This window comes from Ricinus communis, chromosome 6, assembly GCF_019578655.1.
Source record: "Ricinus communis isolate WT05 ecotype wild-type chromosome 6, ASM1957865v1, whole genome shotgun sequence".
In the NCBI taxonomy this organism is placed as follows: domain Eukaryota; kingdom Viridiplantae; phylum Streptophyta; class Magnoliopsida; order Malpighiales; family Euphorbiaceae; genus Ricinus; species Ricinus communis.
Window position 1 is genome coordinate 21,417,176 of NC_063261.1, and position 64,568 is coordinate 21,481,743.

Below are 64,568 nucleotides of genomic sequence, written 5' to 3' on the forward strand. Positions count from 1 at the left end.
TATCTAATTTTGAAGAATTATATTGCTTGACGCTTTCTACGGGTCAATTATGACTCGACTTTTGGTATATTGGTGTTTATTTTCTTAATAGTTTCCAAAATTTCAGTTGAAGAAATTATAAATTGTAAAAGTTGAACAATAAATAAAGGCCTAATTACACTTGATTAATTGTTCTTGCCTTTTTCTAATTTGTATAGTATTGTATTGAGGTGGCATCAAACTCAATTTTCAAGTATAATGTCCTGTATCATATAATTTACGTTATATTTGGTTGAAATTTATAAATTTTTTGACTTAATATTAAAATTTCAATCTAAAATGTCATGATGAAGATTAAACTCAATAACTTACATAATTAACTTATAGAATTTGTTGAATCCTTGTTTTAGTGCACGATTACTGAAACCTAACCATGAATGCTTTTTATCTAGATCTTACCCATTAATTATAATAATAAAGATCATTATATAAAAAAAAAAACCCTTAATAGTTGATTGATTGAATGTTATCCCTTTCTTTCTTTCTCCCTCTTTTTTAGAAAAATGACTTCCAGGGAAATGAAAGGCACAAAGTCCAGATTATGACCTTAATACATCTAACTAAAATTAACTTCTTATTGGGTGGAACTTGGTGATTAAGAATTACAAGTCTATTACTATACATGCACATGCATGTAATGCCTTTGTTTAAAAGAAATAACTGAAAGAGATGCATTTGTGTCTAGAAATGGAACTTTTAGATGACTTAGGGATGGCCTTTGGCAAGCTACACTATCCCAAGAACCCACATAACTATCTTTTCTGTTTAGACTTTGAAGTAAGTTTTGATGGAAAAGAATGTGTTTTGACTAATTTTATGGATGCTAGCTAGCCCTATATTATAAAATAAACAATTCAGTATATAAAAAGTTGATATAATTGGACTGCTGTTTTACTCACACCTTAGAATAATAACTATACTTTGTCAAATGTGTATATTAAGATAATTGCAAAATCCCCAAATGTCAATCTTTTAGGAACTATACCATTAATTTAATTAAAAAAATTCATATGACAAGAACCCATAAAACCATTTTGATTATTAATCACCAAAATAAAACATTATAGTGATGATAGTTTTGTTGAATTTAATCACCTAATGAAGACTTATGAAACAAGCATTCAGAGAAAATTATACTCTAATTTTCTTTCTTCAGTTTTTCATAGGTTAGTGGGTGCAACAAAGCTAACAACCTTGATGGTGTTAAGCTAAATTTAAGTGTCTTTTGGACCTTGTTATTTGACCACTTGGCTTCTCTCTGAACCTAATATGTCTAGCCAGCATAAAAAAACACTACCCTTCTCTCTCTTGCTAATTCTTGTTATAAATACAGCCTCCCTTTCTCTCACTCTCTAAACCATCACTCTAAGCAAATCCATTAGCTCTAAAACATGGAGTCCCTAACCCACATTTTTGCTAATCATCTTTTAGCTTCCTTCTTAGGCCTTCTATTAGTCATTGCTTCTGCATTGTCCTCAGCCAATGCAACACCAATGACTCACAACCATGAGTTTGTTGTATGTCTTCTCCTTCATTGACTTGAAATTCTCTTCTTCTTCTTCTTCTTCTTCTTGGTTTACTAATCAGTTAATTAGATATATACTAAGCATTTTCTTGTACAGATTCAAGCAACGTCAGTGAAGAGGCTGTGCAAGACTCAAAATGTCATCACTGTTAATGGGATGTTTCCTGGACCAACACTAGAAGTGAACAATGGAGACACTCTAGTTGTTACTGTTACCAACAGAGCTCAGTACAACGTTACCATCCACTGGTAATTGATTGACTGCGACCATTTCTGTTGAAGGGTTTATTCAAAAAAAGAAAAAAAGAATACTTTTACTTTTCAATCGTATAATCAAAATATTTCATCGAAAATATGCTAATCATATAGTTAAAAGCAACATGTTAGATGTACTTTTATATTATATTTTAAAAATTTAAAATTACGAATTTCACGTCCCAATCAAATAATTTTATTATACACTTAGAATACATATAAATTTTGTAGATATAACGTTGTTGCTTCTTATCTTACAATGTTGCCATTTCTATACAGGCATGGTATCAGGCAAATGAGGACTGGATGGGCAGATGGACCAGAATTTGTAACACAGTGTCCAATTAGGCCAGGAGGGACATACACATACAGGTTTACTATTCAAGGACAAGAAGGAACACTTTGGTGGCACGCTCATAGCTCATGGCTGAGAGCCACTGTTTATGGAGCTTTAATCATTCATCCAAAAGAAGGATCTTCATATCCATTCCCTAAGCCAAAGCGTGAAACACCAATTATTCTTGGTAATTAATAGCTATAAAAATATTAAAAATTATATACTTTCCGTATAATCTAATTATTTTGCGCTAAAAAAGCTATCAACTGGCCACGAACATATTCGCATGAAAAACGATAATAGTATGATTATATATGTTGATGATGATTCATTAATTAGGTGAATGGTGGAATGCAAATCCCATTGATGTTCTGAGGGAAGCAACAAGAACAGGAGGGGCACCAAATGTTTCTGATGCGTACACCATTAATGGTCAACCTGGTGATCTTTACAACTGTTCTAGCCAAGGTTTGCTTTCTAAACCAATTCTTAGCCATGTATTTGCAAGGGCATCAGCTAATAATCAACTTTAATTTTGTCTTTACTAACTTGATTAACATCTAAGGCAAAAGCTTTTAGATGTTGTGGAGCCACGAAATTAATGGTATAAAGTGGTTAGACCATCTTATTCCCAGTCTTTCCTATTTTTTAAAATAGCAGATGATTAATTTATTATTTTAACTAATATATGAGTGAAATCGAACCGAACCGATAATATATATGGTGTTTTTTTCTTTTTTCTTTTTATTTCTAAAAATTTTCATTGTAATGCCCTTCATCAATTATATAAAAAGTGCACATTAGAGGAAGTAGAACAAATATCATATCAATTGGACTGCTAGAATCACTAGTAACATGCTCATATTGGGTTGTTAGAAAAGGTTGTCCTAGTGGCAAAAAGTGGCTTCAAGCATGGAGATTTTAGAGTAATAAACAATTGATTGATAACAAATTGGTCAATGTATAAAATCAACACAAACGAAGACCAATTAAAGTTACTTTTTTGTTTTCCCTTTTTTTCAGTTTAATTACTAAAGAAGAAAGCGATAAACTCTGTAGTTGGGCCATTCAATAAATTAGGTTAGACCCACCATTCTCTCAACATGAGCCCACCAGACTCTCCCGCCAAGATTAACTGCCAACAGAAACTTGAATTCCAAATGCTAATTCTGCCTGCAATAAATCAAAAATCAAAGATTATAACCTATTTTCTTGGTTTATCTTGCAGATACTGTGATTGTTCCAATAGATTCCGGCGAGACAAACCTTCTCCGAGTCATCAATGCTGCAATGAACCAACCACTTTTCTTTACTGTAGCTAACCACAGGCTCACAGTTGTTGGTGCTGATGCTTCCTACACAAAACCCTTCACCACCAGTGTCCTAATGCTAGGACCTGGACAGACCACAGATGTTTTGATCTCCGGCGACCAGAAACCTGCCCGGTACTATATGGCAGCACGCGCATACCAAAGCGCCCAAAATGCCCAGTTTGACAACACTACTACTACTGCCATTCTTGAGTACAAATCTGCACCTTGTGCTGCCAAATACTGCTCATCAAACAAACCAATTATGCCACCATTACCAGCATATAATGACACAGCAACTGTCACTGCTTTTAGTACCAGCTTCAGGAGTCGTAACAAAGTCTTAGTCCCAACAGAAGTTGATGAAAATCTATTCTTTACAGTTGGTTTAGGACTCAACACTTGCCCCCCAAATTTTAACAAGTCTAGCCAATGTCAAGGGCCTAATGGAACAAGATTCGCAGCAAGCATGAACAATGTGTCATTTCAACTCCCATCAAATTTTTCCATCTTACAAGCTCATCAGTTAGGAATTCCAAGAGTATTTACAACTGATTTCCCTGCCAGCCCACCATTAAAATTCGACTACACAGGTAATGTCAGCCGATCATTATGGCAAGCTGTTGCTGGTACCAAGGTTTATAAACTGAAGTACGGATCAAGAGTGCAGATTGTGCTACAAGATACAAGTATTGTCACATCTGAAAACCACCCAATTCACCTTCACGGATATGATTTCTATATCATTGCTGAAGGCTTTGGAAACTTTAATCCACAGACTGATACTTCTAAATTTAACCTTGTTGATCCACCTCTGAGAAACACAGTTGGAGTACCCGTTAATGGATGGGCAGTCATTAGATTCGTCGCGGATAACCCAGGTAAAAGAAAATCTTAAAAAATAAAATCGATCAAAATCATAAAAATATCTTAACCCGATTAAACTCAATAAATAATTCCTGTTTTCTTTTACAGGTGTCTGGTTAATGCACTGTCACTTGGATGTTCATATTACATGGGGCTTGGCCATGGCTTTCTTGGTAGAGAATGGAGTTGGTGTATTACAATCTATAGAAGCTCCACCAGAAGATCTGCCTCCATGCTAAGATCAATGATCAAAAGAATTCTATCCATTAATAATAGAATTAATCATCCCAACAATAACAAAGAGCTATTTTTTCTCTCTGATTGTTGTAATCTTAGTATAAGTGAGTTCAGCATGTTTTCCCTGCATTTGGGGGCTAGTTCTTGCTATTTTTCTTCTTTTATTTCTGATAGATAAAAGGTGGGTTCTAATAGTTTAGGTGTTGATTTAGATATAAACCTGCAGCCACCTTTCTTGCATTATAGTGATGTAATTTCATTTTCTATAGCTATTATTAAACAAGAATTTTCAGTTATTATCCTCTGTTTCATATTCTTTTCTTCATCAACATTATAAATACAGGTGCAAAATATCAGTGAATGGAAAATATTTTTAATTTCAGATAAAACTAAGCCATTTTCAAGGAAAATAACATTATATATATAAATAAAAATAAATAAATTTATTAGTATATGATTTATCTCAATTCGGTGGTCGACCGGTCATTAAAAAACTATGCAATGTAATTATTTTTATGAATATCTTTTATAATATTTCATATCACCACACAAGAAAATTATTTATTATACAATTAGGCAATAGAAAAGAAGCCATTTTCCTAAAACATATTTCTCTGAGAAAATATTTTCTAGAAATTTGCCACTTGAAGGAAAAAATGAAGTTGAAGCTTGAAGTCAACCAGGGACTGTATTGCAAATATCAAAAGGAAAGAGTACCTCCAAGGTGTCTCTCCTTTGATGATTCTGAAAGTGCATATTCTGTCTGTCCACCATTTTCATGCTCCAAGCTATGATTATATACACCATTGGCTGATCATTAGCCATAAGAAAATCTCCTTTAAATTTGTTTGATTTCATGGTTAATCTTTCACTTCAAATAAACAAACAAATAATAATTCTTCTCTCATAATGAATCATGCATGCATATCACAATTCACATGCACATGGGCTCTAAATCTTCTTTTTTTTCTTTTTTTCTTTTTTTTCTCCTTTTGTCTTCTAGGTCTTTATATACTTGTTAATTTTGTCTTAGTACCAATTGGACCCACTTCATTAGCTGTATACAAAATCCAAGAAATGATGGTGTTGGAGTTGCTCAGGCCACCTATTATCACCCAAATCATTTGCATTTAGAATTTGCCCATGATCTGAAACACATGAAAAGAAAGTAAAGGATGAAATACAAGTGAACAGATCATGGCTTCATGCACCTGCATATAGTTCTTGGATATTGTTTTTTTCTTTCAGGTTTAATGTAATAAGTAATCCCACTAATAAAGCATTTAAATATCCATGAACTTTCACATAAAAAGTCACTAATTAGATTGCTAGATGAGTATTTGAGTTAAGTTAGATTCTTGTATCTATGCTCTTGTTCTTACTCTCATACCTAATAGAGAAGTTAACAATCAACAAACTTCCAAAAAAATGGTATAAGGAATTTTGTCTTTTTTTTTTTTTTTCTTTAATAAGTATTTTATTAGATCTTTGGAGAGAATATGTCACAGTAGAACCCTTTTTTAATTAAGTTTTGGAAATTGGATTTTTCTCAGAGCTTATGTTTGGTACACTTTGGAATGGAATGCAAATGAGGTTTAAATTCGAATAAAATTATGAAACAATTGGATATCAATTTTACTAAAATTTGACTATAGCAAATATAAATTGTCATGAGGGACCAAATGAAAAATTGGAATCCCATTTTAAGAATAAAATTATACTCCCAATTCTATATTGTACCAAACATGGCTTCAGAGTTGCTTAGTTTTTTTAACTATTTCTTTTTTAAATCTGACGACGAAATGTTTGCTTGATGACGATAATTAAAGCTCAACAGAAGCATTATCGATCTCCCTAGCTAAGTGAAGGTCATTGGGTTTGCAATTTTAACTCTTTCTGTAGCAAGTTTTAATTATATTTAACAAACACTATACCAAAAGGGTCATTTCTTTTTATAAATACATGCAATTGTGGCATTGCCAACCACTACTTAAAAGAATTGAATGGGTTAATTTCAGAACTATCATGCTGTTACAGTGGAGTTCATTGATGGGTTTTAATTGGTCTTTAAAGAAGGATTTGTTGTGTCCTTTATGGTATGTTTGGTGCAAATTTTATTTGCTGAAGTAGCAGTGCAAAACAACATCATTTTGTTGATCCATTTGAAGTGAACACATGAATGGTGCAACCACTAGTGGTTATGGAGAGTGCTTTTGACGCATTTTTCCTTTCCTAGATTTTGGGGCTTAGGTTTGTTGTTGCCTACGTTCTTTACAACTTTCTTCTGTGCATTAGGGTTTTTAATTATTTACAAATTGATATACTAACATGCATGAATTCTTGTTTTATTATCATTATTGTTCTTAAAAAGAGAATGAGATTTGATAATTGGCCAAATCTGAAATGTATGATTGCCTTCTACTCAAAATGACATGGTCGAAATGGGTGCTGAACACACCGTCCAAAGCCTCCTCAGTCATTCTTTTTACCTTACATTCCAACAATGTACTCTTTAGAATTTACAACATGTTAAATTTGAACCCTTCTAGAACTAAATTGGAAAATTCAATAAAAGAAAAGATCTTTATCGTGTTATAATGGCATTTATATAACTCAAATGATGATAAATAAGAAGAAAAGAATACTAAGTTATTATGGCCTATGTAAACGTTTTTAATTTCTACAATCACAGCTTCGAATTGTAAATTTCCTGTTAAATTGTCTCAGCTAAAAGTGATTATCAACATTGATTTTGATTTTATGTTTCCTTTTGGAAAAGGAAAAATGAGATATTGAGTATGATCTCTTTGAGGTCCACACTCATTAACATTTGTTTAAAGTTTGCACCCATTCATAACCACTAAAGAAAAATAGGAACCCAAGAAAGCAAGGACCAATATGCACATTGAAAATAATAATAATGATTACAATTACGATGACAAAATAAAGAAAAGGAAATTTGATGATAGACAAAGCACCAGAAAACTTTGACAAGGAATTCAATTCCTCTCTTATACAGGTTTTATTGATTTTGCCCACTTATACTATCTCAAGATTCTCGAAAGTCAATAACAAACTTTACCAAACAAGTTGTTCTTTTTTTCCCTTCTCCATCTTGTTAACCTATCAAATTCCAAACCAGATTTCTTTCTTTATCTTTCTTGACATGCTTCCTTCCAAATAGACTTTTTAGATGTTGTCCCTCTCCATGTTTTCATTGCAAGCTTTGCTCTTGTCCAAATTAACAGACTCCTAACTCCATTCCTTGGAATGTAAAGTTTTTTATTATATGAAAGAGCACTTGATGTTTGTATTATTTATATTTTTGCAAACCTACAGTACCAACAATATTATTTTACGAGAAATTTTTAGATAGATCCAGTTTATCATGTTATTTAAAGATAAATTTTATAGCGTATTTATTATCATTAACAACTTATAATTAAAAAATAATCAATAATAATATAATAATTAATAAATAAAACCACATGTCACTGTGTAATTGATTTTAAATTTATCTAAAATTTTCTCATATTTCACGAATCAAAAGGCTTTCTTATAATACAAAATTATGTATCAAAACTGTAATTTAAATTTTTATTTTCTAATTTTTTATCTTAAAGAGATGATGATATAAATAATGACAATTTACCCACTATTGGATATTATCTAGTTCACCAATCAAGAAAACACATGCATGAATGTGTATTTTGTTTTATTTAGCTAAATAATAAGAATTATTAATTGCTTCAACCCAACCATGTTCAATTATTGATCATGACAAGTTAACTAATTCATAATATCATCAATCAGAATTTCCTATATTGAAGGTTTAATTTGTTGTTAGACCAACAAATATTTAGTACCACAAACAAAACATTATTACAAATATTTTACACATCATGAGAAAGGCTTTTTTGCACTCAACTTTTTATTTTTATTTTTTATTTTTTTTCTTGCTTTTGAAGAACACATTGATTTAGTTTGGAGGGTCATTGTGGTCCACATTTAACAGATTGATTTATCTTGGGACTTGGCAGAATATCATCATCGTCTGAGGCTTGTACTTAAGGATGATGGAGTGAAAAGCATCAGTTGATCTAATCTTTGGTAGAACCAGTCACTAGCCTTTAACTCTTTGAACTAATAAAGTTGCTCCAGCATTTAATCTGATCTATTTGAAGTTATTTATAAATAATTATTAGTTGATCTGTTCAAAGAATAAATAATATTAGTTCGAAGTACATAAAAAGTTAATTGATTCAATTAGATATACAAATCATTCAGTTTGTTTTAATTATAGTATATAATTCAGTATATGAATTAACATGTAATGTCTCCATTTAATTACTAAATTTTAACAAGAACTTGCACCAGTTGAACCAATTACAACGTATTTAATTTTTTATATTTATCATAAAAATGGTAACTTTTTTAATAAAAAAAATAATTTAAATTTAAATTTTTTATTAATTTTAAATAATAAAATATATAGTAATTATTTAATATTAAAAATATTTATATATGTGTCAATTTTTTATTTATTATAATATATATATATTACTCAATAATTCTATTTTTAAGAGCAAACACACTCTTTTTAACCTAGATCTCCAATGTAAATTGGCATGTAAATTCTTGATTGGTACCTGTAAAATTACTGTGAAAAGGTGTGAGCAAATATATCCCTTTTTACATGAAAGATACATTAGAAAAAACAAACAAGAAAATCAGGGTTTGACTTGGTAATTGTGCCAAATAATCAAGAAGTTGGATGCCTACATCAGGATCTTCATTTGGAATTTGAAATAGAAAAGGAAGAGTTTGACTATTATATGCATGTCTTTCTTATGGTATTGGACTATTATGCTCATCATATCTTTTGTGTTTGTCTGTGTATATATACAAATATAAAAACATAAACAAGCTAAAACATTAATTACCCTTTCTCTACTTTACAGTTTAACTAAAAACAGCAAGGAAACAAACCCATATTTTTGTTTTTTCTTTACTAAAATAAAACATGAAATTAATTATGATTAATTATTTGTTGAAATAAATATATGGAAATATTATGTGAAAAGACTTATGAAGCAAGCATATGAGAAGAAATTATTCACATTAATTTGCTAGTGGGTGCAACAACTCCTATAGTGTTGAACTAAGTTTTGCCTTTGGAATCAGATGACCACTTCCCCCTTGATCAAAACCTAATCTTGCCAACCACAAACAACTCTTTCTCTATTTCTCCTTACATTCTTTCCTATATAAACACCTCTTCTTTGCCACACTCTCTTCATTGCATCACTTGCTTACAGAGGCCTTAGCTAAAGACAGAAGAAGAAAAAAAAAAAAATGGGAGACATCACCAATCACATCTTTGCCAATTCTTGCTTCCTCTTCTTTGGCCTTCTGCTTCTGCTAGCTTCAACATTGTCATTAGCCAATGCAAAAGTTCACCACCATGACTTTGTTGTATGTCTTCTTTAGCTAAGCTCTTTTGATATTTTTCTTTTGTCTGTTTCTTAATTCCTTCTTTTAGATAGTTAACATTTTTGAGATGGAACAGGTTCAAGCAACAAAAGTAAAGAGGCTGTGTAAAACTCACAATACTATTACAGTAAATGGGATGTTTCCTGGACCAACCATAGAAGTGAACAGTGGAGACACACTGGTTGTCAAAGTTACCAACAAAGCTAGATACAATGTTACCGTTCACTGGTAATTTCATAAATCTACAAGTTTTTTTACCCACTAGGAAAGTGATTTTACAATTACTTGGGTCTTTATTTACTATAACTTTTATTAATTTTTTGTAGGCATGGCATTAGACAGATGAGAACAGGATGGGCTGATGGGCCAGAATTTATAACTCAGTGCCCAATTAGACCAGGAGGGAGTTACACCTACAGGTTTACAATTGAAGGACAAGAAGGAACACTGTGGTGGCATGCTCATAGCTCATGGCTTAGAGCCACTGTTTATGGTGCTCTAATTATTTACCCAAAAGATGGAACCTCATATCCTTATGCTAAGCCCAAAAGAGAAACACCCATTCTTCTTGGTAATGATATCACTCATTACAACCTCAAAATGCATATTAGTATTAACTTTAATCACTAAATAGCATTTGCTAGTTATGATTTACTATGATCATGGAACTAATAGTGATTGTTTTGATCATAATTATCAGGAGAATGGTGGGATGCTAACCCTATTGATGTGGTGAGGGAGGCAACTCGAACAGGAGCTGCTCCAAATATATCTGATGCTTATACCATCAATGGTCAACCTGGTGATCTTTATAACTGTTCTAGTAAAGGTATTTTCTATAACCATCTGCCAAAAACATTACAAGTTTAGATCCTGATAGCTCATTCTCTTTAGAATTTTATGAAAATACTGCTGATCAATTAAGCGAATAGCGCAGTTGTCTCTAGGATGAGCATAAATAACTGTATTAACTGAAATTTGAATCTTTTGTGCAAAGTCTTTTCTTGTTATTCAAAGAAGATGACCTCTTGAGTCAACTATAATGCAGAAACTGTCATCGTTCCAATTGGATCCGGCGAGACACACCTCCTCCGAGTCATCAACGCTGCGCTCAATCAACCACTGTTCTTTACAATTGCCAACCATAAGTTCACAGTTGTAGGTGCTGATGCCTTGTATCTCAAACCCTTTAGCACTTCAGTCATCATGCTGGGACCAGGACAAACAACCGATGTTCTGATCTCCGGTGACCAGCCACCAGCAAGATACTACATCGCAGCACGTGCCTATCAAAGTGCACAAAATGCTCCATTTGACAATACCACAACTACTGCAATTCTTGAATATAAGTCTGCCCCTTGCCCTGCTAAGTGCCTGACTAGCAAGCCAATTATGCCTCCATTGCCTGCTTTCAATGATACACCTACAGTCACTGCCTTTAGCAAGAGCCTCAGAAGTCCCAGAAAAGTTGATGTTCCCACTGAAATTGATGAAAATCTCTTCTTTACAATTGGGTTAGGACTCAATAAATGTCCTAAGAATTTTCGGGCTAGGCGATGCCAAGGACCGAATGGTACTCGCTTCACTTCTAGCATGAACAACGTATCTTTTGTGCTTCCATCCAACTTTTCCTTGCTCCAAGCTGCTAGGCAAAACATTCCTGGAGTTTTCACCACTGATTTTCCAGCTAAGCCTCCTGTTAAATTCGATTATACTGGTAATGTAAGCCAATCACTTTGGCAACCTGTTCCAGGCACTAAATTGTACAAATTGAAGTATGGATCAAGGGTGCAGATTGTGTTACAGGACACAAGTATTGTCACACCTGAGAACCACCCAATTCATCTTCATGGGTATGATTTCTATGTCATTGCTGAAGGGTTTGGAAACTTCAATCCTAAAAAAGATACAGCTAAATTCAACCTTGTTGATCCACCAATGAGGAATACAGTTGCAGTACCTTCAAATGGATGGGCAGTCATTAGATTCGTCGCAGACAATCCAGGTAAAAAAGAAAACTTTTCAAGTTTAGAAACACTAGTTTTGTACACTTGAATTTTTCTTCCACTAATCGAGCGTCTATCTGGTAGTGCACAATGACGAGAATTTAAGCCCTGGAAGAAAAGGTTTCTGTTAACATTAAATTCTGTGTGTTTGTCCTAATTAAACAGGTGTATGGATAATGCATTGTCACTTGGATGTTCATATCACATGGGGACTGGCCATGGCTTTCTTGGTAGAAGATGGAATTGGAGAGCTGCAGAAACTAGAACCTCCTCCAAATGATCTGCCTTTATGCTAGAGATTGACAAATAGAAACATATGAAAACCCATCAACAGTACTTATAAGCCCAAACATAGGGGCAGGCTTTTTCTTTTTTGTCATTCATAGTATTCATATTTTCTGTGTTGGTTTTCCCTGCATTTGGGGATATAGTTCTTGTTCCTTTATTATTATTATTATTATTATCATTTTTTTTTTCTTTTGGGGATAGATAGAGTTAAAAGGTGGGTTTATTTAGAAGAGATGGTGCTTTTTGCAAAATATAGCTGCCATCTTATTTGTTAAAGTACCCACATATTGTTTTCATTGTTTCTAATAATACAATAGTTCTTCTTAGCACTCTTCACTATTCGATTAGAATGCTTCTCTTATATGTTTTGGGAAAATGCAGGAGAAAAAACATAGTTCTATTTGCTTTCAATTAAACAAACAAGATTAAAAGAAAAAGAAGAAGAAACCACAATCATGTCATTAAAATAAGTCAATGTTGTTACAACTTACAACTACTATCCACAAGTGAATTACTAAACTAATAGGAACTTACTTTAAGTGAAAAGTAATCAACTGATTGATTGAACCATAAGAAAAATACTGTTGTATCTTGAACATTGATTAAGCAATTGAATGTTAGTTACAATTTTATTTAGCAAAATTATAGTTGAAAGAAAAAAAAAGATCTAAACAATAAATTCAAAAATTAGGTGAGCAGAAGGATTAAAGAGGGGAACATCTAATTTTGACATGAAAATTAATTCTTCACAAGAAAAAACAATTGAAAATTTCATGGAAATTTACATTTCTATGTTTCCTGGTGACCCTAAATGGCTAATTGCAAAACAATAGAATTATACATAATATATTTATATATGTACGCTTATGGAAATCATCCATGTGCTTGGCTATTACATCTTAGAGAACTCATGCGAAAGGAACCATGTTTGGATTCATCAAGATCCACATCGCTCTGTTTGACGACTAATACAGACATGTCAGAATCATCAAAGTCTGGCGAAGCAAGTGCATCCCCAAGAACACCTAATTCAGGATATTCAATCCATACTAACATTTCCTTTTCATACTGTGATCTCCTTGGAACTTTCCCTACTATGACAAGTTTATATTTTCTCCTCAAAGACCTAATCACGTCCATCATTTGCAGTCCATTGTTTGCTACCATTTGAGAGCAAGAAACATAAGCGTTGGTGATGCTAGTCTGCCTGAATTCTTGGACGGATAATTCATCTAGTTCCTTCTCTAATTCACATGTGTCATCTTCTTCTCCACCCTCTTCTTCATCTTTTGAGATTATTCTGAACATGGTGATTCTCATCTGAGGATTGCCAGACATCCTGTCTGCTAATGCTAATGCTTCGCGATCATCAGGACCGCCAACAAACAGCACCGCGACACTAAAGTAGTGGGCTGTGCTCTTGGTCTGATGCAATCCTCTATCTACTAAAATCCCAACAGTGCAATATGCAATTTCTTGTAGGGTAGAGTTAAAAATCCGAATATTACCTTGTAATCGTTTACCTAGTCGGCTGTCATTAAATGGAACAATGATCAAAGGAATATGTTTGTCCCTTGCAAGGTTGCAGATGATGTTATGCATGCTCTTGATTGGCGCCACTGCAACAAATGGTTGGATCGCGACAGAATCATTGGAGTTGGCCTCGAAATTCCTGAAGGCATGTATGATGTGGTGTGAATTGTGAGGCATGAATCTTTTCTTGTTCTTCGTGTAAGGAATTAGCAATGGAACTGCTCGACCGACAAGCTCAACAAGGTGAGTAACATAAACACACATTGGACTGCTTTTATTAGGATTGAATGCATTAAGCAAGGTAATCATGCTTTTAACATTATCTTCATCATAAACGCATGAAAGAGCTCTTAATTCAACTTCTTTTGGTGTTGATTGCATCGTTTGTATCGCGAAAGCTTCGACGTAGGCAGAGTTAATTAGTCTAGCCTGAGGCTTGTACAGAATTTGAATGAAAGGGCAAAAAACACCAGTTAAAAAGAGGCTGAATAAGACTGCTGTTGTATAACACTGAGTGCTCAACGTCTGCAGTCAACAAATAAAAAAAAGAAAAATTATTAGTCTACCGATTAATGAAAACTTTCTAGACCAATCCTAACTAGAAACTGCTTCATACAAATGCAACACGACACATATTAAAGTATAACTGAGTAGTCAATAGTGCTAAACTGGGTCCATAATCATGTTAAAAAAGAGAAGATAAAAACTGCTACTAATTGGAATTTTACCTTATCCGTATACCATCTTCCATAAAGGTATAAATCCTGTACCCCTTTCAAGTTCAGAATGACTCCCAGCATAAAAGCATTTTTAAGTTTGATATCAAAGAATGATGAGGCAAGCATAGTTCCCAATATCTTCGTCGCAGTCAATAAAATAAGTTTAACAAGAAATACACCAACTGCCTGTATATCCTTGATTGATGATACATCTGTTTGAAACCCAACTTGAACATAGAACAAAGGCAAGAAAAATTCTGTAACCATTAGCTCCGATTTCTCTACTAGTATGGACCCTAATGGCGGTCCATCTGGTATGACTAAACCTATGAGTACAACACCAGGAATAAATACACCCATAAATATATCAGCCATTACTGCCCCCCAGAAAGCACATAATACTGATGCTACAACAAAAATGCTTTGTATTGGTTTCCCATCTGGTTTTCTCCTGATAATTTGTAGAATTAACGGTCTGACAATGCAGATGGCGAAAAGAATCACTGAGAACATGAGGAAAAAATTTCTAACAGCACCAACATAACTTTTCATGAAAACAATAATCAGCGTTGAAACAAAAAGAGTAACTAGAATATTGTTGAACGTTTCCGATAGCATGGCAGTGGACAGGGCAAGTTGGCCCAATTCGGTAGTTAAAAGATTATGCTCTTCCAAGAGATTGGCAATAGCAGGGAAATAACTTATATTCATTCCAACAATTTTGAAGAATGAACTCGGGCCCTGAAAGCAATTAACCAGGTACTTCTCCGTGAAAAGACTGTACAACTGGACGATCACTAGAGGAACTATGTAAGCTGTTAGGGCAATACTCCAAGCATTCTTTGCATTCAATAGCAATGCATTTGTGTCCATTTTCACAGCAGTAAGGAAGATAAAATATGCCACGCCGAAAACTACCAATGTATTGAAAACTTGCATTTCTTTAGGTGCAAAAAATGTTTCCATATACACCTTGTTCCTGCCCATGACGGAGGGTCCTAAGATTATACCTGCCTGTTAAAAAGAATATGAAAATCATATGTTACTTGAAATGAAAGCCATTACGACAATAAACATATTTAGGATTAATCCAATTAGCTGGTGGGTTTAATATCGATGCTTTCTTAAGACCAGGATTAAAAGAAAAAAGTCAATTGTTCAGGGAATCAATGTCATTTAAGCTCAAAATAGTAACAGAATTGGGAAAAAAATATATAAAGAAGTTAGAGATTTACATGGAAAAACTTACCAGGACATTACAAACAAATTTCGGTTGTTTCAGAGGCCTAAGAGCAGTGTACACGAGCCTGGACATAACGAATATCATGATGATTTGAAACATGAGAACTGGGGATATGAATTTGAAAGGATTATTTTCCTCATAATAAAAGATGCTATGAAATTGCTTTTCTTGTTGATATGAGAAGCAAACTGTGGGATGTGCAGTGATTCTGTCCCCATGTTTGACATAAATTGTTTTACCGCTATAAGTAGACATCTTATATCCTTACGAACATGGAAAAAAAACAAAAACAAAAACAAAATAAAGATAAAAGCATTCTCAGTGCACGAAACTCCTCGTGCTGTAAAAAAAAAAAAATGGGACAGAAATGCCGTCTATCGTATTGATTTCACCATAGTTTTCGTGGAGCAATTAAAATTAATTCGCGATTTGAAACCCCGATATTCCGGCCTCCCTGTGCACTAAGAATCGCCCTCAAAGAGAGCAACAAAGAGACGAGGAAGAGGAAGAGGAAGAAAAGAAAACAAAGGGTCTCAGATATGAAAAGAAGTTGACAGGTTGAAAATTAAGGTTAGGTATGATCAGGATAATTTGTAGTAACGAATTTGTAGGTTAGTTAGTGTCCAATCCAATATAATATTTTACAGATCAAATTTCTTAAACTGCTGGTTTTCCATTAATACTTAAAACATTTAATTATAGAACAAACTTTAAGAAGTCTCAATATATAACATCATATACAGAGACTTAAGTCAGCCCATGATTATGAATCAATCTTCAAGATAGCACCTGTAAAATCTTACAAATTTTGGAGAAATTATAAGTACTTTAAATTATTTTATTTTTTAAAATATAATAAATAATTATTAAATATTTTATAATTCTATTAAATCTTTTCCTATAAATTTATTTTAAACTATTTGTTATAATCAAAATAACAAAAAACAGTACTTATAAAGTTGTGTTTTAGTGGGTCCAATTTTGTGCAAAAAGCACGAGATATAAGAGTGATACGAATAAAATAAGCTAATATTAATAATTTTAAAAAAAATTTAATTTAAAATAGCGTTTGTAACAAGTAGTTTTGTTGGTTGGTTAATTGGTCACATATATAACATTAATATTATAACTCTTAACTTTTTAATTAAATTTTTTTTAATTATTCCGATAAATTATTTCTGCTGTTAAACGAGTGATACGAATAGAAGTATTTATTTTTACCATATAATAGCAATTCAAAAGTTAGAGAAAAAATATTATACTATATATTGCAATCGATCGCTAAATTTACACCCTAAAGAATTTGTGTACAAATTGTTAAATAATGTATTACATCCTCTGTAATGTTGCATCACTAAGACTGACATATTCTTACTAGAACTATAGTCATCTGATAAAGCAAGTATATCACCTATAACACCTAACTCTGGATTTTCCATCCATTGTATCATTTCTTTCTCAAAATTTGTTGCAGTTGGATTTTTCCCAACAATAACAAGATCATAATTATGCTCCAAGGATTGGATCAAATCCAGCATTTGCACACTGTCATTCACGATCACTTCCTCACAGGTAACTGAAGCATTATTGACATTTTCCTCCATGAATTCCTTGATCAATAACTCATCTTGTTGCCTGTCACTTCCACTATCTCTTGAATCAATTGATCTTATCAAAGTAATATTCACATTCGGATTGTTTGACATTCTGATCGCCAATGCCAATGCTTCGCGATCATCATCACCGCCAATAAAGAGCACTGCGATGTTGCAAGAGAAGTGATTGTCTAACAGCATTGTTACAGAATTATGAGATCCTTTTTCTATCAGAATGCCGACAGTGCAGGGTGCATTTGCTTGAAGTCGGGAATTAAAGTCGCGTAACAAATGATTGCTTCCAACACCTCCACTGATCCTGCGGAAAGGAACAATGATCAGAGGAATATGTCTATCCTCGGCAAGATTGCAAATGATGTTGTCCATTGTCTTGTAGGGTGCAAGCATAATAAATGGATGTATTGTGATAAGACCATTTGAGTTTCTTGAATAATTAGAAAATGCACGCATAATTTGCTGTGAGGCGCTGTTTTTCAGTTTCTTTCCATAGACACTGCAAGGGCTTATTGATGGAGTGTTTCGACCGACAAGCTCAATGGCATGGATAACATAAGCAGAAATAGGGCTAACTGCATTAGGGTTGGAAGCTTGAAGCAGGTTGATGATGCCAGGAACATTGCATTCATGGTAAATGCTTGTAAGAATATGTAATTCCCCATCTAGAGGTATTGACTGGAGTGTTCTTGAGTATTTTGTTTCACAATCAGGATTGGTAAGCCTAGCTTGAGGCTTATAGACAATGTTTATAAATGGACTAAAAAAAGCAATGGAGAAAACACTGAATAGCACTAATGCAGTGTAACACTGCTTATCCACAGCCTGCATAACAAAAGAAAAACATGCATTTTCTGTGAGGAATAAAATCTGGTTTGCAAGGAAATTTTGTCTATAGAAGAACATTGTGTGGTAGACAAACCTGGTTTGTAAGGAAAATCTGATAAATTGACAGCTCAAAAACCCCTTTGAAGTTCAAAATAACCCCAAGCAGAAAAGCATTTTTAAGTCTTATATTGACATATACTGAAGCCAACACAGTTCCAACAATCTTAGCCAGATAACACAAGACAATGAAGAGCAACGTGAAGTAGAAAGTACGCAGATCCTTTATTGAAGAAACATCCGTCTGATAACCAACTCGAACAAAGAACAAAGGTAGAAAAATTTCCATGATCATCAACTCATACTTCTCTACTAATGTTGCACCTAAAGGCGGTCCGTCCGGTATAATTGCCCCCATAAGAAAAGCACCAGGAAGATAAATTCCCCAAGCATAATCGCTCACAGAAGTCATAATTAAAGCTCCTAACATTACTGCAATGACGTAAGTTTCATGTACTGGTTTTCCTTCTGGCGTTCTCTTGATAATTTGTCGTATAACCGGCTTAACAACATAAAAAAGAAATATAATTGGTGCAACTACCATGACGAATGTTCTGATTGAACGTATAATATCTGAATTCGTAGAAATGATTACTACGACCGAAACAACATGACTTAACATCTCGATAAGTACAGCAGATGTCATGACAAGCCGGCCCAATTCAGTAGTTTCAAGGTCTAGCTCTTCCATCACATGAGCTATAATTGGGAAATAAGTTGTTGAGAATGCACAAGACAGGAAAAGAGATGGCAACTCCATGATATACCCAGATTTCTGCTTTGCGTTAAGAATATAGCCATAGAAATAGATGGCTACAAAAGGGACAAGATAGCTAGATAAACCAATTGTCCAAGCATTTCTTGACATCCTGAAGATTATACTTGTGTCCATTTTCACTGCTATAATGAAGGTGTAGCATGCTGCGCCTAGTGTAGACAATGTATTGAAAATCAACATCTCTTCCTTTGGAAAAATTGTCTTCAGAAATGTCTTGTTGCGACCTAATACCGAGGGCCCTAAGATTATCCCAGCCTATATACAAGGAAAAGTGATCATGGAACAAATGCATTAACTCAATCTGTATACCCAAAATATAATATATTATGAATGAATTAAATAAATAACATTTATGAATTTGTTTAGATTATGATTCATAATGAACAATAAGATATCAATCTTATAAGAGTCTGAATTCATCAATTATTCGACAATAAAAAAATTAACACGTATTAAAAATTTATATCAAATCGAACAAAAATAAATATTGTACCTATTTGATTGCCAGAACACATTCTTTGAACCCACCTCACACCAAAAACATATGAATTTACAGTACATATTTGGTATTTGCAAGTTATGTGAAATCTTAAGTATGGTGATAACGAATTAACTAGAATTATCAATTAAGAAAACAGTGATTACAGGGAAAACTTACCATGATGTTGCACACAATCTTGGGTTGTCTTAAAGGCCTGAGAACAAAGTAGACAACCCAGGAGATACTCAACGACAAGATGACTTGAGTCGTAAAGACCGAAAATAAGGAATCAAAAGGATTTTCACCAAAGAAGATGCCTTGTGTAGACATTACTGTATCACACTTTGATACGCACATTGTTCCATTCTCCAAATGGTTTGATAAAGTGTACGTAACAGACATTCTATATTATCTTGTACTGCTTAATGGTTTAGACTGTGTAAATTAATTAAATGAAATGGCATAAACATTTGACTGTAATGGAGAGATAAAAGATCGAGACTTAGAACTTGAAGTTTGTTTGAGATATGCCTTTGGCGTCAAACTGTAAGTATGTGAATATAGAAAAGAAGTTGCGAATGATGAGAAGTTGGCCAGGTTAACAATCTTCAACGTGCAAAAAATAAGATCTGCTGTTAATGTAATCTAAAGTTGAAAGCTAACAACATGGAACAGATATGGAAGAAGAACTAAATTAAGAAAATCCAATTGTATAACATGATTAGTTGTAAGTAATATATAGTAAAAGTTTATCAGTAATATCTGAATTATATATCTCTCAAGATTAGAATTGTTCCAGAAATGGCATGATGAAGAGGAAATTACAGAGTTTTGTTAGTTAATATAGTAATGTTTAATTTGCCCTAAATAATTCTTGAAATCTGTAATTGTTGATTGTCAAATATATTATGCATCAGAACATGTGTATAAAATATTTTTTAAGAAAATAAAAAATCACTGCCAACAGAAACTATACATCTGCTTAATAAGATTATGACCAAAATTCTAATGTCTTGATTGCCTTACTATCACTTCAAATGTATTGTAATTTAGTTGTATTAGATGTTTGCAGGTTAACATAAACACAGGTTAGACATTTCAAATAAGGTCTGATAATAATAAACTTATATTTTATAATCTATCTTAAGTGGTACAAATAAGGTTTCGAATTCAAATCCATTCTCAGATACTAAATGAATATTTATCTTTATGATAAATGCGAATTAAAATAATAACAATAATAAGAAGAAGAAGCTTAGTCAGAACCTTTCATTTTATTTAAATGATTTATTAATTTTTTTTTCAAATTTTAAGATATTTTCGATTTATTTATTTATCGAAAATGCATTATTCCCTGTTTGGATACAAGTAGAGCCGACAACAAATTGCATTTTAGGGCCAACCTAAAAGACATGTTTAACTCCTTCAGAGAGTACTTCTCTTTCTCAAGCATAATTTTAGAGGATCAGCCAGTTCCAAAACATGGTTAATTTTAGGAGACACCAAAGTTTTGTTACATCTTCAAAATCATCTGCTAATTCAGTGTCCTTTCAACATAAACGTATGCCATTATTTTATTTGTGCAGCCTTACAACTATTTGGCAAACATGTAGTTGGAATACAATTTTCTCCAGAAAATATTATACATGCTATTCTCAGTCCTTTATTTAGCCCTCCAGCTCTTTTAGAAAAGTACCTGGTGCTATTTTCACATGTGTAAAGATTACATTGACTAAATTTCTAAATACATTTTCCTGGCCTTTATAACTACTTGATTTTCCAGATAATTAGCACTAATCACAAATTAGTGACAAATATATTATTACAAAACAGATGATAAACAAACCTCCTATTTTTATTGAAATTATTAGGATATGTGCTTAAGTAATAATAAACAGAGGTACAATTACATGGTTTGGTATTCTATGATATATATATTCTTATAATTGATCCCTCTATCCAAGCCTGTTGGATCAAGATAATTTTCTAATTATGTCAACATATCAATCCTCTACGATGGGTAATTTTGTTATCGCAGTCAGATCGCTGTTATCCAGCATATATTCTGATCACTTTATTTATTTATTCATAGGTACCCTCACCATATGACCATGAAAATCCTCACGAAGCTCTCCCGAAATAGTTGAATCCATTACCTAATGAACTGCTGAAAACACTTCTGATTAGAAGAGCGCATACACATCGCAGCATAAAAATAAAATAAAAAGTTGAGCCTTTCAAAATGAGGAAGATAATATAAAAGCCTAAGTTCAATGCTAAACGTAATACTGAAAAGTTATCACCCTTTGAGAAGACGCAAAAAGCATGGACAGAATTCCTGAATAAGAGAGGTGGAACTAAGGAGTTGCCTAGGACGCAAGATGACCGAATGAGTCTCCTGAAAGGGGATTCTTAGAATCAATTGTAATGTTGCTTGGGAAGGAGTTGGCTTGTCTAGATGTCATCAGGCAAGATTGTGGATGATCCAAGTCCAACAAAAAAATTCAGATGCCTCTCATCGTTGGTAGGTGAAGCTTTTGCTATTTAAGAATCTGCTAACTCTAGCTCTTAAGCCCTCTTTGAAACTGATCCGAAAGCTTTAGTGAACTGCTCAGATGTTGTTCCAGAGGAAGAAGTCCTTTGATTCAAGCCTAGATCCTAAACATCAAAGAGAACAACAAACACATTAGCTGACTGGTTACTCAGGAACAGTTTGAGAAATTCTTTTTCGTTCTGCTGGGAGTAATTTCTAACAGTAGCAATGATTTTCTCCATTCGCAGTTCAGAAAAAAGAAAAAGAAAAATTAGAAGAAAAGGGTACTCTCGCCATCAAAGATCTCTTAAGAGTCCTCACAAACTTCGTACAATAATTAATTGCGAACTGTGTAAGCTACTAAGTTGACATGTCAAGCACAGAAAGGACAGTAAAGAATTCCGACAACGACTTGACACGTGGCCGACATGCATGGCCAGTCTTTTGATTGTGGATGAGGCTGAGGAAACATTTCGACACATAGATAATTACTTAAGTCCCACTACTTTGTAATATTTGCACGTGTTAGACTCCTACGGTGCCACGTGTTATATTATTATGGTGCCACGTATTACTACGCGTAAGCTTCAGAATCGTATTTGTTATGGATGGAATTTCCTCCTGATTTAGCCCTCTTGAGTTTTCCAACCTGTGATTGTCTCTGAAAAAGGAGGAAAGCGGCATTCGTTCGGTCTTCTTTGTGTGGTTCCAAATCTCATTTAAGATTTAAGAAAGGTTTAAAGTAAGAAACAGTACATATTGTTCTTTATCTCATTTCTGAAAATATTGGAATTGTTACGGCAGTAAAAAAAATTAGAAAAATACTGAATATTGTAATTGATAATTAAATGTTTAGCTTCAAATAATATAGATTCTTAAAAATTTACTTTTTTAAGACTTCTAAGATTTTCTTGAGAAAATTAAATTTGATTAGATTTTAAAATTAAAACGAATTATTCACTTGAATTTCCTTAAAAAAATTATAAATATTTTACTAAAAAATTAATAAATATGTTCTATATAAAATATAAAAATAAATATCAAATATTAAAAAATATGTAAATAAATTTACTCTTAACAATCATTAATTATGTTGATAGAAGAATAAATTACAATTTTACAGAAAGAACGTTCCCTCTGTAATACTTAGCTACATATCAACTTTACAAAAGTCTTTTCACGAGTTCAATTATTTAAATGTCGGAATTATTTATTTATTTTTTATCTATCTTTTAAAGAAAAAATTCAACACCCTTATAATAAAAGACTATAAAACTCTAATAAAAAAAAGGATTCGGAATTTCTATAATATAGACCATAAAATTTTTCAAAGAATATTAATATTTATTAAAATTAAATAATAAAAAAATAAAATCAATGCTCGATAAGATGGACGGTGGACTAAAAAATAAGACTGTTAATAAATAAAAATATTTAAAAAAAAAAAAGAGAAATGGTTACTACTTTTTTAATGATATAAAGATAATTACTCACTTGAATTTGACAGTCATTAGAGAACTTTAATAAAAAAGTCAAATGATATATCTAGTTTATTAAGAAAAGTTTATAATAATTTTATTTATTTCGCAACATTCCAGGATTTGACCCACAAAAAAGTTATATAATCAATTAATAAAAAAAACATAATATCTATTAAATTTGAAAACCAATTGTATATTGGATCTAAATTACTTCATACCAATTATGAGAGATGGTTCTTGATAATTCGATCGGCTGAGACGAGTTGTCAATAAGAATTTTCAAAGGTTGACCTCGATTTCCAGAGTATCTGTAAAAGAAGGTTAAAAAGCATCGAACATGATTGTCCAGTCACTCATTGTGATGATAAAGTCCGTAATTTATATAAGAGTGGCTACACTGTATAAGTGTGTAAGATTGCGCATACATGTAAATGTGATGTCCTCATTCTTTATACAGACACTGAAAGTCTTCTAGTCTATTTAGGAGATACCTTAATATTTGTAGGTCATCATTATTATATTAGAATTTGTACTCTTATTCATCCTCAAAGTTCTAGATCGGGTCTGACTCTATGACTAGAGTCTTCTTAAGAAACATTCTCTTAAAGTTCCACTCATAGTGGATATCAATATCTGGTCAACCCCGTCTTTCAAGGGTGGGACAGGTTGGCTTATAATACACGGTTATCATTAGTCCCCCTTCTTTGTCTAAGAGTATCTATACTCGATATTTCCTACGCAATGGTGAGTTTCGATGCTTTTAGAGCATTCGACTTATTGCTTAATCAGGAGGTAAACTCGGTTATATAGTTTTAAATTTCAAATACTCGTGACGGTTGACATGCCTTTTGACGCTTCGTTTGTCGTGCCCTTTATAACAACCGTTTATTGCTCTTGATGAATGACGGTTATATCCCTAGTTTCTGGAATGTTCTGTTGCGGTACCAAGGGGTATTTTGGTCCTCTAGCGTTTTCTATAGAATCCTAAAATAACATCTTATTTATTTCTTCCTTTCGACTTTGCCAAACTCCACTTGCATTCTTTTTTCGATTTGTCTCTGAGATCTTTTTGTAAAAACTCACCAGTAAGTCTCTTTGTAACTTTTGGTTTTGGTTTATTTGTGTCTTTTTTTCATCTTCTTCTTTTTCTACATTTTTTCTTACTCCATTTTACTAAATGGAATCTCTAAGAAATGCTAGTTCTAGAAACACCGGAGAGGATTCAGACCAAACTCTTTCTCAAAATCCTGCCAGCGATTCAGTAGGTGCAGAGGCGCTTACCTCTAATCAGAGAGATGATGAAAACCTAGAAATCTTTCCCAAGAATGGTGAGAATGATCACCATTTGTACCTATCTACCATGGACCTTTCTCGCCTAAAAGACCTTAGAGCTCGATATAATATCCCTTCTGATTTTACTCTTAAGGAGTGTCCTGAGCATTTCCTCGATAACAATACTTCTCAAGCAAACCATATAGTGCAATATGAAGAGTACTTAAAAGCCAGTCTTAGATTACCTCTAGATCCTTTTATTAAAGTTGTGATCTTAGATAATAATATTTCTATAGCTCAGCTTCATCCTAACTCCATATGTCTTTTAGTCGCTTTTAAGCAATTATGTAAAGATTTTAACTTTGTTCCTACTCCGTACTTCTTTTTCTCCTTCTACTTAGTTTCTCGGGCAGCCGAGTATGCTTTTATTTATCTTAGGGCCCCAGCTGATCACAAAATTTTAGACGATCTTGTTTTCTCCATTCATAATTGGCGAGATCGGTACTTTCTTATTTCTCATCCATTAGACTTTACCAATATTTCGAGAAGATGCATATGCCATCGACTCGAATGTAACCAAAATTAAACCTTAGAAAAGACCTAAACAAACATAAAGTCTTATTGAACGTTAGAAAACGAGGGTCTCATCTTATGGTTACTCCCTTTATAAATTAATTCTTGGCTGAACTTGAAACGTTCGAACAACAGAAAGATGAGCAAGGTGAGAGCTCTTCAGGCATACCTACTTAGCCATTTTTTTGTTTGGTTGTTTTGGCTTCCATCATGTTTCTCTAATGTGATCATTTACTTCTTTTTTCTTTGCAGTGATTGATTGAAAACAGCTTAAGAAGATCAAACTCACTAAGGGCAGGAGATATGCTTTCTCATCCTCGGCTCCCCCTGCTCATCCACCAGCCCTGGTTCAGCATGATACTCCTGAAGATAACACAGTTATTCCTGACCTGAGGTTGGAGTTGCTGGCGGAAGATCAGACGTTGGCAATACGACCCCCTTTATCTTTTGGAGATCGTGGTAAGTGTCATTGGCTGATAAACGAGGATGACTGTGTAGAGGTTGGCGTTCTTGCTACTAACTGTTGTCCTGATCCTTAGCCTATTCTGAAGAGAAAATAAAGGGCAGGTTCTACGGTCCAAACGTCTTCTTTGGCTGAAGAGCTCGCTGGCCTAATCAACTTTAAAGCTGATTTTAAAGAGCTCGAGAACATGCATTCTTTCGAGTTTCATGCTCTTCAGATGTCTTTTACCTTTAGATAACTTTATCTCTTATCAAATGCCTTTCCTTTTTTCTTTTCTTTATTCAAATAGTTTAATTTTTAAAATATGAAAACAGATAATACTATTGTTAAAGCTAAGTTATTTCACTATTTTTTTTATTTTTAATTTATAAATAATAGTATGGAAGTGAAAAAAAAGTATTACTTTAAATCTTATTATATTAAATACATATATTAATATTTTTATATATAGTGTAAAACTATATGTTAAAAAGAATTTTTTATAATATTTCAAACTAATTGGATCCTGTATTATTACAACAGTGAAATAGAACTAGCTTCAAAATATGGCTACTCTCTTTTTAAATTTGAAGAATGTAATTATGTGATTTTAAAATTAAAGGATTTAATTGAATTGTTGCCAAAAGTTTAAGAGCTTCTTTCTCAATTTAGTGAAATAATAGTTATAATGAAAAAATTTCGAGGAAATAAATAAGGAGTAAAGTGGGAAATTGCTTTGCAAGAAGGAATAATAATTAAAATAAACTTTCAAATGAATCGGGAAGGTTCGGTCGAGAACGTGTTACTTATTCTCGGACACCGATACGCCACGAATGACGATCACTCGGCTAATAATTCGCCGCGTCATCACTAATCTAATCATAAACTATAGATAAAAAGAACAGATATATCAGAAATATCTAGAGAAGGCTATAAATATCTCTCTTCGCTCTCTTGCTCAAAAATTTCAGATTCCTAAAATCGAAGCTACGCCCTCTGCTTCTCACTCTGTTTCTTTTTATCGATTTCTATTCAAATACCAAAATTACAACTAAAGCACACTTTCTTAGCACAGTAAAGGACGCCAAAATTAAGGGAATTCAGTTTCGTTTGCAATTTGAGAGATTATTTACAGGTTAGTTCTTTGTGTTTTTTAGGCTTTTTGTTTTTTAATTTTAGGTTTTTGGGTGGCTTTATTAAATGGGTTTCTTATTAATCGGAATTGGGTTTGCTCGATTTTTTCATTATTGTTATTGTTTTAAAAGAATTTGAGCGACTATGATCGCGATCTTGGGTTTATTCTCAGCAATTAAGGTTTTAATTTGACGCTAGAAGTTGCTCTTGATTTTTGCAACCCGAAAACAAAGTCTGAGTTTTGCCTAAACGGTGTCGTTCTTCGGTTTTACTTCAATTAATCAATTTTACTTTAGGTCTTCTCTGATTGATGGAGGCGGAGTTTCTGTTTTTCTTGTGTCTGGATTTGCTTGAAAATTAAGTTACTTGGTGGCGAAGAAATAAATTTGGTGTGTGGTAGTCCACACTGTTGGCGTTTTCTAAGAACCTGGCACGCGAGTTGGGCTCTTTCTGTGTTTAAAGTACAAGCTATACCAATTAAAACTTACCCTAATTGTACTTCTGTTTCTCTCTTATTTGGCTTTTGGGTTTTGTTGCTGACATCTTATTGTAATTGCAGATCGAAGAACAAATATATTGGTAAAGATGGGCACATTTGGGCATAATTCTAATGCGAGTTCTATGCAATTGGATTCTACGAGGAAGAGAAAGAGACGAGAAGGAACTAGTTCTGTGGCTGAGACTTTAAAAAAGTGGAAGGAATACAATGAGTATCTTGATTCTTGTGCTAAAGGGGAAGATAATAAACCGGTTCGGAAAACACCTGCTAAAGGTTCGAGAAAAGGGTGTATGAAAGGGAAAGGAGGTCCTGAGAATTCGGAGTGTAATTATAGAGGTGTTAGACAAAGAACTTGGGGTAAATGGGTTGCTGAGATTAGAGAACCTAATAGAGGACCTAGACTTTGGCTTGGTACTTTTCCAACTGCTTATGAAGCTGCTGTCGCTTATGATGAAGCTGCCAAGGCTATGTATGGTAGTTCTGCGAGATTGAACTTTCCTGAATTGTCATCTAGTTCTAAGGATGATACCCACTCGGTTGCAACTACATCAGGAGGGTATCCTTCGGTAGCAGCTCCTGCTGGTTCGGATTCTACTACTACTTCGAATCATTCTGAGGTTTGTGTACTTGATGATACCAAAGAGCATGTTGTGAAGCTTGGGGATGGTGAAGGTGAATCAAAAATCACTCCTCACAGTGATCCATTAACTCAAACTGCGTCAGCAACTACATCATATAAGCAAGAACTGAAGAGTGAGCTGGAGGATGTCAAAGAAAGCGACAGGGGTGAAGTGCCAGTGAAAGAAGTACCTATTCAGAACAATGCTTGTGACCTTAAACAGAAAGGTGCTGATGATCCTCAACCTGTTCCTAAAGATTTCTCTCTAAATGTTGAGGAGTGGAATTTGCTTAATGAAAATGAAGGGCAGGGGCAGGATATTTGGCAGAATTTCACAATGGATGAGTTGTTTAATGTGGATGAATTGCTTGGGGTTATAGACAACTACCCACTTGATATGCAATTTGATGGTGGTCAACTGCTCTGCACGGACAACAATCAGCTTCAGCATGACCAACCATTGGATTTATCTTTCCAGTTAGAGAGTCCAGATACAAGATTCATTGGTGGTTTTCAGCCTTCAGAGCAGGTGCCTTCAGGTGGTGATTACAGCTTTGATTTCGTGAAGCCTGGCAGGCAGGAAGACAATAATAATGTACCACTGAATGATCAGGGATTCTTTATGTAAGACTAAAGGTTGAAGGAGACATCATGATTGAGATGACTGGAGAACTCAATATTTATCATGTGGAATACAAGAACTAGATGGTTATCTCTCTCTATTGATTGCAGCCTCCTGGATTGAGTAGGAGGTCTTCCAAAGAGCATAAGATTGTAGTTTGGTACTATATGTACTTGTTTTCTATGTCACTGACTGTTTTTTTGTATTGACAAACAAATTAGCTGATTCCCTAGGTTTTCAGATTGGAGAATCTGGCTATGGAAGGTTGTTCTTTTTGCTATTCAACCATGAACTTGGGAATAGATGATAGGTTAGGTTAGCTGTGATATTGCAGGCATGCTTTTGGAGAGCGGCGTTCATTCTCAAAACAAATTCATTATTGTACATGAAGAATAGTCAAATAAAAAGAGGTTCAGAAACTCAAGTTTTTGCTATTATTTCTTGTGCAGGTAGGTGTACCTTTTTTTAAGAGATTTTGGACAAAATATGGCTGTCCTTTTCCCTGAAAACATGTAAAAGTATCTTCAATCCTATCCATGTAAAGTTGTTACATTTTAGTAAATATCCTATGTTCCTGAGGTGTCTGCCAGCAAATTTGCAGACATTTACAGTGAGGCATTTTGGTGGAAGGGTGTCTTTACACCTTGAAGGGGCGTTACTCTCAAATGACTTTGACTAGTGGGCCTATGTCACACATGATTCTTAACTTGCCAATATGGTAGTTCTACTTGTAATTCTTAGGTGAAAAGAGCCTATATATATTTTCTTTTGTAAATTGAATTGGAATGGGTTTCAGGTTCCTACTTGCAACGAAAAAATGTTGGGTGTATAATATATGTATGTCGAAATTAAACTCTCATAACTTCAGATTTTATACTCTTACCTAACAAGAACTGACAGCAACATTTGATTTCAGAAATTTGAAATAAATAAACATCCAACTATATTTCCTATATGCCATAGTCTCTCCTGAAAACCCCACTGACAAGAAAGGAAAAGAAAAAAGAAGGAAAAGAAGATATATCTTGAAAGAGAAAAGAGCACCTGGTATTACATAGATAAAAATATGACTCATCCAACAAGCAGCAGCTCCAAGGATTCCTAGTAAATGCATTGCTGCTTTTGGTACTCAATAATGCAGCAGGTTTTCTTAAACGATGCAAGAAAATTTACAGGAATCCAGTGCATATTTCCTAATAATGCATCCGAGCAATAAATTCCGCACTGGAAACAAAAACACAGAAATTCATTTCCTAAAAGAACAAGTTACCAAAAAAAAGTCTTCAAAACCAAAATGAAAATCATTTTAGATGAAACCTAATACTATCAGTAGTCATTATCTGCTCAAATAGTCCTTCGGAAGATTCCATGGCATAAAGGGAATGGTTTGGTGTTGGCAGTAATTGGAGCAACATAGAAAATAAGGTCTAAATAAATTTTTGAATATATAAAGATCAAATATTATTAATTCTCTTCTATCTCTTAGAAATTTGAATTTACTATGTATCGATGGTATCATATAATCTCTCACATTAGTGATAAATAAAAAGTTAGGTAAGATTTCATTTTAAGTTATTCTTATAACGACACGTGTCAATAGTTGTCTTTAATTCTTTTCATATGTTATGAAAATATTTTACAATATTTTAAGAATTTTATTAAAATAATATTTTAAATTACCGTTATAACGGTTTACGGTGCAAATATTTTTTAAATATAAATTAATTGATATTTAGAAAATAATGCTAAAATATACAACATTATATAACAGTTATGTTCTTTGAAATAGAAAAGATAATGAACTCTAAATCTTATGCAAGTTGGTTAAGAACATATAATTTCAAAATCATTGATCATGATTTTAGATTTTTGATCCTCTCTATAGAGTTTGCTTTAAATCTTCATATTTATTCAACAGTTTCATGTTGTAGCATGGGCTTAAATCACATCAAGCCCAATCTTACATGCTATCAATCTTAGAAAAGTACAATTTCTTACTGGCTCAAACCACAGAGAGTCAGAACAGAAGATTGATGAAATCTAAACAGTTTTTTTTATAGAATCGCCAATTTTATCTGTAGAAAGGTCTGTCCTAACACTGCTAAAAAGCCTTAAAAACTTGCTTAACCTACTCAAAAAAAAAAGAAATCAAAATTTGCAAAACTTTTTGGACCCACAACAAGAACCTAGAAACATAATCAACCTCAATTACCCTTCCCATTGAAATTTATTTGCACTTTCTTGACCTTCAACTCTGTGACTATTTAAACAACAGACAGAGTGACCAAACCAACACAGTAGCCTATGAACTCTTTTTAGCTCATGCAGTAGCACGAACCCCAAGATTCTGAGACCGCTTATAGATTTCTTCGCTACATTGTCCTTTTTCTCTTTCTTTCTCCCTCTTTTCTCTGTTTGAGTGAAGTGCTCATTTCTCCAGGTCGACTGTTTGCACTTCACAGTCTTTAATGGTTGATAGTAATCTGGCCAGAATTTAGCTCTCTTTTTTATCAAACCCACTTCAATTCTGCTTTTTAACAAATACCCAGAAATTGGTTTCAGGTAAAATTGATTTGACTCTGTCTTGTGCTTTTTCTTCTTCTCTTTTGTTATGTAAAATATACATCTTTTCTATGTTTATAGTATTTTCCTTTTATGCAATGCATTTTATTGAGCTTTATGAGACGTTTTTCTTTTGTGTCCCTTCCTGATGTAAGAGATGATGTCATCTCTGGAATTGATTGTTTTTCAGTTTTGAGTTTCAGTTTTCTTAGATTTTTATTGTGTTTTTATGGTTTGATCAGCATCTGGCTTTTGTGGTATGCTTTTTTGCTATTTTAAATGTGGTTTTTCTTTTCTCTTTTCTGTTGGTTTTTTCTTTGTCAGAAAAGAAACAATAAAATCTGATGGTGTTTTGGTCTGCATGTGAAAATCCAAAGCTTCATAGATGTTCATGATAATGACCCTTAATGGTTTTTTTTCTTTGTACTAATGAGTTCATGTCAAGTGAACAAGTGTCAAGAATGGAAGAGGAGATTGTTGAATTTTAACTACTATTCATGGCCTATGGTTAGCACTGAAAGTCATTTTCTTTTCCTGTTTCAAAGAATCTATAAAAGAGGATCACTGTTTAATTGATGAACATCATTATTGGTAAAGAACTACCTTTTCCCTTTGTCCTTTTTTCTTTTTCCTGCACTGTTTTCTGGTTGGTAGAAAAGAAAAATCATGGGGTAAAAAGTGAGTCCAAACCATAAGATTAATCTGTATTGTTCTTTTATATAATGATGGTTTGGAGTATGGCTAATGCAGTAGGTAGCACTATCAGCATGTCTTTGTGGGGACTAATCATTCCTGAAAAATGAAAAATAAAATAAAGAAAAGCCACCTTCTGTCGATCTTGTTCCATTTTTTGCAAATTCTGTTCTTGTGAAAGCCTTTCAGTTTGGGTTATCATGATCTCAAAATTGACATGTCTCTTTTGGGGTTGTTAATGCAGTAGTGACTGACCTTATGTTTTTTTTATTGCAGAGACTGTTAGCTGATCAGTAATGAAGAGAAAGCGGTTAGATGAATCTAAGCATCCATTTGAAGCATATCGTAAGCATTACTCAATTTTAGTTTTTGTTTATCTCTTCTAGTTTTGTCTTTTTTCTTTCCTGTCATTTCTTAGTATTTCTTTTTGAAACTGAGACCCGTTATATGTGTAAGCTTTTCTTATTTGTAAGGAGTGATGGGGAACCTATGCTGCAAGGAGTGTCTGGCATCTTGCTAGTCTTCACTTGAAAGATTTTCTAAATTAGTGTCCTTTGATCTTGATGCAAACCCTGTAATATGCTGAAACTTAATTGGCATTTGGAATTATTTTGTCTGACAACTAAATCTAGTAAGGCCCTGAATTGGTTGAGCAACCCATTGATGATGAAACATTAATCTAGTCGGTCTTGAACGTCAAAATGATTTATGTTGCTTTGTTACTACTTAGAAGCCGTTCTTATTCTTTAAGTAGATTGGACAGACTGAATTAAGTTGTTGAAAGGGTCAGCAACATAATTTTTGTATAGTGTTGTTAAATTCCTGAAATAGTTTATGCACATTTTTACATCATTAACACACATCTTATAGTATGCCCCTTTTGATTCTCTATCTCGCAGCTTTTGAGGCCTGGTACAGCGGCTCATGGCAGAGTGTGGAGTTCATAGAGATTCGAGATGGGGTTATGACCTTACATTTTGCCAATAATCATCATTTGATTGAGGAGAAGGGTCCTCCCTCGAATTTTCGTGTAAAGTCGAGGCAAGCAACTGTATCTGATTGCACTTGCTTTTTGAGGCCTGGAATTGATATTTGTTTGCTTTCAACCCCTGAAAATGAAGAAAATTCAGAGGTAAGATAATTTATACCTTGCAACCTACTTTTGCCTAATGCTGTGTTATTGAAAGTTTGATAATGTGGAATGGATGATTCATAATTGATAACTTGTTCCTTACTTATCAAATGACTTAACCACCATGCAGCACATAACATGTTTTGTTAAAGTTGTTGTGGCTTGAGTAGCATATTACGAGCATCTAGTCCCTGCCTCTTATATTGCTCATAGAGAAGTTATTCCTTTTAACTTTGCGATATTTATTTTGCTTCCGAAGTTAATTTAATCTTAATTTTCAGATTCCATTTATTCTGTAGGTATGGACTGATGCTAGAATAAATTCTATAGAAAGGAAGCCTCATGAACCTCAATGCGAATGCCAGTTTTTTATTAAACACCATGTTAACCAAGGTCCTCTTGGATCAGAGAAAGTAAAACTTAGTGAAGAGATTGAGGTAGTAGGAATAGACCGAATTCGCGTCCTTCAAAAGCTTGACAAAATTCCTTCTGAAGGTCAATTCTACCGTTGGGACTCCTCTGAGGACTGCTCCACTGTACAAAGAACTAAATTGTTTATAGGAAAGTTCTGCTCTGACCTTACATGGCTAGTTGTGGCATCTGTCATGAGGCAAATTGCATTTGATGTGAGATCAGTTCAAAACAAAATTGTTTATCAAATTTTGGGCTGTGATGATGATTGCTCTTCGATAAAGCCAAATAATCATTTGAACGCTTTAAGTTTCAAGGTAGAGAATGATATTTTAACACCACTTGTCCTCCAATTTGCTCCTACTGAGGCTGATCCTGCTCCTGACATGTATGGAGTGGATTCGGACGAAGCATACAGTGTTAAGAACTTGCGGCGATCTAAGCGTCGAAATGTCCAACCTGAGCGTTTCCTTGGCTGTGATCTGCCTCCCGGGGCAGATGTTGGATGGGTTCGATCCATGCCATACAAACCAGAGAAATGGAAGGAAGATGAAATGTTCTTACCACTTTCTTTCCTATTTGGTCAAAATGCAAGTTCTTCTCCAGAGAAAATAGAGGGAGAAATGGGAGTAAGTACTCCTCAAATAGACTCTCTTGAGGACCTCCCTCTTTCCAAACTAAAGAAGAGATCAAGGGAGGTTAAATGGGGCACTGTTAACAGAAGGGAACATAAAAACGAACTTGCTATAGTTCCTATCCCTGCTGAAAGTGATTCAGAACCTTTTGAAGAAATGAATTCCCCTGAAAAGGATCCTGGAAATGATTCACGAGAGACCATTAATGATTTCTCATTCAGTTATTATAGAAAAAAAGGTTCTCCAGCAGTACGAAAGAAGAATTCTTATGAATTAGATGATATGGTGGTTGAGACTACTAGATGGAAGGGAAGACCACCAAAGACGAATTTTCATAGTGGCGGGTACCGGCGTTCTATACCTACAAAGAGGGGTGATGCTGGTGAGCCACTGAAATATAAGAAGACAACCTTAAGTGCAGGGGCATACAATAAACTCATAAAATCTTACATGAAGAATATTGATTCAACACTCATGTCAAAGGAGGAACCGGATATTATTGACCAATGGGAACAGTTTAAAGCGAAAAGGCACACCGTGCAATCTGATAAAAAAGAACTATCACCAACTGAGGATGATGGTGAAGAATCTGAAACTGAAATGTTGTGGAGAGAAATGGAGTTATCTTTGGCATCAGCTTATCTTCTTGATGAACATGAGGTATGATTTGTTAAATTTATACCAGAATTTGATTCTGTTTTATCTCAGATACGTTATTCATATACTTTTCTTCTTTATCTCTAATTCAGCTTGGTATAAGGATTCTCAGGTTCGAATTACGACTGAGACTATGCAAAAATCAAATGAAAATTGCCAGCATGAATTCAAGCTTGATGAAGAAATTGGGATTTTATGCCACTTATGCGGCTTTGTAAGCACTGAAGTAAAATTTGTTTCAGCACCATTCGTAAGTCAAATCATGAATCAATTTACTGTGGCTTTTACTTTTCTCACTTGATCCCTGATGATTTCCCAAGATTTCATTTGTCTTTTCTGTTCTGCTACGTATACTGATTGTTTTTCTGCTATTTGCAATGACTTGTAATCTGCTAAGAACCCTGTAAAATGTGTTTTGTTTCTGCAATCTCCACATGATTCAAATATTATACTGGGTTATATCCAATCTGATTGCTTCAAACACCATTCTGATTGCTATCTCTTCTTTAATTTTTCTAGGTGGAATATGTAGGCTGGACTGCAGAAAGTAGGCCATGCATTGATGAAGATTCACGTAATCCAGGAGAAGATGAGGGCTTAAATCTTTTTGGGAAGTATGTTGCAGCTGAAAACATGTCTTTCTCAGAGGAAAACAATAATGTATGGGCCTTAATACCTGATCTTAGGATGAAATTACATTTGCACCAGAAGAAAGCTTTTGAGTTCTTGTGGAAAAATATAGCCGGGTCAATTATTCCAGCAAATATGGAGAAAGCATCCAGGAAGATAGGTGGTTGTGTTGTCTCTCATACTCCTGGAGCTGGAAAAACTTTTCTCATTATTGCGTTCCTTACTAGCTACTTAAAGTTGTTTCCAGGAAAACGGCCTTTAGTCCTTGCCCCTAAGACAACACTCTATACGTGGTACAAGGAATTTATCAAGTGGCAAATTCCTGTCCCTGTTCATCTAATACATGGTCGCAGATCCTATCATAACTTCAGGCAGAAGACAGTTGCATTCCGAGGAGGTCCAAAACCCAGTCAAGATGTTATGCATGTTTTGGATTGCTTGGAGAAAATTCAGAAGTGGCATGCACAACCAAGTGTTCTTGTCATGGGTTATACTTCATTCCTGACATTAATGCGTGAAGATTCAAAGTTTGACCACAGAAAATATATGGCTAAAGTGTTACGGGAAAGTCCAGGACTCTTGGTACTAGATGAAGGGCACAACCCAAGGAGTACTAAGTCAAGGTTAAGGAAAGTCTTGATGAAAGTCCAAACGGATCTTAGAATATTGCTTTCAGGTACTTTGTTTCAAAATAATTTTTGTGAATATTTCAACACGCTGTGTCTGGCAAGACCAAAGTTCATAAGAGAAGTTCTAAAGGAGTTAGACCCAAAGTTCAAGAGGAAAAAGAAAGGGGAGGAAAAAGCTCGCCATTTGCTAGAATCCCGAGCAAGGAAATTCTTCTTAGATATTATTGCAAGAAAAATTGATTCAAATACGGATGAAAGAATGCAGGGAATTAATATGCTAAGAAAAATTACTAGTAGGTTTATTGATGTGTATGAGGGGGGACCTGCTGATGGCCTTCCAGGTTTACAAATTTACACCATATTGATGAATTCGACAGATATACAGCATGAGATTTTGGTGAAACTCCACAAAATTATGTCTACATATCATGGATACCCACTGGAATTGGAACTTTTGATAACTCTTGCATCAATACATCCTTGGCTGGTCAAAACTTCTAACTGTGTTAACAAATTTTTTACTTGGGATGAATTGGTGCAAATTGAGAAGCTGAAGTTTGATTTCAAGAAAGGGTCCAAAGTGATGTTTGTCTTGAATCTCGTGTATCGTATAGTCAAAAAGGAGAAGGTTCTAATCTTCTGCCACAACATTGCACCCATTAATATATTTGTTGAGTTGTTTGAGAATGTCTTTAGGTGGCAAAGGGGTAGAGAAATTATGGTCCTGACAGGGGACCTCGAGCTGTTTGAACGAGGAAGAGTGATGGATAAGTTTGAGGAACCTGGAAGTCCTTCAAGAGTACTTCTTGCATCAATCACAGCTTGTGCTGAAGGAATTAGTTTGACGGCCGCTTCGCGAGTAATCCTATTGGATTCAGAGTGGAATCCTTCCAAGACAAAGCAGGCTATTGCGAGAGCCTTCCGGCCAGGTCAACAAAAGGTGGTCTATGTTTATCAGCTCCTTGCAACTGGTACACTCGAAGAAGACAAGTATAGTAGGACAACATGGAAGGAGTGGGTATCTAGTATGATATTCAGTGAGGCATTTGTGGAGGACCCTTCTCGATGGCAAGCAGAAAAGATTGAAGACGATGTGTTGAGAGAGATGGTGGAGGAGGACCGCGTTAAGTCATTCCATATGATAATGAAGAATGAGAAGGCTTCAACAGGATAATGAGAGGCTAGTTTTTCTATAATAATGAAATATGTAAGGAACTGTCCTTGTTTTATTGCATTTTTCTGTTGCGTTTCTTCATTATTTCTCATTTCCTTTTCTGTCATGCACAGTCTTGAAGCTGCTTAGGGTTGCTGGACACTGGAAGATTCCAGTAATTGCAGCAATGTAGGTAAACAGCATGAATCTGCTGAAGTAGGCCATATGTTCATGGTAAGCTCTCTGTCCGGCTATTCAGTTGTCATAGCAATTTCCATTCTCTGCAAAAATAATTACTAATATCTTAAGTCTAGTTGAATAACCCTCTTACTTTTCTTTACCAATTTTTTTTTGGTTAAGCATTAACCGTAATTTACCATCTTTTAGAGGGAAAATTCATTCAGAGTATCTTTCTCAAACATGCCTTCATCATAAAAAGCTCCTCGATTTTTGGGAAAGTATAGCAAATGAGATCTTATTATTATTGGAAACTTTATTTCTCATCTTAAAAAGTTGAAATATTGGATGAGACAATGCTGAACTTCCTGAGAGTAGAATCTTTCAGGAACTAATTCTTTCCAGAGATTTTTTTTTTATAGTAATGGGTTGGTGTTGCCATGAACATATCTTTGCATCTATTGCTGTTTGTAATTGGACACAGGAACATGGAAATAACTGCTTTATCAACAAGGTTTTGCTGGCTTCGATGTTTTCTTCATGTGACAATTTCCAAGTCAACTTTTAAATTTCATTTTTGTGATGATATAGGACTGATCTTTTGTTGCTAAGATAAGGCAGATAGAGCATTCATCTGGTTTGTAAATAGAGGGCATAATATATGATTAAGAGTAAAACTCACAGAAGATGTTTTGCAATTTTATTGAATAACAATCGAGTTGAGACAATCAGCAAGGAATTGAATTAATCTCTTTCCTTTCTCTCCATTTTCTTTGTTCTTATATTAATCTCCTTCTTTGTCACCATTCCCTATTATCATTTGCTATCACATTTTCAACGCTTCTCATTCAATTGGCCACCACCTGCTGATCACAACCTTCATTCCCTATCATCATTTGATATCACCTTTTCAACACGTTTCACCCAATTGGCCACCACCTGCTGATCACAACCTTTGCCTCTTCACTGTCTGCAACATCTCCATTTGTCATAATCAGCGAAAGAGATAGTGAAGAGAGAGCGAAGACTCAAGATCCCATTATTTTACAATGGAAGTAGGCAGCTAATTTGATGAGGATGCGAGATTAACTAGTGACAAGAATGTTTTCCATGTGGGCATTCACATTAAGAATAATCTTGAATGTTTGCTTGCTTATTACATCAGTCGAGCATTGTGAATGCATATTCTTCTACAGCTAGAAGAATGTTGAGTTTTGCTAATTTTACTTTTCTTAACCTACTGCAGTTTTCAGATCTGAGTTAGGCTTGTTTTTGCATTCACAAGCTAGCAAACTTTCTTCTCCAGTGTTGTCCTCTAACCAAATTATATAGTTGAAATTTTTTTGTGAACATTTAGTTGGAGCTTTAATCCACTGAAATCTACCAATAAATTCGACATATTGATCTACATACAGTTGGGTCATTTAACGGATAGAACTCATCTGGTCTTTCTGTGTCTCTTAAGAAGATTAAGTTCAGTCTTTTGTTCATATACAAAGCTAAAAGTGTAGTTATCTTTTATATAACTCACTTGAGGACTATCTTTTATTTTGAGACTAAAATTGAGGGAATCCAGTTTGCTTTATATGGGGACAACCCAATGATTAAAACTTTTAAGTTCCAACTTAGAGATCTCAGGATCAAATTGCTAGAAATAGAAATGTACATGATGGTAGACAGCTATTTCCTTGTTATATAAAGCATGTAGGGGAAGGATCAAGAAGTTCCTGCTTTTATAGGATCGAGTACCAGAGTGCCTCCTCCACCTAAAACTTATATGCTGAATTGCATCCGAAACTTAAAAGCTTCCCTTAGTAAAACTATATAAAAGCTTTTTAATACAGAAACTTATTAAGGAATGATCCTAAAACTTATATGCTGAATTGCAACCGAAACTTAAAAACTACCCTTAGTAAAACTATATAAAAGCTTTTTAATACAGAAACTTATATAAGGAATGATGCTCGTACACATGTTTGTTGGGGAGAAAAATTGTCTGTAAGGAATGATGTCCATGAACATGTTCATTCTTTATGATTTTCTTCTGATACAAGTTTAGACTTGCATACGAAGACAGAAGAGAGAATCAAATTGCAGTAGATGTAGAAGATGCAATCAAGTGAGACGGTGTAAGGGACAGAAAGTATGTGCACCCATAGGAGATGGTATCATCTAAAATAACTTTTTGCAAAATATTTTCTTTGTATAGTCAAAAAGGAATTTTCCACCAACCCATAAGAGTGTTTGCCCTTACAAAAATATGAGAGAGAGAGAGAGAGAGAGAGAGAGAGAGAGATTACCATTTATCAATGTTGTTAAATTCCCAAAACTATGTGCTAGAGTTTGAAAACAGGAATGTCACAATCCAATTGTAAACACTTTAAGGACTTCCAAAGATGACATCAACCAATAAGATCTTAGCTAGATATATAATAAGCTATTTGTTGGATAAAGCTCATATTATATATGTAATTGTTGGAAATATTTTGATATACAGAAGCTCCTACATGAACTTACCCCCCTCTACCAAGTTGGCAAAAACTGAATAAACATTTCAACTTGAACGCAAAAGTTCGAATACTTTTATGTATCTGTCTATAAAGAGTCTACTGGATTCATTTACTTCGTATTTGGATCAAATCCACCTTTGATATATTAGTCAACTTGCCCACCATTCTATATGTGCAAATTATTTTTGATTTAAACGAACAGGCGGTGTCCGAGGTAGCATAACACACATCCTGACAAGTCTCTTGGACGAGTTAAATGGGGCAACCCCCAACCCAAAAGCTTGTGTTTTCTATATCTTTGATTGTCTATTATTTAGCACAGACAGGTAGTGTCTATCTTATCTTTACGCGCACCTCGACTAATCTCTCTGGATACCATGCTTATGCATTCAGGATATTTTTTCTGGCCGTGCATTATTTGTATATCTTTGATTTAGTAAGATTTGTTGATTCTTTATAATAGCTAACTGTGATATTTATTGGTCTCGACCTCTATTCTCCTTTTGAACTGGTTGGGTTTCTTTTATTCTGTTCAAAGCGAATGAATGTCTTTTGGCTGCTACATGCAATGTATGGCTTTCTTGACATTATTTTGTTGAATTTAAAGTATTATCAAGTGGCAATAGCATAAAAAGAAGTAGTTGGATATATATATTTTTCTTTTGGAAAAGGTTATTATTTTAGCTGGTCTTTTGGCTCATTGAGGCAAAAGGCATATTATTAAACATCTAGTTGCTTTTATGGAAATTGCCTGCTATTCGTACAAGTCTTGAGCAAGCTTAGTTTTTACTTTATTGGATACGTTATGTCTTGGATAATGTATTTGGGTTTCTATAAATTCATTATCCCTTAAGAGGTCTTTGATTTTTGAGATGATAATTATGCAACAAATTTTTTCACTTTTTCTTTCTCTCTTTTTCTTTTTGTTTGATTTGGTCCACTGAATGCTCAACTTGATCCAAAATTAGCAAGAAAGCAACACTCAATTATTCAATACAACTTCTCCATTTTTCTATTTGCATTAAATTTGAAAAACTTGATTATGAGGCCTCTAAATTAGAAATATTTAAACTAGTTATTTATCCGTCATCTTTTCGGTTTAATTAATTTATAATATGACTCCTTATAATATTGGAATGAACTAATGAGCAAGCTAAACAAATAATATATACAAGTACAATATAGATTCCAAGCTCTCAAGTCATGTTGGCTTAAATTTTAGTTCTTTGTTCTGTGTTATTGGCCGACCAAGATATCACAAAATTCTTCACCGGCTGTTTTCCGATCACCATGTTATGTGCGAAGTGGCACATTTTGAACTATTTCTAATCATTCTTTCAGCTTTTGCAGTACTTAAATATCCAAATATATTTGCAGTTTTTGCTGACGAATATAAAAAGTATTAGAGAGAAATAAAGATTGATTAGCTCAGCAAAAAAAAAAGAAAAACATTTTGCACTTTTTTTTTATGTATTGGAAGATAAATGGAAGCATTAAAAGGGCACATCTGAAATGACTGTTTTACTAAATAAATTTCATAATTCATGGCAGGAGGAACCAAAATTCTGATGAACCCACAACAAATAACTCTAGCAACATTAGCAGTCAATGTAACAATTAATGGGTATATGGATGAAAGAAAGAAGGAAGGGAATGGAAGGAAAGAAGTGACTCTCTGTTTGGAGAGGAGGAAAGGAAAAATGAACCTATATGTATACTAGACATATAGCTAGCTATTGCATTCAATAATTTGTGCACATGGTTGTGAAATTGATGGGGAGCTATAAAAGCTAACACCAAATTGTAAGGAAGAGAAAGGACAGTTAGGATTGATAGGGCTTTCAGTTCTTAGCAATAAAAGGGTCATGTCATTTTCCTTTTGTTTCTTGGTTTAAGTGGTTGTTACATGAAAATTAGTTCAGTTTTCAGCTAAAAAAGTACCCAAGTTGGGGAAGTTGGTAGAAATGCTAAAAATATGGAGGAAGAGACAAAGGAAGAAAAAAAAAAGGGCTAAAAGAAATATAAATTATGTCAAAAGTTGGAGGAGATAACCAACAATTAATAAGCCAACTTGAGATGAGTTTATAAAATGGAAATTTTTCAGAAAGAACCAAGTTGATGATTGAAATTATATAATTGTAATACTCCTCCATGCCAAAGACTACATTTCATTTTATTTCTTTTATGTTTTTTAAAAATAATTATGAATGAGAAGGAAAATAAATTGGATTGGTAAAGAAAAAATGAAAGAATGAAATTGGCATTTGCCCACTAGTCCAATTTTCTAGAAGTTTCATAAAGTGTGACATAATATATAATATAGAAACCACTTGAGGCTTGGAATTACCAAAATAGCCGACGAGCTTCTTGATATTACAATTAACCCCTTTAGCTAATTTAATAGTTTTATTGCCATTGGATAGTATTAATTTTAAGCTTAAGAACAAAGTATGATTCATCCAAGTAGATTATGCATATCTTTGCCACTTAACGATTTACCAACACATATAAATTCAAATTATAGTCGACTTTTCTTTTCATTGCAGAAACAGAAATAACAGTAGAACGTATAATATCGCGACTGCTATTTAAAGCAAGTTTAGCTAAAGCGAATTCAAAGTCATATTCAACATATGAAGAAAATCGAAAACATTGCTTCTTTTCTTTCTTTTTTTTTTTTTATGTGAATGATGCAACATCAATATTATTTATAACCTAATGCTAATGGTCAATTTATTGTAGAATTTTAAAAATAAGTTTTTGGTAGCTCACATGACAAATTGTGTCCTAATCACTTAAACATAAGATTCTTACTTGACAAATCATAGATTTTTTTTACTGTATAGAACTTGTATATATTATTGGGTGCCAACAATTTAATAAAATAATTATTTATTTTTGTCTATATACCATATCATTTTGAATAAAATTCGTATAAATGATGAGAGAAAGACATATATATATATATATATATATATATATATATATATATATATATATATATATAAAATAAAATAAAATAAAAGAATAAAGAAGTGATAAAGTGAAATGATGATTTTGTAATATTATAACAATTAAGATAGTAAAATGCAATTAATTATTGGGCGGGGTCATGTGGCGTTTCTCAAAATTAGTTTTTTTTAATCAATTTTTTTGTACCAAATATTCTTTTTAGTCCCTTGTTGTTTGAATTCCAACTTTTGGCCCCTCACAAGTCTTTAATTTTTTTTAATCAATTTTATATTAAATTTGTACAAATATTAACTTAGACCTCTCCCAACCACTAAAATCTGGATCCAACCATGTAGACTCATAGTGACAGCCACCATCATTCACAAAAATAGATAAGATATAAGTGATATTACCATCACTAGCTACTTCAATAATTACTTATCTTAAATAAGTAATTAACATCACATTTTAATTATCTTCAACCATCACTAATTGGAATTTATCCATTTTCTAGAAAATTAAACTTCATGTTCAAACTACTTCCTTCTTCCTTTTTGACCTATTATTCTCAATCCACACATAAATTAGAAAATTTATTTTTTTTCCATTGATATTATTAATGTTTATCACTTTTTTTCTGAAACACCGTCTTCAAACTTTTAATAAAAGTTATAAAAAAATAAAAAAAATGTACATATATCGATTAACAAATATTTTTTTTAGTAATTCTTTATTAAAGTAATAATTAGAAAATTATATTTTAGATGGACAAAAAAATATTTAGAAAAAAGAAGAAGAAGAAAAGAATCAAGTGGGAGTAGCTCTTATCGTGCAATTGTTCTTTTTAAGACTAACTGGAGGTTGGTTGGTGTTGAATTTAAATCACATAGAGAAGTGAAAATGCTAACCCCAATAAAGATGAAGTAGTTTTGTCATGGATGACGACCATGATGATCATATATATATCTCTACTTGCACATTAATAATGTTTCTTCTTCTTCTCTTTTTTCTTGCCTGAAACACCTTGGAATTTTCCTTTGAGAACTCCATGCAAACCCATATTTCTTTTCTTAATATTTAGTGTGTAATTTTAGAGAAATTAATTTTTGATAAAATAATTCTCTAAACCAAGAGGAAAAAGTATGTCACTTTCCTAAACATGATTGCACTTATTGTGTTTTCATGAGTTTCTTCAGCTGGAATTCTTTTAATTGATCAAATTCATCAAGTTTTTGTTTGATAATTCAGAATAGTTATCTTTTTCTTTTTTCATATATCAAGCAAAAATGGCCCAGAAAATCATTGTATAGCCACAAATTAGACTTTCAATTTACAGTGAAGTGATTATGTAAAATGGATTTCAATGAAGGCCCGTCTCATTGTCTCCTCTCCCATTATTAAGTTTTCCAATTTTTCTCAAATACCTTCTATCTTTTGAAATGTGTCAATTTGGTCCAATACTTCAAATATCTCCAAATCTCATTCGACGTGTACTACTGTTGATATGACATGTCTGAATGGTAGATGCTTTTGTCGAACTGAAATGACATCTCATCAGAATCTACTTTTATTTTTAAAAAAAATATATAATTTCTTTTTAAAAAAATATTATCTAAATTTAATATAAATTCCTAACAATTGATATATATTATATTATTTAAATTAATAAATATGTATCAATTATAAATAAATATCAAGTCTCGGAAAATTTTCTTTTTCTCTTTAAATCACACTAGTTTTGTTTATGTAAATAGTTATTTATTATAAAATTTTAAATTTTAATGTAATAAAATTTTAAATTATAAAAACAGAACCAGTATGTTATTGTAAATAAGATTAACGGTTTTAGAATTCAATATCTTATTCTAATAGTAAAGTAAAATTACTTTAAAAATGAGCTTCAAATCGTACTGACTTTAAAAAATAATAGGAAAACTGTTTCAAAAACACCCCTATATCAATGATTTGTTGCATAAACATTGGATTTTTGTATCTAATATTCATAGAAGACTAAGTTAGGGCTCCATAATAAGAGTAACAGTCAATCTCTACACTTACTATAAGAATATGGTTTGTCATTTGAGATATGTGTTAGGTTGGAGGCATATAATTGATCGGTAAGAAGGGTAATATGTGAGCATTTCGAACCAACAAGCTTTCAAAGGTTGGCCAAATGTTAACAAATAATGACTAAAACAAGCAAAGATATGTTCTTAGACTGCTAATGTACGTATATTATTTATCCCTTTATATGGCAAGGTTAGGTGGGCTACATAACCAAATATGTAAATCAACTAGTAACAGATTCGACCACTAAGCAACCAATAACCATCGATTACAATTAAGAAAGTCTAAAAGAAAAATAAATTAGTTTAACTAATCTAAAACTTGTCGAGTAGAATTCTTTGGATGGTAAAAAATATTACTTTAAGTATTTTAATAAAGCTGCAAATTTAAGGTTCAAACTCGATCTTATTAGTTAAATTAGAAAAAAAATTAATATTTTATTTCTATAATTTTAAATTCTGAAACATACTTTTTAAATATATATAAATATATTTTTAAAGTGTAGCTCTCCTCATTATTAATCCAATTTCAACCTCTCATTAGTGGGTTAGTGGTTCAAATTCAAGAGTGTATTCATATTATTCTAAAACAACATCAATTAGAAGAATAGATAAATAAAATTAGATTTTTTCTTTATTGGGAGAAGTATAGACACGTGTTTAGTTAATTTCAAGTACTTCCTTGATTGCAATATGATAAATATTAAAACCCACTAGAAATTAAAGGTATGGTTCATGCATTAGAAATAAATTAATTAAGATTATTGTACTTTATGCATGAACCAAAATTTTATGTCCTAATAATTTCACTTTTGGATAATGGGTTCTTGCTATATATTTTATATCTCGAGCAAATCAAGCATGTATAATGAACATCTCGAAGAAGATTAAACTAATTAATACCAATACTTTTCAAAGTCTAAATAGTGTTTCTAAAACTACTGTATTTTGGTGGAAAAAAGTAATGTATGTCTTCGTCTATCCACTAAACCGATAGATAATTGATACATATTTATTAGTTTTAAATAATAAAATATGTGTATTAATCACACTCATATATACAAGTCATTTTTCTATGAGTTATAATGTATATATCAAGTTAACTGAACAATTTTCAATGTCCCATACTAATAAAGTCTATTACTAAATTATTATTTTTAAAAAAATCAAATAGATATATTATATTTTATTATTCAATTCAAAATTTAAATCATGTTAAAAAATTAGTATTTATTTACGGCTTAAAATTAAATAATATTAATAAAAACTTATCACTTTTATAAAAAAAATATTATTTTAAAATAACTGTTGTGTAACCATGGCTATTCAACATCTATAAATCTAAAAAAAAAAGAAAAAACAATTGTTGGGTATTACAACTTTCAAAAAATGTTGATTCCTTCTTGTACACAAATAAATAAAGAAGTTGGCAAGCTCTGTAAAAAAAATATAATAATTTAGATGTAAATTATGTTATACAAATAACAAGAAAATAGAGAATATAAAATTAAAGAAGAAAAAGGAAAGGTGGCAATGTTGTAGTTATGATTAGAATAAAGGGATAATGTACAGAAACTAAGTCCAAAGAAGTTGCAAGTTGAGGATCCACTTGCTTTAGTCTAGCGTATGATGCATGATAAGCTCATCTTCTTCATCATCTTTCCCCCAAATATTTCTCTACAATTTTCTCTAACAAAAGCCTCAAACTAATCCAACTTGACAGATTAACCATTTTCAAGAACAAACCTCTCTTCGTTTCAATCTCTATTCATATATATATATATATATTTTTACAAATCCTGCCATTTATTACGCATGAATCTTTAACCCTAACTTAAATCATATCAAGAAACTTTAGCCAACTCAAAATTATGCCTGCTGCTTCCCTACAGCTCCAAATACCCAACACTGCCACCACCACCACAACCACCACCTCGGCCGCCTTGTCTTGCTACAAGCATTCTTGGCAGCCGCCAGTGCCTCTTTCTTGGGATGCAGCCGTGCCTGACTATGTTTCTTGCTACCATACACGCTCCGTTGGTCCAGATCAGTGTTGCTCCGCCGTGTTCAAGATCATAAATGCACCTGTTTCCACTGTTTGGTCGGTGGTTCGCCGTTTCGATAACCCACAAGCTTATAAACACTTTGTCAAGAGCTGTCATTTAATCAACGGTGACGGGGATGTAGGCACGCTTAGGGAGGTTCACGTGGTGTCAGGATTACCTGCTGAATCAAGTACTGAAAGACTGGAGATTCTCGATGATGAGCAACATGTTATAAGCTTTAGCATGATCGGCGGCGATCACCGGCTAAAGAATTATCGGTCAGTGACGACTCTTCATGCTTCTCCAAATGGAAATGGTACGGTTGTTATTGAATCATATGTAGTTGATATACCAGCAGGAAATACTGAGGAGGAAACCTGTGTTTTTGTTGATACAATTTTAAGGTGCAACTTGCAATCCTTGGCTCAGATAGCTGAGAACATGGCCAAGAATTAGCAAAATCATCATCATCATCATCATCTTGATTTGTTTACAAACGGGTTTTTCACAACTAAAATTTTTTGGTTTTTGATTCGGGTTCGGATTAATTCGATCATCTGAATTGTCAATGCCTGAATTGGGAATTTGTAGATCCATCAGCTAGCAGTTCATGAAGGTGTTTATAGTATTTTGATGCTATATATGTCAACTTTTGTTTTCCTTCAAGACATTGCTCCCTCATTTAGCATACAATTATAGTGAGATTTTATGTTTTACATAATGTCTTCTTGTATTTATTTATTTTCTTTCTTCTTTTTTGTTAATTAGTTCAAGTTATTTTTCTCCTCTTTGTTTTTGTTCTAAAAGGAGAGAGGCTCTTAATTTTGTGCCTTCTTGTATATATTGTGTCTAGTTCCGCCTCTCTTCTTTCTTTATTATATGTATTTTCTTTTGGAGAAAAGAATTATATTATTTTATTTTTGTAATTATCTCTTATAATATTATAATTTTCTATTGACGATTAATAACTTTTACATTTATGTAAATATAATATTGGCTAGCATATTCTTTTATATTTCTTCCAATAAATTATTTATCAATATTAGTACAACTTGAACTCGAAATTCTTCTAATACATATGAATCAAAAAACCAATTTAAAAGCAAGAAATTTGATATTATAATTAGCTCTTATTTATATTTGTTTCAAAATTATAAGGAACAACAATATGGATAATTACAAACTATGTAATTTGCAACATGACAATTTTCTATGGTGAATTTGTTATTTTTTTAATAAAATAAATCATTCTTTATCAATAATTATCATTACAATGATATCTAGATTCATCTCATCTAGTACTTCCAAAAATGAAAGTCCATCTCATCTTGTAGTGACAAAAATAAAGTAAAAAGAACATAATAAAAAAAAATTAAAAGTACCCATAAATACAAGATGCTTTTCAATGGAAAACTAAAAAAAGAAAAGAAAGAAAAGAAAAGAAAAGAAAAGAGATATCTTGATCTCCAGAAATAATGAAATTACAAGCAGAAAGCAGGGGTCGAACATGGTTTTCAAGTTGCTAAAATAATTAACATTTGATGATTTGCTTTTTCTTTCTTGACCACAGTCAGATGCAAAAGGACAAGCAAGTGGTGATTATCATATATTTTATAAATGTATATATATATATATGTACGACTGTTCCTTTTTCCAATTCTTAGTCCATTAAGTGGATAATCTGAAACAAAATAAATAAATAAATAAAATCTCTTGTGTATGCTTATATTAGCTGTCTCATGCTAATCGGCATTCATATTTTAAATTGGGTTTATATTATTAATCAATTGAAAATCTTGAATGTCTTATAGTTATTAAAATAAATTAAAATTATTCAAACCCTGATGTTGAATGAATCATGAATTATATAATATATATATGAATCAATATCAATGGATAATAGAAGTCAATTTTGCTTTAATTTTCTTATAAATAAAAATACTAAACAGATTGTTGCTTAATTAACTAAAAAAGCCTGGTATATATTAAGGAAAATATTGGCATACTTGGATGGAGGTATTTAAAACTATATATTAAAAAAAGTAAATCTTTTTGAGACAAAGGAATCAAAAGCTGATGGGCAACTTGACTTTAATAATACAACTTGTATTAGAGACTTGAGGCAAGTTGGGATATTAGCACCCTTTTAATTTTATATATATCTGCAAGTTGGTTTGCAACTGGGCAAGCAGGCTATTTTAATAAATTAAAACTCTCTTTTCCTCCACATTTTTCACATAATTATGTAGAGAATCGAATCAAAGCCATTCATTTTTGTTTGTTTTCCCATGATCTTGACCATATAATTAAGGTTTCAACAAATAAAATGCCTCTTCAGTCACATTGTGAAAGAGACCCAGTCCATTCCATTTTAACATGTCCATCCTGTTGAAATAGGATGATGGTTTGAACCAATTAATCGGGTATCGCACTGGATCAAATTACTTTTAGAGTGGTAAAATCTCGATTTTGAGTATGAAATAATAATTTTCCATATAAACCCATCTTAAATTGACATCTAAATACTAGAAATAAATATTATATTATAATATAATAAAAGAAAAAAATAACACTATATCAAGGATTTGCAAATTGCAATTTTGAAAATCTATCTAGAATTTATATTGGAATTCAAAATATAATTTTGAAATAATAAAATTGATAAATTAAAAATTATCTAAAATTTGTTTCCGAAATCTAAAATTAAAATTTTAAGTTTGATATTTAGAGTATTTTCTAAATATAGAGTTAAACTTATATATATATATGAAAAAATTAGAATGTAAAAGTATAATTATCCAAAAGTATTATAAGGGATATACTCTCCTTGTTATATGTTGGTCAAGGCTATTTCTTATTTATATTATAAGTATATATATTCTAGCCGAATAGAAAAATGGTCGTATATATGTAATTTATTATGACATATAAAAAAATAATATATATATATATATATATATATATATATGAATATTTTATATTTTAATATTAGACAATTGATATATATTTAATTATTTAAAACTAATTAGTACATCAATCAACTATATATTTAGTGTATATAAAAGAATATTCACCCTTAGATTAAATAAGATTTTTCCATTATGTATAATCTTATATTGATTACATGCAAAATGTAAAGGAAATGTAAATAATTAGTCCGTATTATGGTTGTGATACAAATTCTTTTCCTTTCTAATTTTCTATGATTCCAAACAAACATAGACTATTTAGATTTCTACTTAACCAAAGCCTGCTAAAAGCCTTTTCCATCCATAGGCATTGAAGCTGACAACAAGGGACCCAACTAAATAGAGGATTTTCAATAAAAGTTGCTTGCTTGTCTTCAACACCCTACTTGTGAAAAAGTTGTGTTCATATTCAAGCCCTATTCCTCTGAATTTATTGCAGGATGTACATTTTCCCTGCCAATGTTGCTTTTTATGCACAATTTTAGCAACAATTGGCAGGCATGGCATGCAGCCTGTGACACCCCTAATTAAGAAGTTGTGGACCAGTTTCTATCTCGATGCAAAGAAATTAATAAAAGAATTTTATATAATATAAAATATATACTAAATTAATAAATAATTAATATATATTTAATAATTTAAATAATTAAATATATTTTAACTTTACATTGTTGACCTATACATACACAACATTACATCTTAATCTTTTAATATTCAAATTACTCCCACATACTTTAGGCTTTAGCCTATAGTTATAAAACCATCAACCTATTATTGCATCAAAATTTATTATCACTGGAAATTTTGGATCATTTACATCTCCAATGTGTTGCTTTGGTCCCTCCTACTGCACTGTTATTATGCCAATTTCAATAATGGAACCACATGGGTTTCTAATTTTGCAACAAAAAAAAGTTAAAATTCTTTTTTTACTTTTGATATTTATTATTGTTTAAAGATGATTATCACACGATTAGGCCCATAAAAAACAGTGATAATTAATGGAAATAATAATTAATACACGAAAATGAAAATTTAGTCTACCTAATTTATTATATATTCTATATTAATTTATTATATTTCTTATATATCTGATGTAATATATAATATTTTATAAAATTATTAACATAATGCAGCATATAATATTTTTATAAAATTACTAACATGGTATAGTTACTGGAAAAGTTCAAACCCAAAATTTGCCCTAAAATTAACAATTAAAAGTAAAAAAGAATAAAAATAGAACCAAAAAGAAAAGATAATAAGTTGGAAAATTGATTATGTGGTTAAAATATAAAGTTTAAGCCTATATGATATATTGGTATTCATAAGTTAAGGGCCAGAAAACATGTTAAAGCTTTGATTAATTTTCTTAAGTACCCAATAAATGGACCTCTCATCTTGCCATTACAAACAAATTTAATTCAATTTGTTTTCTGGCCATGACTATAATTGTACAAAGATATTCCCCTTTTTTTCAATTTTTTCTTTCTTTCTGTTGACAACTTCTCTTTCTCTGCTGCTCCACTCCAACAAATCCATCTGAGCATTAAATAATGCACCATTTCTGAGTCATGTAATATATTTATATATATATACTAATTAAGGATAGAATAGCTTGGCAAATAGAAGCTCATTCCAAGTATCCTGAAGGCCAGGCATGCACCAATGAACACAATCTGCATAGCTAACAGGATTAGCTAACTGCTCAGGAGTCAATGGACTCCATTGCTTCTTGTAGATTGATGTGTGTGCATCTTTACGATAATTTGATAATTGAGTAATGTTCAGAAATGTTATGGGGAATTTTGATTTCCTGAACACTTCTCCGATCACTTCCATTATACTTTTCCGGCTATCCGAACCCCAATATGTTGCATTATTGATCAAAGTTGTTTCATTGTAACAGTTGTTATCCGGTTCGCCTCCCCAATCTATGCTCCTGCATAAGCTTCATATATTAGTCTACCATTTATGTGATCATAAGACTAAATTTGTTGCTATTAGTCTTTTTTTTTTTTCTTTCCATCTATCTTTTTTTTATTGATTTGAATTAAACTTTTTTTGAATTTAATAAGCATTGGTTCAATATTAAAATTGCGTCTGCATAAATGTATTCAACTAATAAAACACGATTTGTTATTGAGAATCTCCTAATTTAATTGCATATCGGATTAAATACACTAAAAGTGATTTATACCATCCCACCTCATCTAATTAAGCTGGTACAATGGATAACTCCAGTAAGAGTTAGAATTTACTTACTTTCCATGAGAAGGTGACATGCTGGTGAAGAAGACCCTTGTTTTCTTAGGGTTCATATTCTTTCTCACCCATCTTATCATGCTTTTCATAGCCATCCTGTAAGCATCTTCAGTTGGTAACTCAACAATGTCTTTTGCTTCATCATCAAAAGAACCTTGCCTGGACAAACATGAGTCATTTGACATTAACTAGAACCTTAATTATTTTCTTGAGGTAAAAGAAAATGTTAAAGATTTTGTTAGGTAAAAGGGCAAAAGAAGTTACAGGATCTTCATCTTGAGGCCAGTCATCCACCATAGGTAAGTGTTGAAAACCAAAATATCAACTCCTTTCCAATTCTTGCCATGTTTGGTAATTGAACCTTTCCTTACAATTCTGTCAGAAATTCTGTGGATAACAGCATTGTCCGAATTTGATTCAAGAAGAAATGGTGCCCAATAGAACTCAATCGTAGCATTGTAGTCCTATATATAGAACATCAATAAAAAGAAAAGAAAATGTTGGTCCAAAAATTAATTAAGAGATAGTAAAATATATATATATACATTATGATTGTGATAATTAAGTTATATAAGGATAATTTACAGGCATACCTTGGCTGTGAAGACTGTCAAAGAATCGAAGGTCTCCATGGATTTGGCCTCTTCAGGAATGAGTCTATGGAGAAGGCAGACCATGGAAACATACTGCCCACGGTTCAAAGAATCACCAACAAACATCATTCTTTTTCCTCTAAGGGTCTCGAGCATCAATGTGGCATTGAAACTGCAAAATTTGTGACAAGAAAGGCATAATAAAACACAATTTCTCATGAATTTAATGAGCGTAAATAAATATTATCAATGGATTTGTTAGCCGATACAATGACATAAACAAAGGCATATGAAATCGTTAATTTAGCTATTGGCAGTAGGTAGACCAAACACAGAGTCGACAGCATTCACAAATGCTCAAACATAAACTAAAATAATCATCACGATTCCTTTTCCAATCGGAGTGTGAGACAGACACAGAGAGAGAGGGAGAGAGAGAGTGTCCCATGCACGTCCCAGAATAAACAGTTGACTCATAATGAGGTGTTGACACGGGCATCACTATGAAGTGGCGATTCCTGCCGGCATTGGGGGTGGAGAAACCAAAAACATACCGGCGAGGCAAATTGTCATGGAGATGTACATGTCAACAACGATGGACTGCAATTACTATGTATGCATAGTTCTGAGCATTAAGACAAGTTCATGATCTCTCCTACTAGTACATGTATATTGTGTATAGTCAAAATCTTCAAGCGTACGTATAAACAGACAACAATGATAAGTGTTGTTATTATAATATGCAAAAATGAAACCAATGTATATTGACGAAAAGAATGGACAGTATTAATAAATTTCGTATGATTCGGACAATGTTTTAATGAAATAAAAAATGGTTAATTTAGAGTGGTTCAGCAACTCAACACCCGCATGAGAGAAACAAGCTAATTGTAAATGAAGTTAGCAAGAAAAGAATGTGAACGAACCTTGGAAGATCACATCCATGGGGTTGCCATCTCCAGTACTGGTAATCCTTATCAGGCCTGCCATGTTCTTGACATGTCAACTGTGGCTGAATGTAAGGACATTCCCATTCTTCATAAAGCGGCCGAGTCGACTCATCTTTCACCCACCTTCCACTAAACAAATCACACCCTTCTGGTGTCTTCCCTATAGCAAATGGTAGCTTCTCCCACTTCTTCTCTAACCCCAAAATAAAATCCAAAACTCAGTTATAAATAGCACCAAACTTGCATTCACATAAAGACTAACAAATTATTAAGGTTTGAACTCAAATCCTTAATTAAGCTATAAAAGAACCTACATTTTTATCTATGCACTCTTACGTGTGCTGGTCCAAATTGATAAGTTTTTAAAATAATATATATTTAAAGGAATGGTTGAAATTCATAGTAGTAGGAGATTATAATTATCCACTATATATATACATTTTTCAAGAAATTACACTCACCTGTTCTTGTTAATAGCCGGTCTGAGTCAGGGTCGAGTTGGCCTAGCAAACACATGAAATCTTCTCCATAAAGGATGGAGACAAAGACAATGAAAGCTAATAGAGTGAATAGATATGGAGAGAGACGAGCTTTTCTAATGAGAAGTGAGGAAGATGAAGAAGAAAGAGGAGACTTCATTTTTTTTGTTCTTAATTTGGTTGGTTGAAGAAGAAGGAAGAGAATTGTACTTTGTCTATAGGGCCATTATGTTCAAAATGTTTTATGAAGTTATTTTCTTGGAGTTGTTATGTTTGGTTTGATTAAATATAGGAGCTGTATAGGTTGAAATGATAATATGCACATGCAACAGATGAAAAAAAAAAACATATAATAACAATAAGTTATTTTGATTTTGATATCTCATAACTGTTTTGATTTCTATATTTTATATCTTTTAGTGGTCTCTTATGTAATTCTTGTATATAATTTGTATTAAAATTGAATGACTAGTAATTAAATACTTATTTCCTTTTTCCACTCTTTAGATTGAAGCTTAATAGATATTGGGATTATGGTTGATGATTGCTTCATATTTGGTCATCAAATGTCAAAGTAATCAAATTATAGGTGGAGCAAAATAATTCAAAGTAATAATCTATTAAGTATATATTGGGCTATTCAGTAATCAGATTTTTAAGAATTAAATAAGTTTTGCCACTATTAACCAATATTAATATATTTATCATCTTTATTATGAGAGTCAAAGAATTATTATCTTTCTTATATATAGTTCATAGTACATTAAACTTTCATTATTTGTCCAATTTTTAGATGAGTTTTACTTTCATTTGTAATAGTTTCACTTCAACCATTTTATCTATGTAGCAATAGGGTTTGTGTTATTTATTTTATTTTGTTTTATTTCTGTGCTCATATATTCCCAGTCAATTTTCATATTTTACCAAGTCAATCAAAATTAATTGCTAGCTTCCAGTGTACCAAAATGAAAAGAAAGAAAGGAAATGAAATGAAAATTAATTTCACAAAATTAAGTTTTCATATAACTTGCAACATTAAAAAAAAAAAAAAAAAAACCATCAAACTGATTTCATTTTCCTTAATTAAGAAATTGATTAACTTACAGACATCAAGTTGATGTGTAATTTATTTAAAATTTTTACAAAAGAACTGTTTATTTTAAAAATATTTAAAATAAAAACTATTCATTAAAAAATACATATAAAATTATTTTATTGATTTGTATCTTTTATCTATTACAACTCACGCATAACTTGTATTAGCACATAGAATAATTGTCTTCTATTAGAAAAGAATAAAAATTAGATTTACCCTTTTGGAGAAGGTCTTGATGAGTAAGTGTAGTGGGTAGTGCATGATTGTAAGGGAAGTTATAATGTGACTTAACTTCTAAGTCAAGGGTTATCAAGAAAGATAGCATATAATTTCCTTCACTTTCTTTTTGGTTCTTCTTTTTGTATTTCTACTTTTATACACAAATGATTCATTCATCTATAACTATAATGATTTGAGGTGCTAGTTATGTAATATTCTTTAATTATTTTGAAGATGTAGTTGAGAATTTGGTGATGTTTCATCTTCAAGTGGTTGGCACTCTTATTCTTTCTCTTGTTTTCCCTTTCATCTTTCTTTATTAATCTCTAACAAAACTGTAGGGTACATGCAATTAGCCAAAAAGATGCAAACATCAAAATAGTGATGTATCAACTAAAACAAGTGCTAAAAAAATTTGTTACCTGCCTAATGATTGTTATTGGGTTCCAATCCCTTTGTTAATTCTTGATTATGGTATTAATGTTAAGAATAGTAGACATTTTAAGTAGTCATTAAGCAGGGGAGTAGTGAAGTACCATTGTATCTTTGCACAAATCACCAGCTCCTAATTCTATAATGGATGAGATTATCAACTATAAAACATAATAGTCTAGTGATCGAATACCTGTTTCATAATTTAATGATCGAATATCTGTATCGTAATTTAATATATCGGTACATTTAAATAATGATCATGAAGCACCTGAGAAAACCTAATCGTTTATTTTTAACATTTCTTTTTTAACTATTATGCCTCAGCACTGCAATTATTTCTTCCACTTTTTCTACCTAGCAATTCTCACATTTTTATCAGGATTTTCTTGCATCAAAATGGGAAATGGATATCCTGACCATCATAAAATCAATACCCACTTCGTGGATTAGTTGAACTTGGAACACAGTAGTTATGATTAAACATATTGCAGCACAAACCTTCCAAAATCACTGGTAGGTAAAACTGGTAGCAGTTAAAACAGAGTTGTGAGCATTAAATAAAAGTTACATTCCAACCATTGCCAAGCATGTTGACACAGAGAAGGACAGGAAAAATAAACAAAAGATGGAGACTGCTCCTACATCTTTATCAGCTTGAATTTTCTTCCTCACCACATTATTCCATTGCAAGATTTTCTCATGTACAACTAAAAGTATCTTGTTCTTAATATCTAAGCAACAAGGACCTCTCTCCTCTCTCTCAAACTCCTATTGTTCTGTTTTCCATTGATTTTGGTGCCATCCATGGTTTTATTATAACAGACAAGACATGAAAGAAGAAGACTTTGAGGATGGAACCTTTGTTGGGGTCTAGAAAGGTATGTTTACACTGGCAGAAGGGATTCTATTTCTTTGTATATTTTATTTTCTGGCCCTTTTCTTCTCTTCAGCTGGCTAGCAGCAGTTCTTTCTGTGTGCTTTAAAATAGTGCTATGACGATCCAATAGTTCTGCAATGGTGGGTCTCTCTTTACATCTCCTATTCTTGCTGCAACAAGAGATGCTCACCAGCATGCAGTTTATATCATTGCTATTGCCTTCTCTTTCAAGCATCTTAATATGAATGGATTAAAGCAATGCCTTTGCAGTTTCTATATGGTTTAATCATGCTATACATCATGCATCATCAAGAATGCACTTTATCAATTTCACAGGCTTAAACAAGATGTAATTCTTACTGAAATACTAGCAACTATCTCAACCTCTGCTGGACCACATGACAGGGATATGTTAAGGAGAGCAATAGTAAAGGATGATGGCAAATTGGACTGTCCATCATGGTCTCCAATGGAGCTGTCATGGTGCTGTGAAAAGTTGGGTGCTCTGTGAAAATATGGATATTGTGGCACAGATCTCATATTCAAGAGAAAATGTCAATGGACAGGTATATGGTATTGTATTTCTGAAAAGAAACATAAAACTAATAACATACATTCAAAATTGCCCAAAGAACAGCTAAAAGAATGTCAATACAGAATAAAGAAACAATAATATCAAAGTGAGTCGATAGAGTTACAATCAAATGGATGTTGCAATAGAAAAGAGGTGAAGGGGGTGATATGATAAAATGAAAGGGAATTGATGGTGTATGTCAACAAAAAGTGGGGGAATTTCTGTAGAAGATTTCCGAAGTCTAACTCAGTGAGACGGGTCACTAGACTCACTAGACTATCAGTAACCATTGGCACTTGAAGTTTACTTCCTGGTGGTCCAGATGTATCAAAACTGATTCATAACAAAATCTGGAGCTGAATTGTAATTGTTTAAAAATTGACCGCAGAATAGGAGCTTCGATAACCTTCTGTACGTCCTCTGAATCTCCGCACCAAAGATGCAAAAGAACTCTGCATGATAATTAGAATAATAAATTGCCAGGTTATAGAAGCTTCATTATTTTCAGATGTCTATACAAAACATGTCTACTACATGTAAAATTAGATACCAGGCAGCTGGTTTTGAAGCGGATTCCAATAATTATTTACACTGCCATTCTGTTGGCTTCTTTCATTCTACAACTAATCAATCAAAAGCTGTGACTAGACGATTCAAAATTTCTTGCCATCTGTCCATTTATTCAGTTAGCCTATAACCTGTGAGAACTTGTATATGCCAAAGAGCTTACTATTTTCCATATTTTAAGCTCATCATTATTAGACATTCCTTTTGATTAAGCACAGCAATCATACACTTTTTATATAACAATTTTTCAACTTCAGGAGCTTTAGTGCAGATATTTGTTTTTGTAATGGATCATAAGTTCTGCATGAGTTAGTTACTTTGCATTCAACTCTTTGATCAATACATAGTAATTTTCAATTCTACAAATCCTGCATTATGTGCAGTTAATAGAAAAAATGGACAGAGTCCTTACTAACTTGCTTCAGTAGAAAATAAAGATGGCAATTACAAAGACACGCACCAGACAGACAGAGAGGGAGATATATCCTCATCCCAGTTTATTCAGAAACTGCCATGCTATATATTATTTCAAGCATACTGAAAACAGGAGGGCATTAAGACCATGCAGGAAGCTAAACTTTGAGCCAAAAACAGAGACATGTGAATTATTTCTAATTTCTGCATTTCGAGTTCATGGAATTCTATTCACTGAGAGAGTTGAGTTCAAATCAAGGAAACTCAGCCTAATTGAGAAAAAGAATTTCCTGTTTATAGGTGAAGTCTGCTCAAATGAGTTCCTTCTGATTAGGTTAACTTTTCACGCGATGAGATGAGATAATAGTATGCAAGATTCTATTGCATGGCATGTTTCACAATGCAGCACCAGCAAAGAAACAGGTTGCAGTGAAAGAAATCACATCGAAGAAATACCTGTGTTCTGTGAGGCAATCTGGCCCAAAAATCCAAGTTCGGAATCATCTGACAAAATAGGAAAATAGAATCAACTAAAACATCATAGAACATATGCTGCATTTTCTTTTAAGATAAACATGCATTGCTACTTGCACATTTCTAAGCTGCTTGGTTGTGCATAAAAAGAAAACAAAAGCAGTAAATTGCTAACATACTTGTGCATTTCAATACAAGCCTGATTGCAAGAGTGGATATTTCACCATACAATCACACTTATCTGAGAAATAAGAGGATTTGGAAACAAAATCTACTTTGATCTATGAATGGAATATCGGAATTTACTTAAAAAGCAAAATGTTATAGTGCACATGTTTAGACCTTCACAGTTTTCCCCCATTGCTTCTCAGCCCATTCTAAAGATCATGTTTAGGACATACATTCAGATCAAAGTGGCTACGCTAGAAACCACTGGTATGCCAGAGTCACCATATTCTCTTGTATGGTATTGCAGGCCTCAACAGTTAGTTGAAAATATGTATATTAAGAGTCGGTTAATTACAGATCTAGAAGATATATTCTACATACTGCCGATAATCTCTCATTTGAATGTCCATAATGCTTGAATAGGATGATTACCACTTAAAAGTAGTTTATTTACTTGCTTTGCATATAAACATAGCTTGAGGACAATATCAGCAGATATCACCCAATGTGGACAATGTGGCTCGATAGTGCAGTAATAATGAAGTATAGATGCATTATTAAGCAGATATGATTTGGACAAAACAACTCATGAGCGGCAATTGCTAAATAGTCAAATAATCAGGAGAACAGCTTGAGAGAGGAAGCATACATCTAATCCATGAATTCCAAGGAAGAAATATCGATAAACCGCACCCACTAAGATATATCCTCCAAAAAGGCACAAGATACTGGGAAAAAGAAAAGCAATTAGTTAATCAAGATAACTCCAATAATATGATAGTCTTTAAATAGATCAACACTATTCATGAAGAAAAAGAAAAAAGAGAAAATCAAAACCCCTACATGATTAACAATGTGCTGAACCAGCCCCATCCTTGCCCATGAACAGACACAATTGTGGCACAACCTGAAGGATGTTGTAGTGCAGCAGCCTGTCAGAACGAAGAAAAGAAAGGACAAATCAAAATTCTGAAGCACGTTATGAATGTCAAATACTATGAACCCACTAACTATTCATAACGTCAAAAAAAAAAATGAAGTTGACTGGACAAAATAAAATTGCACCTTCATTCATCTATCAATAAAACAGTTAAAGGGACTTGTTCATATTCATAAACTAGGGAACTCAGTGTAGAATAATTTGCTTGCAGCTGGAAAATATTTAGTCACAGAGTAGACCAAAAAAATATAAGACATTAAGCACCTAATTAATATATAAATTTGAGACTCACATAATCACAGGTCCCCGTTTTCTCCAGTGAGTGTGGCCCCTGTAAAACAGAATAACAGTGAAGTTAAGATAATAAAAGCAGTAAAATCAGCTTCAGAGAAAATTAATGTGTTAGAATAAGCGGGTGAAAAGGGAAGACTTCAAGAAAGAAGCTCTCACTTGAGCACCATTTGAATTGCAAATTACAGAGACAGAGAGTGAACAATTATGCTCAGATCCGCTAGATGTCTTAACAGTACTTGACATCTTGACAATGACACCCTTAAGAGGGTTCTGCTCATCTGCATTAGCAATATATAGAGAAAACATTAGCACTTTTACATATTAATTAAATTTAGAAAATTTTCCAGAAGTGCTCTTACAATCTGGAGAGAGTATCATATATGGTGAAAACAGTCAAGACAACCAAAACCAAAATATATTAGTGATACAAATCAACAATAGAACAGGAGATCTTTTATCTTACCCATGATGCTAGTGACTATGTTTGAGACACGCCCAACAGTAGTGCATATATCATAACCTGCAAATATGAATAAATCCAATTCAAAAACTAAAGGGAAACTGTAAATTATAAACCTGGTACAGCATAACGAATTCTCCAAATTATATATACTTATCTTGAGCCCATGGTTCCTCAAAATTAGAGTAGTGGGACCTAGAAATCTTCTTAGTTTTTCTTTTAGGGTGGGCATGATATTGAAAAAAGTATATAAATATGTCCTAACATGTAAGTGTCACGGGAACCGAGCCTATTCCTCAAAATTGTCAATCCTTCACAAATTGGTATAATAAAACTTTAAGATAATAATAAAGATGACAGTTATATTTGGACAGAGGATCAAACGAAAAACTGATCCAATGTCCCATATAAGCTGAGATATTTTCCGAACAATGGACTGATGTTGTCCATCGTGCATAGATGTGAACTAATACATACAATAGCCAACAAGTGAGCTGCAAAAAGAAATCCCTTTTGTGATAAATGTATATCCTATATAGTGATCCAAATTCCTAGAGCTCAATTCAAATGTTTCAAAAGTTTTTTTTTCTGTAAGAATGGTGATTTACAGGAATCCAATTTAGGCTACTTGGTTTGAAAAGTAGCAACTGCAACATACAAGCCTTATCAAATGGAACATATTACAATATAAATAAGCACCTAGGCTTTTCAGGAATCAAACATTTCAGAGCATCAGAGATAGGCATTTTTGTAACACTATGTACCTTCTCTGTTGTTTGCCACGAGTGCGCTACATTCCATGCCACAGCGTGATGGTCCCCCACAATCCTACAATGTCAAGCAGATGGTTAAATCAAAAAACCTGATATTCCTAATTATGGGAAGACAACATTTACTTTATGATACACTGGACAAATATTGAGCATTATGCTTGAAATTACTAAATAAAAGTGGCAGGAAATCACACTAGCCATCTGTTGCTTCCCCAAATAATGCCTCATGAACAGGTAAAACCAGGAAAATGTGTTGCAATTTCATCAAATATATTGAAGTATGAGACCTGACTCTAAATGCGAAATGTTTTGCGAATCCAATTCCCATGAACATCACTTTGGGGTCCTATCTAGAGGGCATGTCACATGGTCTCTAAATTAATATAAGACATCCTCTTAGAGAAGCTCCAGTTTCAGGTTAAAGCTCAGAAAATGGAAAACTATAAATTAAAACAATAATGCATAATAAGAAGGTAAAATATGTGAGAACCATACAAGACGCATTCTCAGCTAACTTTCTGTCCTAACTGTTTCAAATGGAAAAGTAACTTCAGATCTGTATGATGGAGAAACATTACCAGGCAGTCGACACATCTAGGTGGATCGTGATTAAAAATCATTCCATCGCATAACTGCTCCACATAGTAAAATGAGATCATTTCAATGGTAAAATCAACTAAACTCCAATTTGTGGAGTACATGTAAAATGCCATAGTAAAGAAAAAGAATAATTACAACAAAAATAAACAGAAAAGCTGCAGCTTTCAGCATTCCCATAGCATTTGGTTTCTATTTGTCTCTTTTTTTTAGTAAATGAGAAAAAACCTTTTGCCTTCCACTGGATAACTAACAATGTTAAATTTCAATATACAAGATCTCTCATATGATTCAAAAACTAATTAGGTCATAGCTTGCAAGCCGATTCGTCATTATGACAACATATGACTTCTAAATTCATAAGCAACTGGGAGTTCAGTCCCCAAAACATAACAATTAATAACAAACTAATAATATTTCAAGACATACTTGGGAAATAAAGCAATAAAGTGTAACCTGATGGAGCCAACCTGAAACCAAAGCACAGACTCATTCGCTGCGACCTTATAAAACCTACAGCAGAAAAATGAGTATCTTGCTAAGAATTGAACCCAAACAACATGCACATGCATACAACCAAATCACTACAGATCTCATAATCCAACAGAATCCACATTGGATTAATACTGCAAAAGGAACCATCTTTTCCCAAATGAAACATCTTTTTCATAAACGCTAAGTCTAAATTAGCTTGATAGAATTATGCACAATCTAAATTCCTGCCTCCTAAGTCTAGCACCGCTACTATCTCTAGCCAAAATAGTAATGCAAGTAAAATGTCCACCAATGCCTTTGATCCTTACAAGTTAAATTAGAATACTAACTCACTATAGGTAAAAGAATGTTTTCATCTAATTCCTTTCCATAGTGTTTGGTAAGTCTAAAATTGCCAGAGTTCAATTCAATTGAATTCCATTTAGCCAATTCTCATGTTTGGAAAGGTCATAGTTTTGCTAGAATTTAATTCTTTCAACTTGAAAATAAAACAACGCATTTTTAAAGATATTAAATAAAGCCACAAAACACATGATTTTTTCAAGAATTCAATTCACTCCAGATAAGGCTTTCTTGATTAGCATATGCTAAGCCTATGTCTGAAAAGAAAAGAAAAAACTGAGCCATGTATAGTTGATGCCACAGAAACCGAGTAGAACAAATGTAAAGAGTATTCATTGAAGCAATTTTTCGAACAATAAGTGCAAAAAAAATAAAAATTGAGAATCAAGTCAAATAAATAATTCCTAGATCAAGAAACAGAAAGTACCCATCTTCGCTAAGAACACCATGAGGGAATTTTGGAAGAGGAGATACCAAACTGAAGTTATAAAGGCTATGCCCATCAACGAAACTGAGTTGACAGACTGTAGATGCCGAGTTTAAAGACCCAGCTCGGATTATAATCATTATAAAGACTGTAACCTGAAGACATATCAAGGAATTGAATCCTCCGGCCATGTTCTTGAATTCTTCTTCTTTTTCTTTCTGTTATCATCTATTCATTATTATACTAATAGAAAAAGAGAAGAAAGAAATTGCAAAGAAGTTGTGTGTCAGCTTAATATAGTTCTGAAAATTTAGAATTTTGTGTTGGCCAAAGGGAAAAGGACAATTTTATTTTGTTTCCGATTTATCAAATAATTAAATACACAAAAATATCCTTTAAGAATATTAAAATTTCATAATTTATTTAAATATTTTATTAATAAAAATTAAAACCTTTATTTGGTTTAAATATTTTATTAAACTAAATTAAAACCTATTGGTAATAAAAATCAAACCAAATGTATTGGTTCAGTTTAATTTTCTTTACCCCTACTTAAATTAGTGGATAATTAGCTTTTATTTAAAAAAAATTAATAAACTGTCCATAATACTATAATCAAAACAGAGTTTTTTCCGAAAAAGAAAATAGATATGATGCTTTTTTATTAATTTGATTAAATTTTAAATGTAAAATAACTGTTGCACAGAACATTTTTCCACTTCTACTCATACAAAACAAAGTGACAGAATAGCCATTCCTCCTACGAAGGTGTCAAGTGTGATTGAAGAAAATCTGGAAAAGAAAAAAGAAAAAGAAAAAAAGGCCTAGTTTAAGCTTTATTCTGAAAATTGGCAACTCTCAATAGAAGGATAATGAAAATGACGTCTACAAAAATTGAAATGGCCTCTGGAGAAATAGCACCCATACATGTAGGAGTTTACCAAGTCACTTGACAAGAACTTCAGGATTACATCTTGGCAGTCTACCACGTCAGGAGACTCGAAACAAACCAGAAAAAAGAAAATGTTAAAGAGGGCGTGGTGTGGATGAGTGCAGGCTTGTGAAAGATGTTTCACCAACAAGATCATTGTGAAGTTTCATTTATATCCATATTACGCAAATCTTCA

At 32.8% G+C, this 64,568-nt stretch overlaps 10 protein-coding genes and 1 long non-coding RNA gene across 16 annotated transcripts in view; 6 read left to right on the plus strand and 5 right to left on the minus strand.

The window, feature by feature from the left end:
* Nucleotides 1-1,377: 1,377 nt before the first annotated feature.
* On the plus strand, nucleotides 1,378-4,867 carry LOC8272101 (laccase-12). The gene is made up of 6 exons (XM_002520751.3): nucleotides 1,378-1,556; nucleotides 1,662-1,813; nucleotides 2,099-2,343; nucleotides 2,496-2,624; nucleotides 3,385-4,347; nucleotides 4,442-4,867. The coding sequence occupies exons 1-6, from the start codon at nucleotides 1,431-1,433 to the stop codon at nucleotides 4,570-4,572; spliced, it is 1,746 nt and encodes a 581-aa protein (XP_002520797.2). The 5' UTR covers nucleotides 1,378-1,430; the 3' UTR covers nucleotides 4,573-4,867.
* Nucleotides 4,868-9,849: 4,982 nt separating this feature from the next.
* LOC8272100 (laccase-12) lies at nucleotides 9,850-12,683 on the plus strand. Its single transcript, XM_002520750.4, has 6 exons — nucleotides 9,850-10,045; nucleotides 10,140-10,291; nucleotides 10,390-10,634; nucleotides 10,764-10,892; nucleotides 11,112-12,068; nucleotides 12,235-12,683. Exons 1-6 carry the CDS (start codon nucleotides 9,926-9,928, stop codon nucleotides 12,363-12,365), a joined length of 1,734 nt encoding a protein of 577 aa, XP_002520796.1. The 5' UTR covers nucleotides 9,850-9,925; the 3' UTR covers nucleotides 12,366-12,683.
* A 509-nt stretch (nucleotides 12,684-13,192) lies between these two features.
* LOC8272099 (cation/H(+) antiporter 15) lies at nucleotides 13,193-16,498 on the minus strand. The gene is made up of 3 exons (XM_015720244.2): nucleotides 15,859-16,498; nucleotides 14,619-15,623; nucleotides 13,193-14,415 (listed from the first exon to the last, which is right to left on the minus strand). The coding sequence occupies exons 1-3, from the start codon at nucleotides 16,105-16,107 to the stop codon at nucleotides 13,231-13,233; spliced, it is 2,439 nt and encodes an 812-aa protein (XP_015575730.2). The 5' UTR covers nucleotides 16,108-16,498; the 3' UTR covers nucleotides 13,193-13,230.
* A 596-nt stretch (nucleotides 16,499-17,094) lies between these two features.
* LOC112535144 (cation/H(+) antiporter 15-like) lies at nucleotides 17,095-22,486 on the minus strand. The gene is made up of 2 exons (XM_048375291.1): nucleotides 18,385-22,486; nucleotides 17,095-18,287 (listed from the first exon to the last, which is right to left on the minus strand). The coding sequence occupies exons 1-2, from the start codon at nucleotides 19,303-19,305 to the stop codon at nucleotides 17,109-17,111; spliced, it is 2,100 nt and encodes a 699-aa protein (XP_048231248.1). The 5' UTR covers nucleotides 19,306-22,486; the 3' UTR covers nucleotides 17,095-17,108.
* A 4,345-nt stretch (nucleotides 22,487-26,831) lies between these two features.
* LOC8272098 (dehydration-responsive element-binding protein 2C) lies at nucleotides 26,832-29,410 on the plus strand. Of its 2 annotated transcripts, none has more exons than XM_002520748.3 (2): nucleotides 26,832-27,042; nucleotides 27,601-29,410. In XM_002520748.3, exon 2 carries the CDS (start codon nucleotides 27,627-27,629, stop codon nucleotides 28,785-28,787), a length of 1,161 nt encoding a protein of 386 aa, XP_002520794.2. In that variant the 5' UTR covers nucleotides 26,832-27,042; nucleotides 27,601-27,626; the 3' UTR covers nucleotides 28,788-29,410. The 2 variants fall into 2 exon arrangements, with proteins under 2 accessions (XP_002520794.2, XP_048231825.1); XM_048375868.1 differs by lacking the exon at nucleotides 26,832-27,042 and adding an exon at nucleotides 27,055-27,502.
* A 1,377-nt stretch (nucleotides 29,411-30,787) lies between these two features.
* On the plus strand, nucleotides 30,788-37,973 carry LOC8272097 (SNF2 domain-containing protein CLASSY 1). The gene is made up of 7 exons (XM_048375781.1): nucleotides 30,788-31,343; nucleotides 32,313-32,381; nucleotides 32,936-33,168; nucleotides 33,468-34,874; nucleotides 34,984-35,121; nucleotides 35,391-37,337; nucleotides 37,416-37,973. The coding sequence occupies exons 2-6, from the start codon at nucleotides 32,333-32,335 to the stop codon at nucleotides 37,302-37,304; spliced, it is 3,741 nt and encodes a 1,246-aa protein (XP_048231738.1). The 5' UTR covers nucleotides 30,788-31,343; nucleotides 32,313-32,332; the 3' UTR covers nucleotides 37,305-37,337; nucleotides 37,416-37,973.
* Nucleotides 37,974-46,495: 8,522 nt separating this feature from the next.
* Nucleotides 46,496-47,959, plus strand: LOC8272096 (abscisic acid receptor PYL4). Its single transcript, XM_002520746.4, has one exon. The coding sequence runs from the start codon at nucleotides 46,860-46,862 to the stop codon at nucleotides 47,487-47,489; it is 630 nt and encodes a 209-aa protein (XP_002520792.1). The 5' UTR covers nucleotides 46,496-46,859; the 3' UTR covers nucleotides 47,490-47,959.
* Nucleotides 47,960-51,334: 3,375 nt separating this feature from the next.
* LOC8272095 (protein trichome birefringence-like 33) lies at nucleotides 51,335-54,560 on the minus strand. Its single transcript, XM_002520745.4, has 6 exons — nucleotides 54,272-54,560; nucleotides 53,787-54,003; nucleotides 52,861-53,032; nucleotides 52,532-52,731; nucleotides 52,268-52,426; nucleotides 51,335-51,944 (listed from the first exon to the last, which is right to left on the minus strand). Exons 1-6 carry the CDS (start codon nucleotides 54,447-54,449, stop codon nucleotides 51,605-51,607), a joined length of 1,266 nt encoding a protein of 421 aa, XP_002520791.1. The 5' UTR covers nucleotides 54,450-54,560; the 3' UTR covers nucleotides 51,335-51,604.
* A 1,869-nt stretch (nucleotides 54,561-56,429) lies between these two features.
* LOC107261397 lies at nucleotides 56,430-57,940 on the plus strand. 2 transcript variants are annotated; one of them, XR_007216335.1, is made up of 2 exons: nucleotides 56,430-56,917; nucleotides 57,253-57,940. It is a non-coding gene; the product is annotated as an uncharacterized LOC107261397 (long non-coding RNA). The 2 variants fall into 2 exon arrangements; XR_001535338.3 differs by having other exon boundaries at nucleotides 57,322-57,940.
* LOC8272094 lies at nucleotides 57,514-63,729 on the minus strand. The gene is made up of 11 exons (XM_002520744.4): nucleotides 63,442-63,729; nucleotides 62,648-62,690; nucleotides 62,159-62,212; nucleotides 61,572-61,635; nucleotides 60,811-60,867; nucleotides 60,504-60,625; nucleotides 60,346-60,384; nucleotides 59,957-60,045; nucleotides 59,763-59,841; nucleotides 58,928-58,975; nucleotides 57,514-57,942 (listed from the first exon to the last, which is right to left on the minus strand). The coding sequence occupies exons 1-11, from the start codon at nucleotides 63,630-63,632 to the stop codon at nucleotides 57,862-57,864; spliced, it is 867 nt and encodes a 288-aa protein (XP_002520790.2). The 5' UTR covers nucleotides 63,633-63,729; the 3' UTR covers nucleotides 57,514-57,861.
* A 519-nt stretch (nucleotides 63,730-64,248) lies between these two features.
* Nucleotides 64,249-64,568, minus strand: part of LOC8272093 (RNA-directed DNA methylation 4) — a 4,039-nt gene continuing 3,719 nt past the window's right edge. For all 4 annotated transcript variants that reach the window (XM_015720217.3, XM_015720216.3, XM_015720219.3 and 1 more), the window contains one exon: nucleotides 64,249-64,568. This exon is cut by the window's right edge and continues 277 nt beyond it. In XM_015720217.3, the coding sequence (XP_015575703.2) occupies nucleotides 64,526-64,568 (43 nt within the window). In that variant the 3' untranslated portion in view covers nucleotides 64,249-64,525.

What these genes read in the sequence shown, in the direction of transcription:
- LOC8272096 (XM_002520746.4), top strand. Translation starts at nt 46,860, where the DNA reads ATGCCTGCTGCTTCCCTACAGCTCCAAATACCCAACACTGCCACCACC.
- LOC8272099 (XM_015720244.2), bottom strand. Translation starts at nt 16,107, where the DNA reads ATGTCTACTTATAGCGGTAAAACAATTTATGTCAAACATGGGGACAGA. An exon ending in AATTTGTTTGTAATGTCCTG is followed by an intron (nt 15,624 to 15,858) that starts GTAAGTTTTTCC and finishes TCTTTTTAACAG; the next exon opens with GCAGGTATAATCTTAGGACC. An exon ending in GAAGATGGTATACGGATAAG is followed by an intron (nt 14,416 to 14,618) that starts GTAAAATTCCAA and finishes TGTTGACTGCAG; the next exon opens with ACGTTGAGCACTCAGTGTTA.
- LOC8272095 (XM_002520745.4), bottom strand. Translation starts at nt 54,449, where the DNA reads ATGAAGTCTCCTCTTTCTTCTTCATCTTCCTCACTTCTCATTAGAAAA. An exon ending in GGCCTCAAGATGAAGATCCT is followed by an intron (nt 52,427 to 52,531) that starts GTAACTTCTTTT and finishes ATGTTTGTCCAG; the next exon opens with GCAAGGTTCTTTTGATGATG. An exon ending in ATGTCACCTTCTCATGGAAA is followed by an intron (nt 51,945 to 52,267) that starts GTAAGTAAATTC and finishes AAGCTTATGCAG; the next exon opens with GAGCATAGATTGGGGAGGCG.
- LOC8272094 (XM_002520744.4), bottom strand. Translation starts at nt 63,632, where the DNA reads ATGGCCGGAGGATTCAATTCCTTGATATGTCTTCAGGTTACAGTCTTT. An exon ending in GGTGTTCTTAGCGAAGATGG is followed by an intron (nt 62,691 to 63,441) that starts GTACTTTCTGTT and finishes TTTCTGCTGTAG; the next exon opens with GTTTTATAAGGTCGCAGCGA. An exon ending in TTGGAATTCATGGATTAGAT is followed by an intron (nt 58,976 to 59,762) that starts GTATGCTTCCTC and finishes CTATTTTGTCAG; the next exon opens with ATGATTCCGAACTTGGATTT.
- LOC112535144 (XM_048375291.1), bottom strand. Translation starts at nt 19,305, where the DNA reads ATGTTGATTTTCAATACATTGTCTACACTAGGCGCAGCATGCTACACC. An exon ending in AGATTTTCCTTACAAACCAG is followed by an intron (nt 18,288 to 18,384) that starts GTTTGTCTACCA and finishes TTTGTTATGCAG; the next exon opens with GCTGTGGATAAGCAGTGTTA.
- LOC8272097 (XM_048375781.1), top strand. Translation starts at nt 32,333, where the DNA reads ATGAAGAGAAAGCGGTTAGATGAATCTAAGCATCCATTTGAAGCATAT. An exon ending in GCATCCATTTGAAGCATATC is followed by an intron (nt 32,382 to 32,935) that starts GTAAGCATTACT and finishes TCTATCTCGCAG; the next exon opens with CTTTTGAGGCCTGGTACAGC. An exon ending in AAAATGAAGAAAATTCAGAG is followed by an intron (nt 33,169 to 33,467) that starts GTAAGATAATTT and finishes TTTATTCTGTAG; the next exon opens with GTATGGACTGATGCTAGAAT.
- LOC8272101 (XM_002520751.3), top strand. Translation starts at nt 1,431, where the DNA reads ATGGAGTCCCTAACCCACATTTTTGCTAATCATCTTTTAGCTTCCTTC. An exon ending in TGAAACACCAATTATTCTTG is followed by an intron (nt 2,344 to 2,495) that starts GTAATTAATAGC and finishes TTCATTAATTAG; the next exon opens with GTGAATGGTGGAATGCAAAT. An exon ending in TTACAACTGTTCTAGCCAAG is followed by an intron (nt 2,625 to 3,384) that starts GTTTGCTTTCTA and finishes TTTATCTTGCAG; the next exon opens with ATACTGTGATTGTTCCAATA.
- LOC8272098 (XM_002520748.3), top strand. Translation starts at nt 27,627, where the DNA reads ATGGGCACATTTGGGCATAATTCTAATGCGAGTTCTATGCAATTGGAT.
- LOC8272100 (XM_002520750.4), top strand. Translation starts at nt 9,926, where the DNA reads ATGGGAGACATCACCAATCACATCTTTGCCAATTCTTGCTTCCTCTTC. An exon ending in TTATAACTGTTCTAGTAAAG is followed by an intron (nt 10,893 to 11,111) that starts GTATTTTCTATA and finishes ACTATAATGCAG; the next exon opens with AAACTGTCATCGTTCCAATT. An exon ending in ATTCGTCGCAGACAATCCAG is followed by an intron (nt 12,069 to 12,234) that starts GTAAAAAAGAAA and finishes CTAATTAAACAG; the next exon opens with GTGTATGGATAATGCATTGT.